The sequence below is a fragment of the Scatophagus argus genome, chromosome 12, assembly GCF_020382885.2.
Source record: "Scatophagus argus isolate fScaArg1 chromosome 12, fScaArg1.pri, whole genome shotgun sequence".
Classification (NCBI taxonomy): Eukaryota; Metazoa; Chordata; class Actinopteri; family Scatophagidae; genus Scatophagus; species Scatophagus argus.
Window position 1 is genome coordinate 1,919,939 of NC_058504.1, and position 72,089 is coordinate 1,992,027.

Consider the following 72,089-nt stretch of genomic DNA (forward strand, 5'->3'; position numbering starts at 1 on the left):
ACACAAACATTATATGGCCAAAGTATCATAAAGTAATTTATGTCTTGCAGTTTTATTTGTGTGATGTGTTTGTTCAGACTTAACTGAGTTATGACTCTTAGAAGATAAATTTTGATGAAACTTGCTGAAGCGTGCACTGATATATCAGTAATATATTAGTTTGCCTGTTCCTTTCCTGTTTCTGCTTGATGCTGTGGTGCACAGAACCAACTCCATAAAGAAATGTCTTCCTCAGTTTTCTGTGGAATAATCTGACTTGTTCCCACAGGCCTTGACTTGTGTGGCTGCACTAGGATGTCCATTAATCAAACACGTAAAGGTGGGATGTCCACATACTTTTGGCCACATAATATATCAGACATAAAAACATAATACACATTTAGTGTCTCATTAGAAGTGACAGCCACATAATGCTGGAACATGAAAACAAGAGCTTAGGGAAGGTGTATGTACCGTATGTGTACTGATTTGTACAGAATGCGGCCAACCTTGCAGTCCAGTCACTGACAGGGAGGTGGACATGAGCTGAGGCTTTTCCACTAACAACTTGTTCAGCCGATAAAATCTCTTGCTTCTATGGACACCCTGAGGTATTAACTCAACCTTGCATGAAGAGCGCCTGATCCGCTTGCCCAAGACATCAGTCTGTTCCCTCCCAGCACCCATAACCTCCCACCCATCCTTGATCCTTCTGCTTACATTTTTACCAGAGCCCTACGCTTAATTTACATTTATGCAAAGCGGGCCTGCCAAATTAACGCCAGGATCACTTAGCTGAGTGCTGCGGTTATGCTAATGTGCCATCTGAAACCTGGCAGCTTAATTTCATTTTTGCTCCTCCTCCCCAGGATTGTCACAGCTCACACAACGGGTGTGACTCGTCCACTTAATGAATCTGTTTAAAATCCAATAAAGACTTTTCATGGCTCATCGAACCTCTGCCCCCATCCGGCATCATTATCAGGCAATCACAGCAGCATCTTTATGATGTCTTAAGAGTTGCTTAAAAATGACAGGTTGGCATGACCAGGTGTTTTTGTACAACATAAGACCATGGATGGTGAGGACTCCAATTTAGACAATACATTCATGGTCAATATATACAATGTGTGGTACTGTGAAGTCTATTGTCTGTTTTATTTATGTTTTTATCAACATTTGATTGCCATCTAAAGAGTTAAAAATGCACACTGCAGACAAGCCATATTATTAGAGGGTTTAGCTATTCTGGGGAAAGTTGAGTCTTTTTCCACCTTATATTTTTATTAACTCAAATCACCAATATTTGGCAACCTGGGAATGAGAGAGTTAATAGTTAATTTGTACGATTTTTTATTGTTGATTTTCATTTGATGGAAAAAAGACTCTTTTTTGTCTCATTAATCACTGTAACACACCCAAATTTTTCCTGCCCGTCTGGTGGGGGAATCAAACATGCAACCCTCCAGTCACAATCCACTTCTGCAACCTCTAGGCCACAGCTGCCCTCGTGACAATATAATGCTTTACCAAACTGGCTACTGTAGCATAGTACAAACATTTTAACAAAAGCTCCAAATATTTCAACATATTCTGCACCTCAGAAAGGTTTTGTTGCTGCTGCTGCAGCTGCAGACACAACCAGAGCATCTTCCAGACGCTGCTGACTGAACTCAAAAATAGCCACCTGGTGGTCCTTTCCTCTGCAGACAGCACCAGGTGAGGCTGAAGCACTGGAGAGCTCCTTCCTCACCAACTGTAGAACTAAAGCTGCTGTCTATCTGCTTGACTTTTTATTGGCTTTTTCTGCAGGCAAATGGCTCCTTTTGGCTCTGTTTCATGCACAGGCATAACAGGATAACTCATGATATAAGATTCAGGTTTGTGTTGTGTGAATGAATGTTCAACCAACAACTGGTTTCAGAACTTTCTTTCTCTCTGAGAATATAGCATCATCACTACAGTGAAGACCAGCAGAGCAACAAGCAGTCAGTCGATGAAGGAGGTTGTAACCAACACAACAAATTATCTTGATAATCTAAACCACTTTGTTTCAAGGTCAAACTGAGAGTTGCTAATAATCCCTCACTACACAGGATAAATAGATTTTCCCCACAGATAGTGGGTCCGAAAGCTGTGATGGAGTTTGGGTATTAATTCTATCTGTCACCTTCAGTTCATTTTTCATATTAGCTTGACTAATCTTTGGGGTTTGTTTGTAATCAGTCTGATCTTCTAACTGCTGATGGTTGTTGGCTGTCTGACTGTTTTTAGCACTGTTCCACTAACTGTTCTGATTATTGATAGGAATGCTTGGACAAATGAAATTAAGAGTCAGGTTTTCATAGTCCAGAAATACCCTTTAAGGCAAAGTTACAGGGATGTGATATATTTGCTTGGTAACTCAAGCCCTAGGTTTACCAAACGTTTTGCAAACATTCATTGCATCATTCATGTTCGACCACCTGCCTAAGTTCAAGATGCCATAGTAGAATTGGCAAGATAATCCAGACTTCTTTTCTCTATCCTTCAGCTTGACCAGGGAAATCAAAAGATGTCCCCAGGCCATGTGGGACTGTAATACCCCCAGTGTGATCTTGGTTTGCCCCAAACCCTCCTGTGTGGATCGGCCTACTTGAAAACCCACTAGATGCTGATCAGAGACCTGAACCACCTGGGCCTCCTCCTGAAGCTCACCTATCCAGTGCCTGGTGGCTGTACCTAGAAGGAATATGTAACAGCTACAGTGTGAGTCCCCACCCACAGTGACAGACATGAAGGTTGGAGTGCTTAGCCTTTTCTGTGCTGTGATGGCTATGATAGGCCAAGGGAAGTAGTCGATCAGTAGTATCCTAGTTTGGCAAACCTGTAGGTGCTTTTATGAAATACCACTTCATAAAAGATTTTAAATGAGATTTAAGATGGCATGAGTGCATTAAAAACAACAGGAATAACCTTTAAAAAAAGTTATGTTTATGTGCACATTAGTGACATGTTTGGGACAGGGACAAAACTCAATCAAAGAAAAACACAGACACCACTGCATTTGGAGGCAAAAAGAAATGAGTCAAAGGTTTTTTCCGTTCTGTATCATGCCCTTGTCGTACTTGGGGCCTGCTGTAGATCAGGCAGAGAAGGCCACCAGAGGTTAGTAAGTCCACTTTATTTATCCCTGTGAGGAAACTCGTCCTTATAATTTGACCCATCTGAACTATTACTGAGGAGTGGGCCTCTAGTCTATGGTGCCTGGGGACCGACTTATACTCTGTCTTGGTCAAGGGCAACAGCAGTTCTCCTGAATAGGGCATGAAAACATTTTTCGTAGCCATGTGAAAGGGGTGAGAAAGACCCAGGCAGGGGTAGAAGGGGCACTGGCAGTACATCTGTCACTGGTGTCTTCTGTTGGGTATTTTAGTCCATTTTGGTATCAGGGAGGGCATTTCTACTCCACACAGTTGGTAAACAACAACATGTGAAAAAAACAAACAAACAAAAAATCATTTTATGTTGTCTAAGATGAGGGAGAAGAGGGGGAACTCTTGCCAGTAGAACCATACTTTCAATCACCATCTAAATCTTTTGACTCAGGTTCACATTTTATTTTTTTTACACCATTTTCCTTGTTTACATACAGATAATTCAGTCGTGGTTACAAATACTTGAAGCTGGTGTTTTAACACAATTTTGAAAAGGTCTTTAGTATTCCCTGGAATAATATGTGCTGGCAAAGAATTCTACATGCCCACAGCTCTACACGAGACTGCTTCATAAACACTGATAATTACATGAACGTTGAATTATGAATTAATGTAATGCCAGTGGTTACCTGCCCCACATTACATTTGATTGCATACATTTATGTATACAACCCCCCGCAAAGGAGGTTTACAATGTGTTTTGACACAAAAAGCAGAAGCAAGACACTCAGGAAAACACTATAACAGACAGATTTGTGAAAGGTTAAGATAGCAGTGTTGGAGTAGGGGTGTCGGGGCTGTTTGAGGCACCACTTAACACTTTTGGTGTGGTCGGCCCTTATGATCCTGTTTTCATTCACACACAAACCTAACTTGGTCTTGCAAATTCATTTCCTGCGCACTCCAAAATGTCGACTGGTTGACTGATTCAGACTTGTTTTGTGCTCTCTCAAACTTTATGACATAGATAGATAGTACTTCTTCAGCTGAACCCTTTCCATAATAAAGATCTCAAACACTGCAACTGGTAAACCAGGACTTGGTAAGCTTGGTGGTTATTTTTATTCTCTTTGTAAGTTAAGTTTGAGCCTCCAGAGCTCATTATAATTTAAAATATAACAGCTCTAACTTCAGCTTAGTCAGTCCATCAGATGCTTCAGTGATGGTGTGAGTAGGAGCCTGCGTTTCTGTCCATCAAACCCACTTCAGCTTAAAAGTCCAATGAGAAAATACAAAACATAAATCAGCCTTCTAATGTTGTGCATTCAAGTGGAGAATTGCACTTGAAGCATGTAAGCATGTAAGGATTTCAAATTAACTTTGGACGTGCTCATGAGCTGCAAGGAATTCAGCAGAAAATTTAACAGTTGGAAAAAAATCTATACTTCCAGTGTGAAGAAAGGAAAGAGGATGAATCCTCAATATAAAAGTGTCTTTCTATGGACCAGTATTTTTCAGTTCACTTTTTCTCCATCTAAAACATGAGGAACCCAGAGTGTGAATTTTCTTTTGTAGTTTAAACTATATAGAAATGAAAAGGGCAAGCATCCACAGTCTCACAGATAATTCCTATATTAGGTGCAACAATGGCACTTGTGGGAAACACAAAGTTTTCAGGGACACTCAGGTTACATCAGCTCACACGGAAAGTGTGGAAGAGTAAGAGCATGCCAGTGATTTAGGACTGCACTTTTAGAGGATTGGGAGAGTCAGACAGCAAATTTCAGCAGAGGATTAGAGTTTTAATCTCCATTGGGGTCAAGCTCCAAATCACTACATCCTACACTTCCCATGATGCAGCTTGATCACTGAGATAATTTCAAGACACATCTTTTAAATGTCATAGTTTGTAATACAGGGTTTCTTTTAAAAACTCTGAGGGCAGCACAACAACAGCAGCATGATGTTCACCAAAACATTTTCAGCCTTTCTTTTCTATTGGGGGTGTTTTCTATTGCAAATAATCCAGCTGAGATGCTGAGCCTTTTGGATCTTTTGTTTTGTCAGTTCCTTTAGTTTTCACAAATAACATTAAGGGTTATTGTTGTTTTTGTACACTTTTGTACAGCTATGCTTACACACTTTCCTCTCTACACTCATATTTTGAATGTAATTATTTTGCCAAATAAGAGACAAAATAGACGATAAACCACATTACAGATCATTTAGACAACGACAGTCAGTTTTTCTTCTTTTTGAAATTGTCTACAGATATCACCATAATATTATCATGAAATATTTTGGCCTTGACAGTCATACAGTGAAAATCTGGATATCCTGACTATGCAAGCATGTCGGCAGGTGGCATATTAACACACAGAGGAGACTGTTTCTCATACATGCCCACTGAACGTTAAGTGACTGGTGACAAAATGCATGTAATTATTGGTTGTGAAAAATTCAAATGTTGTACGCCATCGAGACAATCAAGCTGCAGCACCAGTGACCTCCTGAACAACTGTGCGTACAGCACAGCAAGACTAATGCTAATCCCAGATAAAATCTTGGTTACAACAGCAGCCAGATGCTGATTATTTTCTTTCTTTTCTGTCATTAAAGGGACAGATACCATGGCTATCACGGAGGAAGAGCTGATCATAACTGTTTCTGGCTTCCCTGGTGGGAATCGCCCATCCAGGTCCTCGAGCGACCAGCAGGGCGATGCAGATGCAAGTTCATATATGAATTGGTCATGTATCGTGGGCCTGCACCAGTGATGCTGCAAGATATTCTCAGCAGTTTTGGAAACCATTTGGAAGAACTGACCATCTTCATGCTAATGCTTTCCTGAAACAGCACAAGGCCACACAGACCTTCTGTAGGTGGGTCAGGAGCTCATTAGCGGTGGCTTGGCCAGGTTTCATTGCCAGTTACTACAGGACTGCAGCCTTCATTTAGATTCAGTTTGGAGCTGACAGGTTGCACACATCTTCATACCCCAAAATGATGCCTCCATTATTGGCTCAGCCTTTGCCTGTGTTAGTCAGCCTGCTTAGCTTTCTCCTCGCCTTCCCTGTCGCTTTCATTAATGCTGGATTTGTGCCCCTCCCACTCCACCTCCACCCGCCCGCTCCCTCTCTCCCTCCCCTTCTCTTCTCTGCCGGCTTGGCCCCTTGTGAACTGTGTACAAATATAGATTAGTTTAGAAATTCATTAGCGTAGTCGTTATCTGTCATTGGCGTGTGCCACACCATAACAAGCCCCCCGGGGGGGAGGGGGTGGGGGGGGCAGACGTTAGCATTGGTGGCGAGATAAGCAATGAGTTCCTCTTTTTCACTGTGTCAAAGAGAGAGAAAGGGAGAGGAACAAAGTTAATAAAGAAAGAGAGTGACAGAGGAAGAGATAGAGAGAAATAGATAAAAATGGAGGGAGATAGATGAAGGGGAATGGTGAAGGGATGGCGTGTGTGTGTGTGTGTGTGTGTGTGTGTGTGTGTGTGTGTGTTGGGGGGTGGTTAGGGGAACAGCAGGAGACGCCAACAGCATTTTTAACATCTGTTTATGCTCTGAAGATTTCAGAGTACACACACGTACACAGGAAAACATTTCCCAACTTGCCACAGTGTCGCGAGGCAGACAGGCCAGATGCTTCCTCAGTGAGATGTTTGGTTATGTTACTTATGTCACTATGTATTTGTGTGTGCGTGTGTGTGTGAGATCGAGGATCGTCCACTAACGTATGCCACCAACATACGCACAAAAGCACTTGAGCCAATCTCTTTTCTTTATTGCTTTAATCAGGACAACAGGTTTGATCCTCACTTGTTATGACTAACTGTTCCATAGCTTCTCGAGAGTCTCTCTCTCTCACACACACACACAAACTAAAAGTAATAAATAACCCTGCATAAAGATGTGTGTGTGCGCATGTGTGCGCGCATTCAGTAAATCCTGAGTTTGGATTAACCTGCTGTCACTGTAGTGACAGAAAAGCCGACACAGAATTCGGTGCTAGTGATGCAAAACAAATGCCTTCCTGTGGTCCAGCAAAGACATTTCTTCTTGCTTTCCCGTACCAACTGCAATCAGTAATCACAATTTTCTTTTGAAGCCGTTGAAATGCAATGACTGCTTTAATGCAAAGGCTTGAGCACAAGCCACTGAACTGGAGAAAACATAATGTGCATTAATATTTCATAGTGAGACAGCAGAACATCATAGAGAATGGCACATTGTGCACAACATCAAACCATTCAAAAGCCCCATCCCCAATTATGTTATTTCTAGACGGTTGGTGCATGGCTTGTTGCTGTTCTTTCTGCAGTTTAGAGGTAATTAATCAGCTAAATATTTATTTTTCTTTCTCTCCTTATTTTTTTACACTCAACTGGACTCTAAGGCTTGTAAGCAAACTCTTAATTGGGCCTCAAGGAGAAGCGAGAAATTACATTTTTTTTGGAAATTGCATTTCTCTGGCACAAATTTGAGTTGTTTGCACAGGCATGATTGTGAGATAGTTAATAAGCTGAAAAGTGCAGCCAAAGCTGCAAAAACACTTGGTAATGATCCAGTTAAGCCCAATTGGAAATCAATAAGTTAAATTAATTTGTATTAATAAGGACAGTGTGTTTTTGTTGTCAGCTCGTAGCAGAATCAAATGTAGCGTATATTTAATGTTGTAGAGGGAGACAAACAAAATGAATGAAAAAGAGAGAGAATGATGCTCGGTTAAAGTTGTTTACCACATTAGGACCTTGTGAGTTCTTGTGTATCTGATTCTGTTTATAAATGGAACAGACTGTACTGCACGTTGAAATTACTTCAAAATGAATTAATTTCTTTCTTCCCCTCAACAAGTTTAAACCAATGACCTCTCATACTGTCTGTAATGCTTGTGATTACTTTTGGATGTATGGCACTGTGTGTTGCTGCCTGGTGTGCATTTTCTCTGATTCATTTTCTGTTGGTTTTCTGGTTCTCATTCTCTGTTAGAGCTGACTAAACCATGAACTATGGTAACCAAGTATTTATCTTTGTACTATTATGTAGAGAGTCAGTCTGGGGATATTCGGTTTTGTATAAAAGAGGAAATTCTTTTATTTTAAATTCTGTATGATGCCGTATTTGTATTTCAAGTGATTCAGATTAAATAAGGCTCTTGTTGTAGAGCAGTGAATCAGTCCTGTTGATAAAACATGAATTGTCTTCAGGCCTGCGAGTCCTTCACAGACACAGGACACATAACATTGTTGTTTAAATGTTCTACAGCTCTATTCAAAGATGACAGGAAATTCATTGAAAGAATCACAATATTTGGCATGCAAAAAGGAGCAGAGGGAACAGTGCTAAACTGGAATTATTAACAAGAATTACCAAAATCAGCAAAAAGGCTTTGTTTGTTTTCCCTCACATGCTGCAAATTTGATTCAGTGATACATTTAAAACCCCTCATGTATATGTTAAAACCTTATGTCATGACCATTGTGATCATTTGCATCATTTATTAGTTCACAAAATTTTATAACATTTTTATTTTCATATATTAGTATTCTCTTTTACCACAGCATCCTTAGGTAATTGATCTCTATGGCCATGCTTCACTGGATGATTAATAGTCAGCCATGTTGGTGTGTATACTTGGAGACTGTGCTTAGAGACCTGTTGGCTGGCTGCACACATTCGGCATGTTAATGTTATCCAATTATCTTTGCCAGTAGAAATTTTGACAGTAGGACACATCTGAGCATTATTAAACAATGACGGCACTTCCTGGATGCAAAGTTCAGCAACTGGGGTTGATTAATTTGTCTCGATATGGCTTGGTCTTACGACCAAGGCTCAAGACTGTGAATATCGTATTGTGGTTAGAGTTACAGTACAGGGAGTTTTTAACTAAAAACTAACTTAAAATTAAACGTTTCTTAAGCTTTATTACTTGACATCAAAAACAATCCAACACACTAAAAGCTACAATATCACTCTGCTCTCTTAAATGTGTTATTTTTTTTAGCTTTCCACTATTTTTTTCACCATATTATCATGTTTAATTTTTGCACTTTAATTTGCACAGCCTCCCCTATCTGCATATCTCTGTAAACCAGGTACACTGGTCATGGCAACGTTCATCTCTGATAGCAGTGGCCTCTTTCAGCAGGGTAATGCAGCCTTGTGGAAATGGTTCAGGAATGGTTTGAGGAACATGACAAACAGGCCAACGTGTTGACTTGATCTCCAAATTCCCCAGATCTCAACAGAGCGTCTGTGGGATGTGCTGCAACAACACCGATCCTTGGATGCTCTAACTGCCAGGGCTTGTGCTGCTAATGCCTTGATACCAGATCCCAGCCTCAGCAGGTCAGAGCAGATAGTGTTGGTAGCAGTAACGGGACATAACACAGTATATAACATGGGTGGTTTTAGTATTGTGACTCCAACACCAACACCAAAATCCAGTATCAAAGAGGACATTTGTCTAAATTCATTACATCACTGGATGAAAATCTGAACAAAATGTCCTCTTAAAATCTTTACATCCATCCAACTATTATCCATCCATCCATCCATCCATTATATATCCTCACTTATCCTTTGCAAGATTGCAGGGGGGACTGGAGCTTATCCCTGAGGAGGGGGACACCCTGGACAGGTTCATTACAGGGCTGACATATAGAGACAATGGACCATTCACACTCACATTCACACCTGCAGGCAATTTAGTCCCCATAAACGCTACTTGCATGTCTCTGGACCGCGGGAGGAAACTGGGGTACCCGGAGGGAACCCACACAGGGCTAAACACTGCACCACCCTGCCAACCTAAAATCTGTATGTGTAACAAAATGTATTTTTCTCCCTACACTCTACACATTATTTTTTTGAACCATGTATTATCAATTATAATAAAACTTTAAAGGCAATCCAACTTAAATTAAAAAAGGGCTTCTCATGCAGACTAAGAATGCAGTCATGATCTATAAAATGTGCTATATGAAGGTGGACATCACTGACCAGTCTATCTTGTAAAATTAATAATGCTGTAGATAAAAATCCAACAGTTGCAGTGAGTATCAAATGAATCCAGCTTCAAAGTTGTTTAGGGACTCTGGCACCTTTGGAATTGTGTTTCTAGGTGAAGGATATAGAAGCTCTGTTTTGGGGTTGCTGTGTATCTGATAGGCATCCTCTCTAATCTAACCTGTCTTTGGGGCCTTGCTGAAGAGGCATGGTGCACGATGTAAAGGGAGATAGCAACAACAGGCTGTAGCAGATTTATAATTCCGATTAAAAAAAGTGATTTCCCCTCTGTGCCATCCTTCCCCTGCTGAAGATGCACAGCAGATGATATACCCTACGAGAAAGAAATCACTAAACCTTCACATGGCTGCCAGAGGAGATTTGTGACTTTGGATTCAACCTTCCCGACAAGGAGAAGCCAGGCTCGAGCTCGGCTATTCCACCCTGTAGCTCCCTCAACCGTCACTCTGTCCACAACAGATACCATCTCCATATTATTGGCAAAGATGAAAAAGAACATCTTTCATATTTTGTAAAGTGAGAGAGAAAAGGAAATGAAAGAGTCCAAGCCTAGAAGAGACAGAGAGCGAGAGAGAAAAACTGACGGTGGAGAGGGGAATCCACTCCTCATCCCAGTGAGCTGCAGGGAAGCGGCTCTGCAGAGAGACATTTCCCACTGGTGTGTGTGTGTGTGTGTGTGTGTTATAACTGCAGGGGCCAAGTGAAACTCGGCAACGTCAATAAGAGGACATGGGTTTTTTTTTTGGTTATTTTTTTTCGTCCAACTCTGTCTACTTATAAATGTTGTCATCCTTCTTAGGGCAAAAGATTAAAAGGAGGCTTTTGGTCCAAGCACTGGAGCTCATTTGTAATGTCGTAGAAGTGCCTGCAGCCTACAGCCTACTACACACACACACACACACACACTTACACACACAAACACAGTGAGAGAAGGAAGTATAACGCAGGGGAAGGGATGAGAAATTTGCAAGAGTACACTGTCTCCTTGCAAATTTACCTGTTGACTGCAGCAGTTTTTCTTTCACCATTAATTTAATAGGAGATGCTTTTCTAGATTATTCAAAATCTTTTGTGAATCTTTTCTATCAACTTCTCTCTGACTGTTCTTCTGGATTTTTCAGATCCCCATCATTCATTCCAACTGATTCAGACTTTTCAGGCTTGGTGTTTGTGTGTGTGCATGTGTGTGTCTGTGAACTTTGTCCTGCTCGCGTTACATTGGAGGGGAGGGAGCTGATGCATTAGAGAAAACACGAGGAAAACAGTATCAGTTAGGAGCCACTCTCGGTCTTATCAATACCTATTAGTTATTAATACTTAAATTATTATTATTACAGGTTTCACACAGCTCACACTCAACTATCTTCAGGAAGTATGAAGAGGGCAAATTTATAATGAAAACTTCACCAAAGTTGTTCTTCTAAAATAAAGGCAATAACTTTCAGCTTCCAATGATTCTTCCTGTTGAGATCTCTGGAACAAAATTAGCAAACCTCTGACGTTTAATTTCCGCTTGCATGTAAGTATAAAAACCTAATTTGCTAACTTGCCGTGACGTTTACAGAACACATTCATACTTGCCACAGACTGTCTGTGTTTTTAACACGTTGTGTCTAGCCTTACATTAACTTATGAACTTAATCACAACACTTTCCTCTTGTGCCGTCTTCTAGCTAAACTATCTGCCTAAAACTGTTGACTTCCATGTTTGACTCAAAAAAAGAGCATAAGTTTCACTTTACTTTGCTGTATCTCCCCTATCATTCACTGGATGCATGTGCCTGTGAGTGTGTTCCTGTGAGTGAAAGTGCATGTGTGTGAGTGTATGGCTGAGAGGAGGGTCTCGCTGGTTTCAGCATAACCCTGGGGAGATCCAGTCAAAGGACCGAGCCTGGTGAGATGCGTCAGCCTCGGCTGTAGCTCCCTGGATCTGAATAATTCACTAAACATAATGCCATTCTTTTGACTTGGCTGGTGTGAAGCAAGCAGAGAGAAAACTGAAAAGACTACAGAGAGACAGAGGACGAAAAGAGTTCAGTGCAGAGATTCAGAGCTAGCATATTAGCAGTGCTTAGGACTTTCATGTCTTTGACCATTGTTGCAATCAGCTATCTCCGGGCAGCATCTGCGAGGGTAAAAGGACCAATCACTGCTGAGCTTTAAAACGAAATGCTTGGGAAGAGAAGAAATGGCAGGACTGAAAGAAGGAGGGAGGCATTTAACTAATCCCTCTTGCCAAACCAAAAACAGAAAATCGGTCATCAGAAATGAATACCAACGCATGCGGTCAGCCCCTCGTTCTAAGTGTTGACATGGGGGCCTTAATCTTCCTTAATGTGGTCTAATGGTGCTTGCTGAGTGTTTTGCTCTCTGGACTCGGGCCTTGCTAGCTCAACGATAAAGCATGACACATTGGAGAGGAGTGGAGGACTAAAGCTAACCCAATTACTGAAGTGTCCCTCTTATATAACATAGCAGCTTCTTCAATTAGAAATCGCTTTTAGCCCTTAACTCTGTCACACATGGTTTTGGATTTGAGCAGGGAAATGGCCCAGAGCATGCTGCAAACAATTAGAGTGCTGTATTAGTGTTGATGGAAGCAGACTCATCAGTAAATACTGCAGGGGAACAGACATGTCATTATCCGTCCTCTTGTCATAATCTGGCGTCAGTAAAGCTGACATGGCTGTTTGTCCAAGTGGGAACTCCTGTAACTGTCTCTTGTTATCAATGGTGTAAATGTGCAATCAAATCAGCATGAATTTTGCACTGACATGCACACACACTGAGAAACACAGACTCACACTCACTGAATGAAAGCTGTGGTCGCCCAGGGGAAGATGGCCCAGCCTGATGGTGGTGTGCAACAGCAATGTCATCCCTCCCTCTTCACCTATGGGATGTTTGATCAGCTAACTTCAGGGAACCTTACCGGCCAACACACAACTCCAGCAACTGCCAGGAATGAAAGTATAGACATAAATGCACACACACACAGGTTCACTGGAGACAAGTGGGGAAGGGTGATTAGAGGCGCAATAAAGAGTCCACACGTTCTTTTCTCGAAAGCTGTTGGTGTTGCGCTGGTTTTGCTGCCTCCCTTCATTCGGACAGTAGAAAGCACGAGGAGGGAGTCTCATATGGTGTTTGGTGATCCTACAGGAACATTACTTACAGTGCTCTAAAGCCTCAGAAGGAAAGAGGTGAATTGGAGGGGGGGGTTATAACAGATAAAACATTTATAATCTGGATAACAGAATTATGCAGAACTATGAGAATTAGAATTGAGAATTAACTAAGCCAACAGCTATTAACACGGATTGCCTGATTGCTTGTTGTGCTGTGTGATGGAATATGGCAGGGGTGAAGCCTTGGTGATAACTTGTCTAGTTGTAGCGTAATGAGTCACGCAGGCCCAACAGTGAATTTGTAAAGACATCATAGTTCCCAGCAGATGTATCCTAATGCCTGAAGACCCTCTGACTTTTCAGCCAGTACCATCACGAGGCAAAAAATTCACTTTGTTCAATACTTTGGTTTATGATAAAATACCTGCAAATTTTTCATCAGCCTCAGCTCTTTTGCACTAATACTTAATACAGCTAATCATTACTATTAATACAGTAATTCATTACTAATGGTGATGCTTTTAACCTGCTCTGTTTGATCAGTTATGAAGGGGAATAATGGACTCACCAAAGTTTCATACTTAGGTCAAGTGGAAACCCCTGAGCAAGTTCCACTGGCTGAAGAAGGTTGTGGTCAAACAAGCTGATTTTTTTTATTTTTTTTGAAGTGGAACCGAATATGAACTCAAGAAAAGCACGCAAGAGTCATCTGACGGACTCAGATGGAGCCCGATGGGGTCCAGTCAGATCCTGGGGTGGTTCAGACATAAATGTCAAGCACCAGCTTGTATCAGCAAAGCTGTGATGACTTCTAATAGGAGACACAGCGTCAGCGTCTCAGATTCATGACTCAGAGAGACTTGTTATTGGACTACATCTGTGGTAGACCATGCTGTTTGCCTGAGGACATACTCTACACACTTCTAACATGCACGCACGCACGCACGCACGCACGCACGCACGCACGCACGCACACACACATTGCCCTCAGCCAAGCTTGGATAAGCTGGTAATCTTGTGAAAGCAGCAGGATATCAAAATATCACCAACATGGTGAATCATGCATGTACACGGCAATGACCACAGCTCCGAGGGTTGTCTTATTGTGGCAGAGTGTGTGTGTGTGAGTGAGAGAGAGAGAGCCAGAGAGTGTTAAGTCTGCTTACTTTTTCAGGTGTCATATCAGTGAATGGCAGAGTCTGGTCTGTCCCTGGTCAGTCACATTGGTCAGGAGCACACACACACACACACACACACACACACACACACCTCCCTACCGTGGCTCCCTGTAGCCTTGCATTCTGTCACTGTGAACATTCTCAGTGTGTGTGTTGGTCATCTTTTCTTGACTTTCACTTCCAGCAGAGATATAATGTATCTTGGATTGTTTTTAGCTGTTTTAGTTTTGTTTATGTTCCAAAAAAGTGTTATTTAGGTGTTGCAAAGCATTTTAACTTTTAAACTTTGTTTATACAGGTAAGTGGTAAATGGAGTGCTTTTGTACTATGCTTTTTGCTAGCGCTGGAAATTGCGATGCTTACACCTGCAACAGTCCACTGGATTGTGGAAATGGGATCTTTCCAGGCTCTGAATTAACACCAGCATACAAAACATCATGCATCAATCCCAGGATACTTAAAGCATGTGCAGTGCAGCTTCCAGCACCTCCTGCATCGTTTCAGTGTCTATTTCTATTCAGTGGCAATTTTGTCACGTCATGAAGAGAAGCTACAGCACCTGCAGAGCTGCTATCTTTCAGTGCCATCTCGGTCCATCTTCCGAGGGAAAAGCTGCCTGCGAGTTTTCCAACAACTCCTTCACTGTTGCATCAACTAAGACAATGAAGACAAGCACAGAGGACTGATAGAAAGCGTTGACTGGACTGGACAAAAAAGATCAATCCACTCTTCAAAAGGTGACAGGGGAGTTTGCTCTACCTGACGTGGCTCAGATCCTTCAGTGTGTGCTTTCACCAGTCAACTGTAGGCACCTCTATGTCCATTGCTATGAATAAAGTGCTCATTTGTGTCCACTGCCATTACACTGTAATGGTTGTTTCCCACTGTAGTTCCCAGTAGGTAGTCCTCGTATGTTAGATTTGTTGGTAAGATGAGGGTTAAAGCAGAACATCAGTGTCCATGATTTCAAATGAGAAGTTCAGCAGTGAAATACTGGGTATTATGTTTGATTGTCTGCATGCTATTGACCCTGTGTGTTTGTCAAAAGCAGTTAATCTGTGATGAAGTCAGGGTTGCAATCAGTCTGAATTTCTGCATTGATATCAGTCACCAAAAAGTGTTGAAATGAAAGCTTGGGTTAATAACCGTCTGCTGTCAGAATAAGACTTCTACACCATTGGGCTGTTTAGATTTCATGATCTCTTTGTGTGCCAAATTAATTCCTAAAACGAATATCTCAGGGCTATCTGCAAAGGTTTGCTCTCATTATTAAGCAGCTCTTCCTAATACTGTCTCCTAGCTTGGGGGCATCTCTTCTTAAGTCTGTCTTTGAGGGGCCCTTTTTTCCCTTTTTATTTCTGTCTCTGTTTCATTCTAAGTTGGGGGTCTGACTTAATCAGGTGAGTGGCTGCTACATCACTTGTAGCACTGGCGTCACATCAGATGACAGGTGGAGGTGACAGGAAGCTCACAAGAAGTGATGGAATAGACTCTGCTGTCACTTCAGAATTTGTACCTATTAATGACCCATGTTAAATGGCATTGAGGGGACGGCCCAACAGTCACGCTTCATATTGTTGAGGAGGAGAGGGAGCTCGAACGCCACTTTAACTAACTGAGCTCAACAGAAAACGTTCATTTTTCTTTTGTCTTTTTCTATCTCATCTCAGTTTGTTGTTTCTTGTCACGAATGACTTCTAGAGCTGTTGTGCCATTTGTCATTTTGATGGGAGGCTGAGGGGCTGGACAATGGGACAGAGGGTCAACAGATTCACCCACACATGCAGCATGGTCAAAAAGTCCCTGTAAGCTTATCACAATATGACCTCTTGTCATCATATTCAGTGATCTGCCCTACCTGCTTATATGCGTATACATATTATGTAGATTACTTCTTTTCCTCATGACAATGATTTTGACATTTTTTCTATGCAGAGGCCATTTAAGGATTCTGGTGCCTGTAATTGTCAGCTGTATACTGAAATTATTTATGCCAACATTGAACTCAAACAACAGCAACATTTAACAGAATGATGGGCAACATAAAAAACTACTCTCTTCCCGCAAAACAGGCTCTGCTGCCATTTACATAACTTACATCACTTATGTAAATGGCAGCACAGACTGTAAAATAAGCAGTATGTATCACCTTTAGTCTCCATCTCTATCGCTCTCTGTCTTTTTAATGGCACAAATCAGGTAGTTTAGTCCTCTGAAGCAGTGCAGCACAGTGTAAGTGTTTATGTCAGGGAATGTGGTGTAATTAATCTGTGGCGAGAGAGCCGTGGTAATGGCAGCTCTAGTATAACAACAGGATGCCATTTACATGATGGAGCAACTGCCAATAAAGGAGAGGCAGGATTTTAAGTGAAGATGAAGGTGTTTATTGCAGACGGGTTGCAGAGCAGAAGCAGTCTTGAGATCATGCATTGTTAAGATCACGCAAGCTGAGTGACAGCTGCTTGCTGTGGGCTCGGTGTCACCTCAGCTAATTTTAATTATTGACCTTGACCTCTTGACTGTGTTTGTAGTGCTGGTGCTCTTTGCATAATTTCTCAGGCAAATACAGTGGTATGAAAAAGTTTGGGCACCCCTGATCATTTTCAGGATTTTCCTTTATAAATCATTGGTTGTTCGGATCAGCAATTTCAGTTAAATATATCATATAGCAGACAAACACAGTGATATTTCAGAAGTGAAATGAAGTTTATAGGATTAACAGAAAGTGTGCAACAATTACTTAAACAACATTAGGCAGGTGCATAAATTTGGGCACCCTTGTTGTTTTATTGATTTGAGTACCTTTAGCACTAATTATTGGAACACAAAGTTTGTTTGGTAAGCTCATTGACCCTTGACCTACATACACAGGTGAATCCGATCATGAGAAAGGGTATTTCAGGTGGCCAGTAGCAAGTTGTTCTCCCTTTTGCATCTTCTCTGAGGAGTGGCAACATGGGAGCCTCAAAACAACTCTCAAATGACCTGAAAACAAAGATTGTCCAACATCATGGTTTAGGGGAAGGATACAAAAAGCTGGCTCAGAGATTTAAGCTGTCAGTTTCCACTGTGAGGAACACAGTAGAACTTGGACCATTAATCCTTTCAAGAAAATAAAACATCTCTGGGTTCTGGACTCTCGTAAGGACCATTTCTCCCATTATACAAAAACAACAATTACCGGTAATCAGTTACTTGAAAAATAATGAATATATTAATCAACAACAATGATGACAACATGATCATTTGTTGCAGCCAGTGCCTGAGATTGACTGGTACTCACTCGTCTTGAGTACCACAGTGACTGATTGTAGCATCAACACTCACCTGCCCCGTCAGCTATCAGCTATCAGGACGGCACACTTTGCATTATGGGCACAGTGCAGCTGACTGTCAGACAACAGACCAAGAAAACTATGAAGAAAAGGTCTGTAAAACAAAGGTAATTTGAAGACAGGGGCAGACAAAGTCTGCTGGTAGAAGCTCTCCAGCTCGCTTTGTGTTAATGACCTCTGCACTGCTTTGATGTGCCTTCCCATGTCCTCATGTTGTCCTAATTCTCCCAGTTAAACCTCTCCTGCCTCCCTAAATAACAGGGGCTCTGCTTTGTTGTTGTTCTTAAATAGTGCTTGTCTCTTGCCTCTGATTCAAGGTCAAAGGTCAAATGCACTACCTCACCTCTAACTGGGCAGGTTATTGAGTTATTGAGTTCATCCAAATGAAAGTGTTAATCCAGACTGGGATTCACTTGATTGTCAGCTGCAGGAGGGAGCTGAAAGAAAGCTCTCTGCTTTCCTTCAGGTTCTCATCCAGTTACTGAAACAGAGATCCACCAAGGACTGAGTTGACCAAGCTGAGCCCTTATGAACCATCCTCTCAACCTTTACCACATCACACTGAAGTTTTTACCTAGTAAAAATTTAAAAATTTAATTACCTAGTACAAAAACTAAATACTTTGGAGGAATGTAGCAAATCAATACATTGTTACGCTGCAGATATTGAAAAAGAATTTGTGGATTAAGTGTAGAAACAACACAAAAAGCAGTAAATTACTTTTCTGGAGTGAAAGGTGTTTACTGAGAGAACTGAAAGATACAGAAAAGTGGGTCAACTTGACTTAATAGATAATTAATATTGCAATACCAGTTCAAGCATGTGACATGTGGTGGTAGTGATTTGATGAGCTGCAGCGAAGTCATCAACACGGCGTACATGCAAGAGGGAAAGGATACCTCAGCTGCAGCGTACACCAGGATATCATAAAATATTATTATGTAATTCTACCTTATGTAATTATATGATGTATGTATATAACACATTATATATTACAGACATATACATAGTGTTATAACATGGGATACAGTGTTGTGAGAAGGTCCTGCCACAGCATCTCGCTTGTATTAAAGCAACTCCTTAATTTTCTCTCTTTTGATTCATTCAGAGGTGGACTCACTTGTGCTTGAGCTTCAGATCACAGACTGATGGGACACCCCCCTCAGAACTGTTGCTCTGATGTGTTTATGGTGGAATGTTGTATTAGTTTTATACCAGATGTAACGAGACTCATATCTTCCAAAAAGTTCCACTTTTGACTCATTGGCGCATAAAATCCCAGATCGTTTTGGGGGTCATCACTGTGTTTTTTTTGCAGGGTGTTCACCTTGCAACTCTTCTGTGGTTACCAGTTTGAAAAATGTAGCAAAACACTAAAGACCTACTGATTCTGGTCCCACTGACATCAGTTCTCCGGAGCCTTTAAAATACTATTATTATGTTATCTTAAAATACCAAAATAATCACTCATATTTTGCATCGTTACATGTTGCATCCTAGAGAAGACTTCAGAAACGGCAGTTTAGCCTTGAACATAAGAAGGATAAACTATGAGTCAGCCAGAGGAAAGATTATCAGAAACATCATCTGAAAGTTGTGTAGAAATCCACATGTGCTTGCTACGTTATTATCTACGTGATTATTTAGTATTTTTACATTGACAGAAGAATGATTGATATGATGACTCATTATCCCAGTTGCTATGCTGTATGTCTCACAGGTCTTCAACAAAGACACTGTTCAAACCCAGCCTGAGCTTTCAAACACTGGACTGAATGGAAGCATGAGTCATGTTACTGCAACATCCGTCACATTTAAGTATTACCCTTTTCTTTTGTGTTGATACAGTTACTTCTACTAATTTTTTTGACCTCATGCTGTTCTTCCGGTACATTTTTAGAGTCTTTTCATAAGAGAATTCAAGACAATGAACATGTACCCAGAATTACATATAGACAACCAGCTGCACCTGTCCAGACATGAAATCAGTAAAGTAATTGTACCAATAGCAATGATAATTTTTTAAGATGATTAGATGATTATATAAGGTGACATTTACCAAATACTATAGATCCTTTTGGCAAAGATGAAAGCACACATAATTAATGTCTGCTTGACCTGATATCAGACTCTTTCAGTGAGAATTTTGTTACATATATATATATATATATATGCAAAATGTGTTTAGATGATATAAAAACAACTGCTATTGACTGGGAAAGATTATAATTGAGGTCAAATACTCAGCTTTCTTTCGGCTGTCTACAGGAAACTCTCTCAAGTTGAAGACTAACATTCAGCCATATTTCTTGGTAAACCAAAGACACTGGCACACAGCAGCAGAAGAGATTAAAATGATTTCACTTTATGTGGCTTTGTTCATAAAGTGATACATCTTCCCCTTGTATAAAGTATTGTGGTGGACCTCCAGACATCCACACATAAACAAAGGAACACACACACACACACACTTGCTGGCATCTCATGGAGGCCCATAAAAGTGTTCATTTGCTCTCTCCCGTCCACTATTACATCTCCTTATCTAGTCCATCTTCTGCTCTCTGCTTCTACTCTAGGCACTGCAATCAGACCCAGTGGAGAGGGAATGCTTCGCTGCCTGCGACGTACAGAGACAGCCTCTTTCTTTTTAACGCCGGGCTGATAAAGCAATGAGGCAATCAGCCATTCCCATCAGAGAAAAAGGCCTGATTTGGCCCAGGCTTAGCAGCACTCGGCGGTTCTCCTCTCAACTCACCTGCGTATACCCCTCCTTTTATTTCTTTTTATTACTTTCATCCCACCTTCTGGCAGACAACACTGATTTTGCATTCATAATGCCATTGTGCTATTTGTGCTTTATATTCAGACAGACCACAGACAAAAATTGAGAAGCAAGTGTCTGCATGATGAAAATAAGGTGAACAGCATAAACTGAGGGGCTTCACCGTGGGTTAAATTCTCAACTTAAACCTCTACTATGCAGGGCTTGCTGGTTAGCGTTTGTAAAAAAAATTCAAAGTTGACCTCCAACTCAACTCAATCTTCATGCTTCAGCATACCAAGACATTCTGGACAATGCAATATCTGTCTCTTTACTTGGAATGGGCTGTGCTTAAACTGAATGTGCTTGGTGCTAAACTGAAGTTGTTCATTTTGAAGTTGGTATGGCTTGATCAGAAGTTGCTATGTTTATTAATTACCAGAGAAGTCCTGAAGGAACAGCCTCAAAATTGAGCTTTTGCATAGATGTTACTCGTACTCCTTTCCGCCAAGCACTTAACCCTAATTTCCACATCTGAGAACTCAAGTTGCTTCTGAAAGGTAGACCACACTGGATGCAGCATACTGCATACCTCACAATGTCAGTTCAGTTATCCAGCTAATGTTTACTGCAAAACCATTTACTTCTGCTATCAAAACACCACTGATCTGCATCCCCATTCCCTTTTTCGCTGCATCCAACCAGGTGTCAAAACAGGTATGCAGATTTTTCTTGCACTGAAAGAACAGAACATGTTATATTTGTTTGAGAATGACGCACCTCTAACGTGACAACACGGATACCTTCAAAGCTCCTCATTTCATCTACAGAGGAGTATGGAGAGTCTTGGAGGAGATGTACGTGCCGTGGGAGGAGGATGGTGGTAAGAGAAGTGAATGATGGGAGCAGATCAATAGCTCAAGGCCTCGAGCTCAGATTACCTCTCACTCCATGGGGAATTCACCATAGACCTGCAAGAATGTGCACACACACACAAACACACACAAATACACACTTATGCATCATAATTAGCATCCACCACCTTCACACTTCACTTCTAACCCAGCCCCTGACCTACCCTTACAAAACTACACTGCTACTCCCCACTGCTTCAGTCCTATTCATCAAAGCTGAACTGCACTCTGCTAGCATAATAGCTCAATCACAGAGTCCTCCCTCCCTGCTCCGCTCCCTCAACCCAGTCTCAATTTGGCAGCACTCAAAACTTTTCCATCACTTATAGAACAGAAAGGAGGTTTCAAGCTCTTGGTCTTCTTAGGAGTCACAGGGACACCTCAGCACAGTGCTAAATTTCTATTTCTCTCTCCTTTTAATCGGCTGGGTTTGAATGATATTTACTGATATTACCAATATCGCTTCAAGGCTGACTTTAGAATCACTTGAAAAATGATGGGACAAAATGATTCCATTGTCTGCTGCATAATGATATTAAGCCACAGCTTTGAATCATATCTCCTTCACTTCACTCACTGAAGCTCTCAAATGCTGTCTTACTTTGGAGGTTACTTAGTAAAGGGAAGTCAAAAAATGATGTTGGCTATTAAAACTATGCTTCCTCAGAGCAGTGATATGCCCAGATAGGGTAAAGACATATCATTAACACAAATCAACAGCACCAGCAAAGCTACATGTAACAGTTAACTTAATGCACTGTCAAATAGCGTGACCATGAAACACTGTACTGAATATGAAAAATAAGCATAACTTGCTTTTTTTCTGAGGTTGATATGGGAAAAGCAACAAAACGTTCACTTGTAGCCAAATTCAAAACCTGGTTAGCCCATCTGAGTTAATAAATACACCCCTAAACAGCTCTAAAGCTCCCTAATGTGCATCTATCTTGTTTGTTTAATCTGAACACAGATTAAAAATGTAAAATTTTTGGTGTTAATGAAAATTTTGTGCTGGAACATTTGTTGGTGAACATTCTATCTGTTCAAAATGTAAAACTTAAATAATCTTCATTTACTATCATAAATGAAGAAGGAAAGCAGCAAATCCTTACATTTCAGAAGGTGGGAGTACAAACATTTCACATTCTGGCATGAAAAATTACTGAGACAATTAAATGATTATCAAAAAAGGCTAGCAACTAACTCTATTTAGATCAACAAATCAATTAATCCAGTGAATGTGGCAGCTCTGGTTAGGCTTTAAGCAAAAAGTAGTGAGTGAGCGTTAGAGAGGAATGTGAAAAGGTATGAAAAATGTGGGGCACCCAGCATCTGTCAGACATGTTACAGTGTCAGTGGTATGTGGACACCTGAACGAAGTACACAAACACCTCGTCATCAAGCTCTTCACTCATATGTCAGCACCATTGGGGTTAATGTGCTCTTAGAACAGCCTCCAACTTCCTGGTTCAGGATTATCCACCAGAAATGGGAACCTGTCTGTAGGGATTTGCTCCCATTCAGCTACAGCATTAATGAGGTCCACGCTGAGGTCCATGAGGTCTTGCTCACAGTCGACATTCAGGTCAGGGCAGGCCAGTCAGGTTCTTCTAAACCAAACCTGGGGAAACCAATCTTTAACGGAGTCGGCTTTTATGCAGAAGGATATTGTCATGTTGAAAGAGGACATGGACACACACAAACAGCAGACACAAAGTTGGGCTTGAGTTCAAACCAGGAAGCGCTGCTTTAGAAACACAAAATAAATATACACAACACTAAGTGGACAGCGGTGTAAACAAAATTTTGAATTTATGCTGAATGCCCAGCTTCTTGGAGAATATTTCTATGTACAGGACAGGAGTATTTGAATTTCGTGATGCATCTTTCCCAGAGTTGATGGATGAGTGCTGAGGACACTGTGGTAGGGAAGGCTCTTCCTCACTGTGACCTGTTTCCAAAGGGAACTCACTGCACATTGCTGCGAAATATAAAATCAATTTGTCTTGAGTAAGGCTGAGGAGAAAAATTCTCTTCTTATTCTTTTGTCTTTATTCTTTGTTTCACTGCCATTCTTTTTGCCTGCTTGTTCTTTACCTTTTCAACGTAGGCAGACAACTTAACTTATGTTACTTTATGTTGATTAGAGACACTAAATGGTGATTATTTAGCTTCACACTCAGGCCACAATGTAAACTTTGCAAACAAGGTATCTCATCACATGATCTGATTTCTCAGCATAACGTTAGGTCAGGTGAGTGGAGCTGTGAAAGTAGAAGGTTTTTACCGGTCTTTTGCTTTCTCAGTTTTCACACATCTACCTCAGCTCGAATGCCTTCAAGGAGAGGCAGTCATCCCAGCTTGTATGATTTATCACATTTAGATTACAAAGACACACGACACATCGAGTTCTTCAGAGATCAGAGAGGGAGAATGCAGCCAGGAGGAGACGTGACTGCAGGCTTTTCACCCTTCCAACGCAGCCACTCAGAACAGGTGTAAAACCATTGTAGTGGAGAAAAAGGTACCTATGGTATGGTAAAGTTAGAAAATCTTGTAATTATGGCAAATAAACAATGGCCAGGGAGTATTACTACTTTCTGCATCACTGTCAAAAAGACAAGGTGTAGACTGGATGCATTAGATGCATTTTTTATTTTTTTTAATAAATTCCATTGACTCTGAGCTGTGTGAAATCTGGCCTTTACTACTTATTTCAAGCACAACCATCACCATCGCTCATTCCATCAAAATCCTTCATACCTTATTACAGGGTATAATTATCATTGTAGCCTCTGTATGCTGCTCAGTGGGCTTTAGAGTAGCTTTTAGTTTGCTGAGCGAAGAAATGAAGAAGAAGAGTGCCATGAAGAGAGCCACCTCATGATATGACAGATTAATAATAAAAATAGGCCTTTAAACACATCAGCATATGGAGATGCTTGGCATGCATAAAAAAGCTTTTTTGAGTATGCCCTGTGCACAACTTGGAAATTGCTTCACAATCATCCATCTAAAAGCAGTTCTTTTGTGTTCTGGGCTGCTTTTATTTCCCCTCAGAGTGGTAAGGCAAAAAGCCAATATGTTGACTGTTGACTGTACAGCATGACAGGTTAACGGAGAAAAAAGAAATTCCTTGTTGAAAAACTTGATTCACATGCTGTCTGGTAGTGTGGTGGGGAGTTTATTTGTGAATCGTGTTTGCGGTTGGCAGAATCAGGGAGAAGAGCAGCTCTGGTGCTGTTGCTGCCTTGTTTCCTGCATGATTCCTTTACTTGTGGTTTCTGTTGGATGGCTGCCATCCGTGTGTCGGGGGCCATCGCAACAAGCACAGACAGCCATGTGTCAATTTTATTATGCATACTGTTGTCTCACTCAGTGGGGGAAAGCTGCTTTGTTGTTGCCTTTCTCTTTGATTCTCCTTCCTACAGTTTGTCTCCGGTATCCACCATGTCTCTTTCTGTTCTCTGTCACTTTCATGCTTAGCCTTTCTCCATTTTTGACAGTCTCACATTTTTATTTTATATTTTATTTTTTTTGTCTGTTAGTAGTTTTTAGTTGTTTTTTAGGTGTTACTGAGCCCCTGTCTGTAGCTTGTATCTGACTCTGTCTCTTGCTTTGAATGAGGACTAATGGTGACAGGTACTCTGGTTTAAATCCAGAAGACATGCATGCAGATCCAGGTCCTAGCTGCCACATGCTCCCAGAGGATTTCCCTTGTTTACTTTACAATGTGCTTTAGTTCTCATCTCGGTGCGCAAACATTCAGTAAAGCTCTTGCTCTGTTACAGCAATGCCAGCAACACCACATGCTGAGAAGATGACTGCTGCTTTATGTGCCTCCAGAGACAAAGACCCCACCCCTGCTGCTGCCTCCACCCAGCCTGGCACAAATCAAAATCATGGTCCTTTTCGCTCATGTTCAACGCTGAACATGTACACAAGGAAAATGTGAGAACATGTCAACTCTTTTTGTCCAACAGTGCATGGAATTGCCATAAAAGGGGACGCAGGGCTGGTGCCACTGTTGGGTTCCCAGAGGCAGGACCCAGCTCTTTGAAGGGGATTGAGCGAGACGAGTGGGGAAGCGAAAACAATCCCGAAATTATCCTGGTAAACTGAATATGATTTAGCGGCTGTTTGGCTGCCCTGGAGGCTGAGCCAGCCTGAAATATAAATACTTACATAAAGTTCCAGTTCAATATTTAATCTATCTCAAACAATGGCCTGCTCAAACCCTCTGAGACTGCGGGCCACCCTGTTCTCCAAGTGAGATTCTAATTGTGTATGTGTGAGTGTGTGTTGTGTCAACACTGTTACTGTGAGGACGACATGACCTTTCATGGAAGAAAGGGTGAGAAAACCTTTCTGGAGTGAGGATACATGATAGCACAAGTACAGTGCATGGACTCGTAAAAATAATCCCTCTCAATTATCACCTTGGAAGCCTGTGGCAGAGTCCAAATCTGCACACACTGTGCCTTCTATACGTCAGTCTCGTCCACACCCGTCATCATTTTTGTGTCTATTTTTATGTGTTGAGTTGTCACAGATGTAGGCAGGTAGCTAGTAGGCATAAGGAATCCCATTTCCTGTCCCTTAGTGATTCAAAGGTCTAGAACCAGACTTAGTTAATGTTACAATTATTGGAATTCTATAATCAGTCCTCCAGCACTAAACATTATAGCCATTACTATAATATTTACAGCACAGACAGATATCTAATAGCAGTCAGATTCAGTTGCAAACATAATCCAAACTCAAAAAAATATGTGACTGACCAAATGTTTCCATTCCATCCATTGTCTCCGTCACTCACGAAAGAATAGATCAGCAACCCTTTATTTTTTTTTTATCGGTTACATTTATCCAGCTAGTAAATCCACTCTGAAAGCCTTGTCTCGAGCTCCAGTTTTTCTTTCAACCACCTCCAGACACTTGTACTCTGCTTATCTGTCCACAGCTTCTGTTTCTCTTTCTCGTTTCCAGTTCTTGAGTTTTCTTGGGTCAACTTAAAACAAAACCTTGCAACTTTCTCTCCTTTTCCTCCACATACTTCAAAACTTGCTCTTTGAATTTGAAATGGTTTGTGATAAATTGAGTGATTTTCACTAAATGGGATCCCTGTGATTACTTTAAGTGTAGCTGCTGTTGCTGCTGACTGCAATAGGACTTTGAATGAGTAACAGAGAACAAAAAAATGTTGAATATATATATCTATATATCTATCTATATATCTATAGATATATAGATATTAATTTATGCAAAAACATTTAATGGAACCAACACCTCTATGACAGTGTTACTGAAATGATTCATTCCAGAAATGTACATCAGATGTTTTGAACAAATTGAATAGTGATGTTACCTGATGTTAATATCATACTATACATGTTGTACTAAATGACCCGAAGCATGAATAAACACAGCTATGGTCCCATATCAGTTTTCTTAAAAATTCATCACCACATCTCTCCCATAAGACGTACAAACTCTACCAGTGAGGTCCAGATTGTTGGAGCTGAAGAACAGTCAGTGTTTACTGCTTCAGATTGAGCAGCACTCCAAACCTGTACACTTTAAAAGTTTTATGCCTTTGGCATGGCTGAACATGCTCACTGCAGCCATCTGAAAAGCAGCAGAGCTGAACGAGTGCCTGCCCTCCCTACTTTAGTTCAACAGGAAGAAAATTCATCAATTTTTCTTTGGTCCAAGCACTGAGGTGGCAGTGCAAGGAAGGCGGCACCATCAACTGCTCCAACAAATGTCAGGGACAGATCGATGTGAGTATTCACAAACAGTCACCTACAAATATAGCTGTCTTTTACAGATATTCTCTCGACCATATTCCACCAAGTTATTTCCAGGTGTTAATGAAAACACAGGCAGCTTCTTGTGCAGAACATGGCTTTTGTGGTTGGGGTTGTTACGTCTGACTTACACTTTCTGAGGACCTCCAGTTTTTGTTTTTGCTTTTTAATAGAATGAATCCACCATTGGTTTCTGTATGTTTTCTCACAGTCTCATTGGCACCAAGCTGTCTGTGACTACAGGTTATCAGCCAGTCAAGCACGTTGAATTGCCAGTTGAGCCAGTCTGTGACAGAAATCACTCTTATTGGCTGTTCAGCTAAGCAGATCAGTGCAGAATAAGAGAAAAAAAACCCAAACAGAACTGACAAAATCAAGCAAATGACACAGATGGCTCTTCTCATTTTTTATCGATGATTTCAGTACACAAGCATTTTCACACAAAAAGATAACCATCTGGAATGAAGCAACTGAACTGAAAACTTAAAAGTGGTAAGTAAGAGTGGAAATTGCAGACAACACTGCTTTCTGGTATAGTATACCACACCTGGTATAAAAGTTACACGTTATCTCCTCTTACACAGGCACAGAGCATATGTGTTAGTTGGTGTAGATCTTCAGCTGTGGTCTTTGCAACTGATATATGTGTATAGAGTACACAGTATACATTTAAAAAAAAAATCATCTTTCTGAAGCGTGTGTCCTCTACCAGGAGCCTGAAAGCATGAAGGTTCTGTGTAGTATCAGTAGTCAATCCAGGTGGTGTACTGCCTGGTCTTGCAGTCCTGAGTGACTACTCTGTCGGCCAGTAGTTGGTGCTTAGCTCCCCGGTATTGCTGCCAATTCCCTTCTGAGCCCCACTCATGATTGGATCCATATGCCGACTGATCTTAGCAGCTATGATGTCTGAGAGGAGCTCCCATGTTGTGCAGGGGGAGGTTGTTGGCCATTAGGTGAATGGAATTGCTCCCTTCAAAGAATCCTTCATAATCAGGACTGTCCTTCCTTGGGTTAGTCCCATCCATCAGCAGCTGGTTCATTTGCACTGTTTGACGTTTATGCAGTTCAGTTAGCTTCTTTAGCCCATAGGTGTGGATCATATCAGGGCCTGGTGCTCTCCCAGCTGTACATGCCTGGCACTTTCTGTCTTGCTCTGGGAGATTGGTGTGATCTGCTCTTAGATCCACAAGTAACTGAGTATTAATGTGTGTGTGATGCCTCTCTCTTCATGCCTTTCTGTAGCTCTGAGAGCTGACTAACTTCTCTCCGTTTTGCCTCTTCCATGGGGGATAATTCTCTCTGTTTGTTATGTTGTTAAGCTGTAGTGCTGCATTCACTTCTTCAACTTTCAAAAGTTACTTTTTCATTTAATCAACCACAGAAGTGCAAGGCGTCCAGCTTTGTCATGATTTTCAATCTCGGGTCAGCTGCCCTTGTGTCCAGGGACTTTATGTCTGTTATTGGGACTTGGTACCAAATCTTGGAGTGGAGGGATGATAATATCTCCCCTGTGACCTGTCATCCTGGCTCCCTTTTGCCTTAGGATTGTTGCTGTACCTCGTCAATCTCTAGTTATGATAGCATTTGCTGTTTGTTAATGTTGGAATACTGTGCTAGTGTGACCCCATATGCCATGCATGATAACTGGAATGTATAAGCACACGTATGTTTATATGTAAGACACACACACACACGGCTGGTACATGTAAGAAATGCATTCCTATCTGTCACACACAGAGATATAGCGGATGGGTGGTTTGACTCACAGTGACAGCAGCTACGTGAAATCTAAACATGGGTGTGTGTGTGTGTGTGTGTAGGTGTGTGTTGCTATATCACATTGAGGCTCAAACCACACACACACAGAGGAGTGATGAAAAGCAGAGGAACACACACCCTGCAGAGGCAGCTCTGAGGTGCCAACCTGCACAGTTCAGCCTAATAGGGAGCTAAAGACAAGGCTGACAAGTTGACAAGATACTCATCAACTTCGTGTTCTTGTATCCGGATATGTAACACTGACATCTGAACACAGGTCTTTGCATTTAAGTGTTTCATTTTATATGTTTCATATTGCATTCTGTGTGCATCCAGATCTCAGTGTACAAATTAAGCAAACAGAACCTCCTCCAAGGTCACTAATAAATGGACTGCAGTCTGTGTCCAGACCAAGACACCATCAAGACTAGACCATTCGATCCAGACCTAGAAATAATACATTTTATTGTGCCTTTACAGCACAAGTGGCCCAGGAAACCAAGACCAATTGCATTTGTTGTAAATCTTCTTATGTGAAGCTACTCGGCTAATCACATTTGTGCATTTAGATAAGCATTGTGATAGGTACACACACACACACACACACAGTGGAGAGACGAGAGAAAAGTCTCAGAAATAGCCAGCAGCGTAGGTCTGAAAGGGGAAAAGTACAGGGCGAAAACAGCTGTTAATCAAGAATGGTTAGACGTTTGCACGTTCATTCTTCCCACAGGCAGTGGAACCACAGGAGACCATGTGATTATTAATACCACTACAGTGTGCACAGTAAAGGTCACGAGGCAAAAGAAATGACCAAAGAACGACCAACACCTCAGTATGGCAAACATCAGGTGTCAGTTTACATTTGTCTTCAATGTACTTCATAGATCATGTGACCAACAGGGGCTCAACTATTTGTGTATTGTAGTTGCATTATCTGAGAATTTCTCCTCAGAATCCTTAATGTGTGAATCTCCTGTTCAGCACAAACTTCCATTACTGTTACTGTTCAAAATGTGTGACTGGAGAACATCAAATCATAAGAAGAATTTGTCAAAAATTTGTGTTTCCACCTAAATGTGGAATGACAAGCAGCAAACCTTGAAAATGTTGGAAATTCATGCTTTTTAGCCTGTAGCCGATTTGTTTACATAGAGATTTTACAAGAGAGTTCAACTGCCAATCCAATAACTCAAAGTACATACCCTAGAAAATAAGAAAGTAGAAGGAGATATTTACGACAAGTTTTTTGTGTTTAAATAAGAATTCAATATCCTGCAGGTTTGCTACAAAATCACATTAAAATGGCCTCCTCAAACTTCGTCAGATCTTGGCCCATAATCACCAGATACAGATGTTTTCTTCTGTATCTAAAGTAACCCAGGTGGTTGTTGACTGTGCTGTGTCAACAGGAAGTGCTAGCAGAAAAAGCAGCAGAACAATTCATGATGCAGATGTGCAAAACTGTAAACAGGTTAGTTGTGCAGTGCAGAATAAAGCTGCCTGATCTTTTACAAACCTTCTCCTTATCTCATGATTAGACACTGAAGCCTGGCAGCCAGGGACAATTTCTGACATTGCAGGTGCACTCACTTTTGTTTTCACCTGCAAACAGAGTGGTTTAGATCATCTGGATAAAATGTTTAAACCTGTCATCAGACTTGATGTTACCTTGTTCATACATTCCAGAGCTTTCACAGTGTGTGGAGGTTGACTTTGCTTTCAGTCAGGCTTCCCTGCCTCTGAGAGGGCTTCGAGAAGCACAGGAGATATAAAACCTTAGCTGTTCTACTGAGAGAGACAGGAGTGTGACAGACAGGCACACCTGCACACACATGGATGCACACAAACACTGAGGCAGGCCAGCACACACGTGCAGCCGCCCTGAGACCGACATTCTCCTCACAGTGATGGATGTGGAGGGCAGCACCCACAGGTTGCTTAGCCAGATGTGAGGGCAGAAAAGAGGAATAAAAAGACAAATTTTTCATTATCTCTTTACTTGCTTTCTGTCTTCTTGTTGTTTTTGCTGATTCCCTCATGAGCGCACCCCCCCCCCCCCCCCCCCCCCCCACACACACACACACACACACACACGCACTACCTGAATTTGGGACAAGCCTCAAAGGTTTCAGTCGATACTCGCTGTGCTCCAAGAGGCCTCTGTGATCTCTCATTGCCATGGAAACACTGAAACCAAAGCTGAAGAAAAGTTTTACCATGTCTAAATGACACAGGCTCTGATCAGTTTTACATATGGAGAGACATAAAAGTTTTGACTTGTATAAACCTGTCTTCCTGTTCCTAAAACTGTTACTCCATCATATTCTCATCCCAGCATGTCTCATGCAGCTCGTACCATTCGGCATCTGTGGCCAAAACGTAAACACTTCTTGCAAAGAAACCCATACTTAGCATTAAATGCCAATTTAGTTTGTTAGTTTGTTTGTTAAGTTAAGTTTAAGCACTGATGTCAGTGTTATTGCCGCTAGTGAAACACACACACACACACACACACACACACACAAAATAAATAAATAAAAAGGAATGGAATTTAGGCTGTAACTATGGTTGAAAAATTTTGAATAACCAACAGGTGTAATTTCAAGCGTCTGAAATGTGTGCGTGTACAGGGAGTGACTAAAATATCAGGATTTTCTTGCTTCTCACATGGAGACTAAAGGGTGACGTGACAGGAGACCAAAGCAGAAAAGCAGAAGCATTTGAAGCCCTGGGAATGAGACTGGTCTTTATCCATTAAATGACAGCCATTAGCAGTAGAAAGCTAGTAGAAAGAATAAACAAGGATACTTATAGAAATAAGCCACAGACATAATGACATGTTTTTGTAAATAAACAAAAAACAAAAAAACAAAAAATAAGATTCGAAACAGAGTGGAGTGCTGGGCGATGATCAAGGCCATAAAGAGAAAGGAGGGAAGGAGATGGAGCAGAGTGGAGTGAGAAGGAAGGAGAATGCAGACAGAGCAGTAAACACAACAACGAGCTGCAGCTGCTGTGTGTGGTCACTGCTGCCAGTCTGACGTTCACACACTCTGCAAGCCAGCAAGTCCCAGCAGCCAGCTATCAGCCTGCAACCTGCTATAACAGCCAGCCAGTGAATTAGGTAACAGCTTAATCTGTGTTCTTAACTGTAAGAGTTGGATAAGGCTGCTGGGAGACCCCAGGGCAAAAATGAACTGTGGCAGCTGATGATCCACCACCCCTCCAGGTTTACTGCATCACTCACTTTGTGTTCATTTTACTGAACATAATTCAGGAATCTGAACATTGCGAGGAGAATAAAACACAAACCTGAAACAAAAATAGATTGACTGACATTGCATAATTTAGGAAACACTTTTTCAAGCCCCTTTTTGTTCCAGTTAATATTATGTTTAAATGGTGCATAATCCCAAACACTTTAGCAGTAACACAAATATCTGGAGTGTGACTTTGAAAAGTGTATGGAAAATGGATTTGTTTGACACGCAACGATAGAGTGTTTCACTGGAGTGAAACAGTAAAAAGATATTTCAACGAAAAAAGACATCACAGCAGGCATAAGAAAAAGAGACATCGTGGTTAATGTGACACCAGGTGTGAAATTATGCCACTGAGTACACTCTTAACCCAAATTAGTTGAGTTTACTAGAACAACGCGTGGAAACCGATTGCCTTAAATGGTTTAAGTTTTTACACAGTGGTTAAACTAGGCATTTTAAGTTGTATTAACTTAACACATTAATTAAATGCAATAGTCTTTACTAAAGATACTTAGCTCACATGACAAATTTGTTTCTTTTTCAGGTCTGTAAAAAATTACTATTTTAAGTTCAACATACAAATATATATATATCAAACAAACTAATATGTATTATTTCTTATTACTTGAAATTATTTTTAAACTTATGTATATATACATACATATAAAATAAGAAATAAATAATAATTCAGAACATCAATTCAGTAGTTGCAACATGTTTTATTTCCTAATAATTGGATGCACCAACATGAACTTGCCAAAATTGTAAAGTAAAATCATGAAGTTTACAGTGGACAAACAAAAATCAAAACCTTTTTTTCCTGCCTCAGTAAAGTTTGAAAGTTGAGGCCAGGTTGGTGGTCTTATGATCAAGGCAGGTAAGTTCTTCCATACATCATTTGTTGGAGTTTCTTTGTGCCATTTCAAACAAACTGCTTATATGAAAACAGAAAATTTTCTCTGGTCTTTCATAAAATATTAGAACATGTGATTGAACACAAAAAAAAATATAAACAATCATCAGCTGGAGATATGCCTGCATCAGATCTAATAGATGGCAGAATAAAGAGAAGTAAAAGCATTGCATTCATTATAGTATTCAACAAAATAATGGTCAGAACAAATCCACAAAATCTGGAAAGCAAATATTTGCACCTTAATACAGGCAGACCAAACAGGTACAGCTTGAGGTTTTCTGGTATATGGCCTTGTATACATTTTTGTATGGCCTTTGATTCAAACGTAGTTCACCCTGTACACATGACATGCAATTGAACAAACTAGCCATGGCTTTCACAGTGTGCTTGATTTAGCATCCTTTAAATTGTCAGCTGGTTTCTCAATGTTTGTAATCTAGGTTTCAGGTCAGTATGGCCCAACATCAGGAGTACCTGCTGGATGAACTGGAAGGTGTTTCTCATGGACTTGGGATAGTTAAGGTGTAATGCGTACATCAGTCCAAACAGGATGCACACAGCCTTTGGCAGGTCTTGAAGACTGTCCATGACAGTTTCTCCCTCAATGACAATCTTAAAGGATGATGGACCTTCCTGTTCAACAATGAGGATCCCAATGTCAACTTGGTGGAGCGAGTCGCCATCATCACCCTAACAAAAGAGAAAATCATATTCTTATTAAACAATTATTGATATTGTTGGAAAAAACAAATAGAATTTTGTCAAATCATCAGTTAGACACAAGAGCAAAGGTATGATTTGGTTGTGACCCTGAAATAGATTTAACACATCAGGGTGAACCTAAGCAGAAACTGGATGAAAAGATTGTACAAATGATAACTGGAACAACAGGAAAAAAGGCCATTTTGTGGAGTATTTGACAGGTCTAAATGGAAAAGGCACGAGGAAAAAAAGCAAAAAATAATCATCATTTTGATAATGATCAAAAATGAGACCTATTGAATAATGGTAATTTAACAGATACTGGGAGGATACTTACGATGTATGTTTTGTAGAAGTCTGTAGGGTTGTCACCAAGCAGAAGAGGAAGTCCTCTGAGCACCAGTGTGCGGATGTCAGTCGGCTCATTAGTCTTACAGAGTAATATGATAATACATGTTAGAATACGGGCATTACAAGAAGTAACCTTACAAACAATGCTATGTAAAATAGATACATACCCTGATCTGTTGTAAAAGCAGAGTCAACATCTGCCCAACATTCCCTCTCTTTGAGCGAAATATCTCCATAAGACGAGAACTGTGTTGATCAATTCCTTCATAGAACTCCTGCTTAAGATTCTTGCCCACAATCCTGCTGAACTCCATGTACACCTGCATAGGTATAAATAAAATTTTTAAAAATTCAGTAATTATTAATAAAACATCAGTTTCATATCCTTAATGAACCTACCTGATCTTCTGTGAAAATAGCAGGCCATCGCTCCATCATCAGGCTTATGGCAGGTTCAGACTCCACCACCTCTTTTCTTCTTAATGCAAATGTCAGGTCCATCTTTTGTTTCACAAGCCATCTGTCTGGTGTTCTCTTTTGCATTTCATCAACCAACTTTTTGCGAGCATCTTCAAGGCCTGCCTGATCAAAACCATCTGGAAAGTTGGGCAAGTAGTTCAGTTCACCTTTCTTGGCCTTCTTGATATGCTTGTTAGCAGGTACTCCTTCTGGTGAGTGCCTCCCACGTTTGCCTGAATTTACTGCAACATCAAGGCATCCTGATCGTCTTCGCTTGGTTCTGTAATTAGCCATTTTATATTTTAAACTATTTTTCCAACCACTGCAGCGACTGGATGAGCCTTGTTCCTGGAGACAGGGGTGCTTAGTTATCAGTGCCGTTGCCACACTTTCAAACTGAGCATTATTTGGATATGCTGTATAGCCATACATGCTCTCAGCCAATTTTTCAAGGATCTCATGTTTGACTTCCTTTGAAACTTTAAAGAGTGTTCTGTCCTTTACGTATAATAGATCTGCTTGCCTCAGACGATACTCAACATCAACAGAAAAGTTTGGGATATCAAAGAATTCTGGCCACCCTATCTGTCGCTCCTGAGGGGAGGGTGAGAGGATCTCTGTATCTGTTGTACTGTGAGTGTCACTCGATATTTCTGCTGATGCTGAGATAGGTACTAGTTCAAGCAGAGGGATGACTTTGATTGTTGGTTTTTCTGGAAGATCAGCAATATCAGTCAGATTACATAGTTCATAATTGAATTCAGGGTCCTGGAACTGGAGAATGCAGTTGTAATCAAGCCCCAGAGATTCTTTGAGCTTGCTAATCAAATCCTCTACCGTAGCAGGCTTTGCATTTAGGCTGACTTTTCTTATATCCGCCTCTGTGAGAATGACCCTCAAGATCATCTTCTGTGTTGCAGTCATCTTAAAAAAAGAAAAAAGAAATACATTCCTGATTACAAATACTCAAAGTCACAAACACAGTTAGCTGCTGACCCATTTGGGGGTACTTATTAGTGTATCACTGGTTTGTCCTCTACTTTGAAAATACCAGTACCACATTCTGACAGACATTCTTATACCAGTAGGACAGAAGCAAAAGTTATAAGAGGAAACAACAAATACATGATTATATGTATGTGACAGATAGAGAGCATGACCAAGCAATCCTACATGTGGCTTTAACACAGAATATAGCGCTTGAGTGTCACCATTAAATTGTTTCCACATCTGTATGTAGAAAGAGGAAACACATCATTAAGGTCTCCCTGTTGCACAACACACAAAGAGGGGTTAGAGTTGTCACAGAGTTCAAAGGATCGGAAATGCTCATGGTACCAGGCAGTCATCACTTTGCAGACAAAAAGGATGTTTGTGTTAATTGCCACAATCTGTTTGATCTGCATAAATTTAGGAAGGCCAGAGCATGTCCCCACTGAGAGTATCATATCAGCACAATACTGAATTCCATCTACACAGATGGATGATGCAACAAGAACTGTCGCAAGCTGAGGAACTCTTTGACAGAAAATCTGTTGGACATTTTCTGGAAAAGATGTGATTGACGCTGTTGTAACCCTGTCCATTTCAATCGAGGGCTTAAAAAATGAACTTGTGTCCAAATAGTAAGCCATCATTTTCTGATGCCTTACAGCAAGCGTAAGAGCTACATTTCTGAAGTTGTGTGCATTACGAATTACCCGTTTGAAGAATTTGTGCTTTCCTTCAAATCGCATTGTCCAGACATCTGAAAGCGGACCAAATGCCCTTATCATGTCAGGATAATGCTCAATGAAGTGGTGTTTTGGTCGCAATCTAAAACCAGGGAATGTCCTCTTTAACAGTTCCCTGTGTTCTGTCACTTTGCACTGCAAGAAATGTATGGACTCTTCAGTGTGTCTTGTTGCAACAGCCAACTCAACAATATCTTTGAGCAGCATCAAAATGTCCCAAGCATTGTCTCCTTCAGGTACTTCATGACCAATGAGAAGTGGGAGCAGTCTGATTAAGGCCCAGTTTTCGTGACCATTTCCACCAATGGTCCTTTTAATAGAGAAGTCACGGCCAATAGCCTGAGGCTGGTCAGTTTTGTCATTAGAAGCATATGGAAATGTTTTGATGGCCTGATTCAGCATTTCTAATGTAAAGTACTTCTTAGAAATCAAATCTGAAATGCAAAGTGATAACTCAACAGGTACAATGCCTTCCAAAAGGTCATGCAGGATGTCAGGGGGGTAACCCTGAACAACATGAAAGTACTGTAGACTGTCAGTCAGTACACATCTTCCTTTAATACCATACTCCTTAGCTAGAGATGTGTCCTGGCATACCTCTTGCACCTGTTGGTTGTGACTGTCTTTAGTTCGAGGTTCAAAGGTGCCTGAACATACTTCCTTGTCTTGGATCTCACTCCTGGTTGCCATGCAGAACCTGCAGAACCTGTTCACTGCAAAGCTCTCGTAGAATCCTGCCAAAGAATGAGCAGCCAAGTTATCAGCCGCCACATAAATCACAGTCCCTTTAACACATGCTCCCAGCTTCTCAATATATAGTCCATGTTGCTCCAAATAAACAAGATCTTGGATAAGAGGGTGGAAAATTTCTGCATAGCCATACTCTTTCACAACTGAGGCTTTACACAAAACAGCTAGCTGAATGGATGGGAGTGTGGATCTGTATTGTGATGGTACATTAGCTATCACCCAATACACAGCACTCATTTTGTGTTTCTTTTTAGATGTCCCTAAGGGGTTGGACACTTCAAATTCATCTGTGTAAAGTGCAACAGCAATTTTGAACTCTTCTCCTTTAAGGAGATCATTTTCTTTGCAGTATGAACCATCTCTGTATGTGCTGTACTCGTGTGGCACATGCTGTTGTACTGGTAGAGCTTTGTCCAAAATGTCTGTCCTGCTCAACATTTTCTGTAACATTGCATTAAGAGGAACATACACAGCACTGCATTTTTTCCCCCTTTCAATAATATACTCTACTGGCATAATCAGTGTAAAGTTTTTGCCCACATATGTTGCTCTTCTTTTAGTGGTTGATAAGGGGCCATCCTTGCCACAAAATTTAGTTATGACATTGCTCTCTGAGACAGCCCTGACTATTTCTCTAACAGTTGAATCATCGACATCTGTGTGACATTTCAGAATGTCTCTGACTGAATTGTACTGCAGTGGCAGAGACATTTCACACAACTGTACTAACTGCTCTATAACCTCTTGTACAGAACTTTCAGGAATATGAAGAACAGTTTGCATCTTTAAAAACAGGGTTGCAAAGCTGTGCTCTAAATGCTTACTTAGATCGTAAAGCTCATCTTTGCTGTGATCCTCACTGTCTTCTGGATCAAGCACGTCATTTTGAAGCACATGTTCTTGAGCCGTTTCTTCTGTCACATTCCCTGAGACTACCTCTGGCTTCAACATTTTCCAGTCATCTGTTCTGTGCTCTTTACTCACATCTGCATTAAATGTGGAGTACACATGAGTATGAAAGTTGCAGGCTTTGTACGGACACTGCACTCTGTGATTAACTTTTAAATGTGTTTTCCGCAAATGAGAGAAAAAATCTGCTTCTGTGCAGGATGCTGAAAAATCACATGACTGACAATGAAAGACAGTTTGGCACACCTCTACAACACTTGCTTCCTGATGAAGTTTAGATAGATGGACTTTTAGCGCATTAATGGAGTTGAATGTGCACAAACAATCTGGGTGTAAGCAAGGGAAAGGTACTGTTCTACCGTAGCTCCCATGTTTTAACCTGTAATGTTTTAACAAGTAACCCCTTTTATCACATATGAACTCACAATACTTGCAGTTCCACGGCATCATTGAAAATCATAAAATAAAACAGGTGAAGTGAAAAAAGCTTTTGACCGTTCTTTTAAAATATCGGCACATGCATGTATTAACCCACTCACATGAAGGCTACCATTAAGCGCTCTCTATTTAGCTCAACAGTGGCTCGACAAAATAATAATAATAACAATAACCTAAACGCTAACTTTTTCGTTCGACATTGCCTCAGCAGAAACGTTAACCTGAATGCTAACCTTGAAGCACAACAATGGCTTGAACTTGAATGTTACAAAACAGTTCATTAACATTAGCATTAACATTAATGCTAACCTTAGCTAAACTGAAATGGTGAGAGTGACAAAGACTTCGCTGTAGAGCTAACTCGTGCGTTTAGGTAAGCTGCTGTCACTCCACCGGTCTTTCGAATAAACATCTTTTCCACACTCACCTGTCACTTTGTATGAAGTCGCACTCCAAAAGCCCTCCGTTCCCGAAAAATCCTCTGTCTCAGTTGGTTTCAGCGCGCAGCAGCCACAGGACAGTTGACACTAACAGCGATGTTCAAATTTCGAATAAACTCCTCCCCTCGCATAAACATAACAAAACGTGTAATGTCTACTAAACATGATCGTTGCATTAAACATTTCACTTAAATAATTGCAATCAACGAATTGTATTTTGTAATGAGACCCACTTTTTACTAAACACAAAAGATTAACTAATGACTACTAAAAAGGTTAATTAAAACTAAAATCTGGGTTTACAGTGTAGCTGCCGAGGAAGACCAAGAAGCTTGTCTGTTTCAATCTGTAATCAATTTGTTTTCAATTTGTAATCCCTTACACTACTTGTTAGTGAAAAACTGTAATTACATTACTGTCCAACACTGATTATAACATCTTCAACAGAAGACAAAACTAAATTAATTCTGGCATCTTAAAAGTTTCCCCTTTAAAGATGCTGCAATTTGTTCTGAGGACTGGAGTGCAACAAACAAAACTTTGGGATGGTAATGGTAAGGGCAGTTATTTGAAAATGCTGCTTTTCCACATATATTCAGTTGACTGCAGCACAAATAATGTTAAAACCAGGTCCCTGGTGGCAGGATCCAGGACGGGTCATAACTCCCGCCTCCTCCACATTAGCAGAGAGAACATGCTTGCTTACCATAATTCTGAATCACCTTTTCTTTTATCAACACCCGTCAGTTTTAGGACCTGAGGACACTAACTGTTGTGAATGTTGGTTAGCTGAAAGTGAATCTGATGCAGGGTGTCCGTTGTCATATTTTGCTCTGCATAATGCACCACACATTTTCAGTGGGAGACAGTCTTTATCTGTAAAGCCACACTGTGAGTAACATTTGCCAAATGTACACTGTCTTGCTAGAATAAGCAGAAAAAGACATTGTCTGGATGGCAGTATTATGGTTCTCCAAAACCTGTATGGACCTTTTAGCATGACTGGTGTTTGCTGATCTTCCAGTGCCTTGAGCACCAACACACCCCCATACCATCTCAGATATTGGCTATGGAACTTTGTGATGGTAACAATCTGGCTGATCCCTTTCTCGGTAAACCTTGAGGACACAATGTCCATGATTTGACCGGATTTGATTTGAATTTGAAATGTCAGACTTCGTCAGACCTCAGGAACACTTTGTGTCAGTCCATCTCAGATGAACTTGGACAAGTTGGAAGCTGGCTGTTGATATATGGTTCACTTTGCTTGACGTAGCATGTCATAACAAACTATGTTTCTGACAATAGTTTTCTGAAGAGCACATTTAATAATGTCCTTTTTACAATCATTTCAGTTTTTAATGCAGCAATGACGACAACAGACTGAATGTCACAGGCATTCATTGTTGTTTATTGGCCTTGTTACTTATGTGCACAGATTTCTCAGAATTCTCTTGATGAAAAACATCAACGCTCCACAACCTTCCCAGTCTTCTGTTTTCCCTGTTCCAACTGTTGCTGGCATCAAACTAAATATTCTCAAAAATCAGTGAAGCTTATGAGATGAAACCTTAAGTGTGTTGTCTTTCTACTGTTTTTGAGTATGAGAAAAAGGACAAATTCTTGCAGTTTCACTTCAGTTTTTGGAGTCAAAACCAAACAGCGTGGAGCAGGATTTAAGAGCAACCTGTGCACATTTTTTACTCTTCATGTCTTTATTTGAATCTTTTTCCAGCCACAGAAGTTCATGCCAGAAAATGCATAAAAGGTCAGTTTAGCAGCAGCTTCTGCCACCAGATAACAGTGTGTACCGACTTGAAAGCTTGACTACAGACCTTAGAGGAAGTGAAAGCGGCTGACATGTACGCCTTTATGTATGTACGTTTATTACAAATTGCAGCTGCTGGTAGCCTGTTTCTCCGATTCAGAGAGCACAAGAGCATCATAAGACACTGATAATGTAACAAGAAGAGGAAAAATACTCAAAACACCTCATTAGATTCAATGTGCGTTGTGGCATTCCCACATCCAGAGAAATATCGATCAAGTCTATGATAAATATGTAATCAAGCAAGCAACAATTAATCCATTATTTTGCAGAAGTGTGTAAAAAAACAAACACGTTAGTCTGTGAATTTTAATGTGATTTAATTTAAAGCCAACATCAATAACCCTGGAGGGTGCAAACTCACCGAGATCAATCAAAAGCATAAGATGTGAAGCAAAAACAAATGAAGGAAAAGGAAGGGAGCTGGAATAATGTAAGCAGGTGCATGTAGAGCAGGTCTGAGGGCTGCAGCAGTCTGTGCTTTCTATACCTCAGAGACTTCACTTGCTTCATGAACGCCACAAATGTTGGATTTGCTGAGTGTGAAGGCTGGGGCCATGGAGCAATCGATGGAGGCCGGCCCATGTCGCAGCTGAGCGACTCGCTTTCTGGCGATGTCAAGGTACCAGGAGGCCGCTGAGCAAAGCTGTAATCCGGATCAAACAGCACACAGCCCTGGAGATGGACAGAGGAGATGACATGAGTGGAGAAGAGATGAGAAGTTACGAGAGGAGGAGAAAGGGGATGGGGGGAGAGGGAGGAGGAGATGAGGGAAGGAGAGAAGAGCGGAGTAGAGGACAGAGGATGAGTGAGCAGAGAATAACAGATGAAAACAGAACTAAGTGATACAGGAGGAGGGGAAGAAATGGCAGGGAAGGGAGAGGAGAGAAGCAAGAGCTGAGGCAGGTGGGTGGAGGTGAGGAACAAACCACAATGAAAAATGAACAGAACTGGTTAGCCTGGTCTCATCAAATAGAGTTTGTTTAGCAATCTGTTCCCTCGATTGATTAGTCTATCAGTTTACTGTGGGTGCATTTTCTACACAGATCTGTGAGCTGAGAGCACACATTTAAACCTTTTCCTTTCCTTGCAGAGCACCAGGTTGCTCTGTAGATACACGACACGTGTTACATAAATAAACCTTCCTAAAGTGTTTTGTTTGTTTGTTTTCCCCTACAGCTAATCAAGTAGTTTTAATGGAGCCGAGCCTGGTGGGGGCCAATTCATAAATCTGAAAACTCATTCCCTGCCATTTTAAACATTTAAAAAATCATTAACATGGGAATTACATTGCACGGTTTTATTTTTATTTATTTATTTTACCTTTGTTCATTTCATTGTATGCAATATATCAGGAATGAATAAAGTACAACTATAATTTGAATCAAATAAACAGGAATACACACTGGGACATAAAAATATGAGCAGACATTCTGGCCAAGGTTCAACAAACAAAACTAAAATTTGTTTTTATATTTTAATGAATTAATAATTCTTTAAAAATTATTTCTTTATTTTAGTCCAGTAGTAAACTCGGCAGGCAGTGAGGGCATTTCATCCGCTCTGCTCTCATTTTCTCATCTGGTCCTTTATTCTCGTATTCTCTCCAACCATTCATGAAATTATCATTTTCAAAACACTTAAAGTTTTTCTCAATTGTTTACACAAATATATTTGTACTTGAGACACAATGACCACAGCATGTAACTCAAGCACCAACCCCCTGAACCAATTCTGCTAAACTACAAGCACAATTCCTGCTTTACACTCAAATTGCAGTTCTAAAACACACTTTTTCCAAAACACTACACACAATTCTCTGCATTTGGCACAACTGTCATGAAGAAAATCTCTTGTTTTCACATGGAACACACCGTCATTCAGACACACTGACTCATCACATGGGCAAACACCTGTCACACAGTTTTCCAATTAGCAATCAGAGCTTTAACAAAGGGCAACAGGTGAGCTCTTCTGTTTTGGAGCAACGAATGCCAACATTGGAAACAGAAACACAAATGCGTATACCTTAGCTTAGCTGTGGAAGACGCATGTGGAAATATAACAGATGATGCTTTTCATGGCTGGATTCGACATGCTAGTTGATATTTCCCCCGCTGCTTGGCCAGGGAAAACATTGCTTCTCCCAGTATAAAAACAATATTCTAAAATATTTTACAACACACTTATGTATGTACTGTCTGTAGTAAGTGTAACACCGAACAAAAACAAGGCCTAAGTCATTATGATGAGTGGAGAAGAAGTGTTTTCCATTCATCATGGTGTTTTACCTTAAAAACCTCAGTGTTCAACTGGTTCTTAAACATGTCTATTCATATGATGGTTTGTGTGTGTCACTTGAAAACAAAATACCCTTTTGAGAAGAAGTAAGATTGCTTTGAATGTAAAGTTTAATATAGAATATGAGGCATGCTTTCAGAAAGTGTGTGTAAACGGTTGAGAACAACTGTAACAAAAATGATCACAGTCAGCAGTCATATAGTCTAAGTAATTTGAATGTAATGCAGACAGAGTTTGTGACATTCATGAAACCCACTGCAGTGGAGGAACGGCAACAGCACTCACACAAACCACACACATAACTGCACCAGCCTACATTATGCCAATACTAAAACTGTTAGCAATATTAATGCAAATGTGTTAAGTTCTGATTATAATTGTGTTTGCTGACAATTATATCCTGGAGCAGACATCTAATTTCATCCTGCAAGTCTAAAATGTGGTGTAAAGTGACTAAAATATGTGAACTGTCCTTAAACGTAGTCTGCTATTTATACACCATCCCACGAGATCACGTTGAATTGGCAAGCGAGACATGAGACAAGTGCAAATATAGGAAGGGAGGCAGAAGAAAATTACAACTGAATAAAAAAAGAGGAAAAGAACTGAGAAAAAGAGGGAACAAACAAGGGAACAAATGCAAAGGGGATAAAGGAAAGGGGACAATAGTGAAATGTGGAAAAATAGAAGAAAGAGAAAGGGAGATCAAACTGTAGAACAGTGTGTGATAGAGAGGATTCTGTGGGGACAGGAAGGAAAGATGAAAGAGGAGGAGGATGGGGAGAGGAGAAGAGATGAAAGGAAAAGAACAGGAAAGGGGAAAAGGACAGCAGAGTAGGATATAAGAAAGGAAAGGACAGGAAGAAAAGAAAGAAGAAAAGCAGGGCGAGATGAGAGAAGAGGAAGAAAAAGGTATGAGGGAAGGAGTTCTGGATGGGGGGATGAGAACAGCGAGAAGGGGAAAAGAAAAGAAAAGAAAAAGAAAACTGGAACTGAAAGGAAAAGAAAAAGGAGGGATTAAGAGGAAAGAAAATGAAAGGAGGACTGAGGATTGAATATGGGGAAAGGAAAGAAAAACAGGGAAAGAGGAAAAAGAAAAAGGGAATATAGACTAGAGGGAAGGAGTGTGTGTGTGTGTGTGTGAAATCAGCTCTGTTTTCCAGGATTTCTGAGGTCTGACCAGGAGACACACACACCCTGACATTTAATGCGCGTGTAGTGATGTGTCAGCAGCTAACAGTGACCCTGTTGAAGCTCCAAGCCGACCTAATGCTGATCAGACACTTCCTAACACATATTTCTTTTCCTTCCTCGAGAGATTCTCAGCTGTCTACACCAGCAAGTTGGTGAGACGCGTGCACACAAACACACACATACACACAAAAGAGGCTGCTGTGACATTAAGCCACGGATTCCAAAATCAAAAGCTCCATTTACACGGCTGGGAGAGAGCCAGTTATTTCCTACGTTTCCCAGAACACTGAACAACACAGTCCAGGGAAAGGATTATCAATGAAACAATGGGCAACAAAAGCATGACAACAGTGACTGAGAGTTTCTGCTTGCATTTTAATGGGAGGACGTCACAAGACAAAAATAATAATAAAAAAAAAAAGACAGGCAGCATTATATAAAGCCTGAGAATGTGTGCCAGAGGTTTATAGGTCTGTCTGTCATGTCCATATGTGAGCTTTGGTGACATTTTTAAATTATGTCACATATGTAAGTTACATCACATACATAATTTAAGTAAACCATGTTCTGTTTGTGCCAAGTCTTATTTTGATGTCTGAATCCAAGCAAACTGCCACTGTGGGTTACATCATAAAAGTCACCTGACTTCATCCTTTAGACGACATTTGAAAAGCTGAAAATGTGTGAAATGACACATGAAATGTCCTTCAAAGTGACAAGCTGTTTGTGCACCAGAACATGACATCACACTGGTTTCCTGTCACCTTGTTGCTCATGCAGGTTCCAGACCTTTTTTCCACATGATGACGCGTCACAGCAGGAAAAGCACTTGTGTGAATAATAAAATGAACGTGTGTTCCTGCTTCTGCTTCGGGCTCCTGGTGTTGTGCATGCTGGCTCATTGTCACGTTGTCATCACTTACTGGCACTGAGCCATTGTGCATGTTATTAGAGACACCTGTGCCTTTACTGCAGCGACAGGTCGAAATGTCTGCTGTGAACAAGAGATTTATGTGCTGACAAAGACCATGAACTTCTGGCATCGGAGCAAGTCAGTGCATTTAACTGTGGTGACTTTGCATCATATCCATACAAATCACACAACATACATCCAAGCATATGTACATACATGAGGGGACAACGCTTAATGTCCAACACAACAGGACTACAGACTACAGCCTGGAACTGCCACATAACGTTAGTAAGAATGTGGACTTTTAGATGAGCATCAGGTCTTATTGTCAGCTACTGAGGACTGTAACACAACAACCAAAGAATTTAATACACACAAGGTGGTGGAGATAATGAAGAGGTTCATTGTTATACTAAACAAGACTTAACCAAGATTTTTCTGTTTGTTTTTTATTAACCAGAAATATTGCAGAGAACGGGATTGTGTGATTGTGCCAAAATAAACAAAAACAGCAATAAAACTAGACTAAACTACTCAGTACCTGTGCTAAGAAAACAGAACAAACAAAAGGCCTAACAGTCCCCAAGAAAGGGACTTAAGCAAATCAAGTATAAGTACAAGTACAAACAAAATGAGTGTGAATGCAGGGTGTGTGTGTGCTGGCTTCTATAGATGACCCTGGATGATGATTGGCCAGCTTCAGACCAAAGTGGGCCAATCAGCAGCACAGCCTGATTACACAGGTGCATCCAATCTAGGAGCTGGCACCTGAAGAAAACAAGGAGGAGGGGGGTGGGGATACACACACTCACACACACACACACACACACACACACAGTGACAATGCTGATGTACCTGTCCTATCGTGTGTCTCTGTGTGTGTGATTGTCAGTGCAAAGAAACAACTCCAGAGAGAAGCAAGTTGCTCTTTAATTGTAAAGGACCAACAACAAAACCTGACATTTACTACTGACATTTTAAACAGATAAAAAGTTTATCTGCTATCACAGTCCTCTACTTGTGCTGCAGAAATCCCAACCTTACCTCCATAAAAGAGATTAAAAAGATAAACATAATCAAAACAAACTGTCATGTGGTTAAGTCTGTAATAATGTCCAAATGCTTAGCAGTGAGTATTTACTGACAACAGCCTGTTGCACAAGTAATTGTCACTTTTAAAGTGCAGAAACATTTGCAAGTTTTAATGAGCTTTTCTGCGCCCATGCATGGACACCGAGCGTGGCGCTTGTTTTAATTGGTAGTTTGTGTCAAAATTAATGCAAATCAAAATTATTTCATTTTGCAAATTGCATCTTGTTTTTTGTAAATTTGCTGAAATGGGTCCCAGAACTTACCATCCAATAAGAGGACACCACGAGTGACCTTGTGGCCGAATGGCAGGTTTACACTGTCACCGGTTGGAGTGTTGTGAGTGCCTGTCCACATACTGTTCATGTGTCCACATGCTTTTGGCCATTTGGTGTTTGTAATTCAGATTACTTACGTGTCTGTGTTTAAAAGAGTTGTGTGATCTGCCTGCTATCTTAGATTCTGCCTCTGCATCTACTGAACACCCGTACAGCCCAGCCGTGGTTCAGACTTAATATATGAACTAATGCACTGTGACTGGGGAAGCAGCCCCAGAATGCAGTGGGACGGATCATATTCCATTTTCTGTTGACTGTGTTATCTTATCCCATCAAGAGCAAAGCTAATAAAAGTGAGGGCTTCTCTCTTTCCATCTCCCCCGCAGTCTGCTGCCTGTGTCGTCCTTTCTACAGTCCTGATTGTGCTATCTTAGCCTAATAAAGCTGAGCGCTAACTCTTCATCTAAAGATGTCAAGTAGCCCCTCGGACTATCAGAATGTGACATCAGGTGATTGTGATCATCTGGCAAATATGAATATATATATATATATATATATATAAATTAAATAAAAATGCCACGTAAATGCCACATTAGATTTTTACACTGAAATATACTGAAGCATCCAAGGTGGGAAAGCTGTGATATTTTCAGTGTTCCATTTAACAAATGAGAGAACATTCCAGCAAAATCTGATTCACACCTCAGGAACAGACTGAAGCTGCACATGATTCATGCAGTCTCAGTGTGTTGCTGCGGTGTGAACAATCACACACCAAATATCTGAACAGCATGATGTCCGCTGTGTTCTCTACCCTGCAAAAAATTCTTTTCACTGGCAATGTTGCTCACCACTTTGCGCACACAGAAATAGCTCGTCAGCCATTAGATTGCCATGAAACTTTATACAGATATTCATGTTCCCCTGGTGATATCTCCAAATCACATTGTGGTCCTCTGCTTTATCCTTTAGTGCCACCCTGACGTGGACATTTTTGTTTTGTGAAATGTTTGATTAAAATAAAATTTGGAACAGATGTTCATTGTAAAAGACTTTGGTGAACTTCTGTGTCCCCACAGAGGTTTATTTCCTGAAACATGTTTAACCTCAAGGAGAAAAAAATACAGAAGAAGATGTGGGATTTGGATTAAGGGCAGCAGCCCACTGCATCGTTCAATCATTCATCCTGACTGGAGAGGAGAGAAAAGCGCTCCAGAACAGGAACCATGCTAGCCCAGCTTTGACTTTAGGCTGCTCCTGGCTAATGACCGGTGGCAGGAAAATGAAACGGACGAAATGGGGCTTTGCCTGGAAAAAAAAACCTGTCCCCACCATAGCATTCCAGATCAAGCCGTTGCATTTGATGTGCAGAGCTGTGATCAGAGCTGTCAGAGCAGTTTTTCCAGATGTCAGACATTTGATGTGACGATGCCGACCACGAACGGCAGATGAGTGCAAATGGTCTGGAAGAAGCAAATCCAATGAATGGTACAAAATGGTTCCACAGTCCCGTTAGACAGGCTGTGTAAAAGTCTCTGCTTTTTCATTAAAATGCTGCCTGCTACAGTTGATAATATTACTGATGAGTTAACTAAAACTGAGAAAGATTGTAAAGTTTCAGGCTTTAGCATCAAAACAACGAGTTGAAACAACACTCTACAGGGAACTGCAGAGCTGATAATTCTTGTTGGGTTGATTACTATAAGTGAGTCTTTTCACATACCTTTGAAAGAATCATTAACCTCACTCATGCATGCAGGGAGAAATACAGATCTCACTGTTTCATTGTAAATCAAGCAGCACATAGCCTCAGGTCCTCTGAAGAGCTCTTTGTTTTCAGATGTTCATCAGTGAAATGTCACAGCTCAAATTTATTGTTTCTTTCCATTTGAGCCTCACTTGTACCATTCATGGCTTATACTTCTCTACAATTACAAAATTTTCAAACCACTCATGGGCATGGTCCTGCTATGTTGTGCTGTAAACAAAATGTTATTTTAGAAGCATCGTTGCTCTATTGATTAAAGATATTGTCAACATTCAAAGAGTGGGACATTTTTGCAAGAGTTAAAAATGTGTTTTCTTAATGCAGTGTGTCTGGAGTGATTTCACGCAGGTGAATGGCCCATTTCCTTTCCCATTATGACAAATCAAAGCTCTCCCGACCGCCGTGATTTTATTCAGTCTGGTTTTATGTGAAATGATTTTTGATGACCTCTCGCTTCATGTCCCATTCATGCTGAAGTGCTTCTTCTCAAACGAGGTCTTGATCATTATCACCTCATCTGCACCCGACTGGCCAGGACCCATCAACAGAAGAATGTCAGACTGAAGATTTCAGAACACACACACACTGCTGATCCACACTGTCAGCTAATGAACTATATTCACAAAAGTTGCACATTTGTACTATCATGCACAACTTACCAAATATGCAACAAAGCAAGTATAGTTTGAAATATTTACATATTCTACATATTTACTTGTGTATTTTTTCATTTAGCTGTACTCTATTTTGCTATTCTTGTGCTGCTGTGACAAATGCAAATTGCACCACTGTGGGACTAAGAAAGGATTATCTTATCTTATTTTATCTTATCTTATGAGCACCTTGCACAAAATTTGAAATCATCTGATGGCAGCCGGACGACTCCTGTGCAGTCTGCTGTGTAGAATGGTCATCCATCCAGAGACACCGCGAAGGGGTGAAGAGTGGCTGATGGAATCTGATGAGCTCAGTGGAAAGTGGAAGCAGGTGGTATCGATATGACATTGAAATGACACGTTGACAGCAACTGTATGATTGGTGCAGAGAGGTTGCAGCAAAATCTGAATGGTTCAACTGAAAGTGTGAATGCCCTCTTTTGAGGTCTGAGTTGAAAGCAGGAAAGGAGCAAGAGAATAAATGAGTAGCATCAAATTAGGCTCCCAAATTGAACTTCCAAATTTCAGGTTTTTGGAGATCCTGGATGGCCAGAATGTGTTGTTATTATCTGAAAGGGAGTCTTGCTTCTTACTGAAATAGCCCCACTGATGAAGCAAATTCAGTTTATGAGCAATCAAACGCGTACCAGCAAAATGAGCAGAATACCATGTGCTCCATGGCATACAGAATTTGGCGTAGAGCTTAGTATAGCATCAGTACTATAGCATAGCTACAATATAATGTAGCTACATTATTAATATACATTTTAGGATTTTGCTAAATCCTACATTATCAAATCAAGAATTGTCTGCACCCCAACAGTACAGCTGCTTCCTGCACAATTCAGCCGTCTGATTTAGGTTGTTGCTGTTGATATAAAGTTTGCTGAAAAAGCTGATGGTAGATGGTAATCTGACTAGAAGAGTGAAGATCCAAGTGACATCAGTGACCTGGAGAACAACCCATCAGAGGTCCTGGGCATCTGCACCAGTTTCTTGTTTAGCTAGAAACCTTGTGGTTGAGAGGGGAAACGTCTTCAAGAATCTCTGACTAAGTCCAGTTGCCTATACTCAACTCTTGTAGAAGTCTGAAATAAAGCTGTTAAAGATCAGTAAGTGACACCACCTCCATGCACAGTCCCATATCTGACAGAAGCAGCTCCATATGAGAGTGACATCAGTAACTAATCCTTCTCTGCTGCAGAGGAACACAGACACACATGCCTTGTCAGAAGAGTGAGGATGGAGAGGAACTGATCTTGAAGGAGTCAGAATCTTTCATGATTGCCCAACACTAATGCGCGTGAACACACGCACACACACACACGCACACACACACACACACACACACACATCACACACACCTGTTGTAATCCACCAAGCTGATGGTGTGAATGTATGTGTTATTAAGCAGCTTCCTTGTTAAATGAGTCTATCACTCCCTCCTCCTGAGTATTAGCTATTAGCTTTTTATCCCTCTGCTGGCCTCCTGGGAGCCAGAATAAAGAGGACTGAGAAGAAGCTTCTTAAATGTCACAGCCTCCCTCCTCTCTGTCTCTGTGAGTTTGTGTATGTTTTGGTGTTCATGCATGTTTGCGTGTTGCTCTAGGCTTAAAGCACAGAGGCTCATTGCAGAAGGTTTTCTTTTGTTTTTGCCGTGACGGTGGTGGTCATTACAGGATGCCAGAATCCAGCAGAGATTCTCTTTGCACATGACATGAGAAAAGGTCAGGATGGGAGTTGTGCTGTAGCAGGGAATGCTGGGTCATATTCTCAGACTACACACATCTCCTGTAGTTCACACACAAATTTCTTTTTTCAACAACTCAGCATGAAGTGTCTCAAAACCGTCAGACAGACAGTCAGTCAACACTTTGACTGGTTGGTCTGTGAGGATAAAGCTTCTAAACCTGCAGTTAGTTTATCTTACGCCTTTGGTTTGTGTTTTTGAAGAATAATTTGCCACACATCTTGGCAAAAACAGTTTAACTACCATCTGGTTCACTCTCAAAGCTCTCATCAGCCTTGTGTCCAGCAGAAGCAGGAAGCTGTTTTCAGTGGGCAAAAAAACTGATAAACTGAACACCACCTGCTGTAACTGGTGAATATAGTGGATTTAACAGCTAAAGAGGTTTTAGAGATCAAAACAAATCTAAGAGAGAGAGGGAGAGAGACTTGAGCATGAATGAAGTATTTATCTTTTCTTTTTTTTCCCCTTTTTTGTCTTGAGAAGGACCCACCTGCCCTTCCTTTGCAAAATTCTGGGGATAAAACTTCAAATGAATGCTAATGCTGCTCTGTGTGTGTTAGATGTATAAATGAGCAACTTTTTGCAACAAACAAGCAAGCAAACAAACAGGCCTTGCAGTAACCTAATGGTGTATTGTGTAGTTGTCGCACCACCCAGTTTGATTCTGGCTGGGTGCCTTATGTGACTTGCATGTCTATCATACTTGCTTTCATTCCATCTTGTCCATCTAACCTGTCAATAGTCCAAAAAAGTGAAAATATTGTCTTTAAATGTAGAATAAGGAATTCGTGGGGAAGACTGTTGATGCTTGAACTCAACAGCCAAACAAACACACCACGGTCTTCAGTGCTTCACAGGTGAAGACATGTAATCCCAAGGTAGAGATTGTAGGCTCTGCAGTAGTAAGTAAAACACTTCTAAACCAAATTGGCAAGGTAACATCTCAGATGTATTTTACATCTCATTATTGTTATGGTGTAGCTCTTCTGATTGTGAGTGAAGATGTGGAAGAGGGAAAGTAACCAGCAGAAGCCGAGTGGGAGGCAAAGACTGGAGTACATCTGATTCCCTGATGTTTCTGTGTGTGCATTTAGAGAGTCAGAACTGTACAGAATTCAGAATTGTTTCAGTGCAACAGAGAACAGACAGCCAGCAGGCCACGAGGAGATATTCACTGAGTTTGACAAAAAAAGGCGGATTAGGCTCGCTCACTGCACCTTGACTTAATTGATGTTTTATTTGTTTATTTATGTGTTTGTTCAAACAGAGCACTGACCCATCAGTGAGTTTTCAATCAAAACTGAAATATTTTGCTGTTTTCACTTTGTAAGCCTGCACCTTGGCGTGCATGTGCAGCAGCACAAACTTCCATCAGCCTGTGTGATAGGATTAGACTGACCTTGTCGCACTCTGCAACAATGCAAAGAAATGAGTCTCTTTTAAAAATAAAAGGGCTGTTATAAAAGGCAACCATGGACTTTTTAAGCATTACTTATGGTGACTTTATTCTGTATGGTCCAGTAAAATCCACATTTCTTAAAGTGAATAGCCCATCTCCCAGCGTCAGCTAGCCTTTTCCTAATTACAAAAAGCCCAGAAAGCCTCAAAGTGCTGTCAGTGCTGACCTTATCAAAAGCAGCTTCTGCCTCACACACCCAACAGTAGGCTGTATCTTCTGAAATTATTGCTCAATATTAGTAATGTCACAACTCGAGCTGATAATTATTCTCTAAATTTGGCTCCTTTTTCATTATGCTCCGTCCAATTTCTCTTGCAGCTTTCTCCATTTAAGATAATTACATTTGGTGAGCTGAGGTTGAGTGCAATCGGATCTTATTAAATGTGCCATGAGTCAAAATCAGACATATTTTGCAGTCCTGGCTTCCTCTGTTGTATGAATTGTCCTCTATTTCCTTTCACTGACATTTATGTCTGTGGGCTGCCTGTCATGCAGTGTGCTGTCATACTGCTTATAAAATCATACTTTTGTGGTTGTTACACCAACGTTTGTGTCAGTTTTGCTGTTCTCCTAAAACTCATGATGCTGTAACCTCCTTCTTGACCACCTTGACGGTCTTATGATCTAACAATGTGTTGGCTTAGCTGCACATGCATGAGGATCTGTGTATACAGCACAAGCCCACACAATCATGCAAACACACATTGCTCGCAGATTTGCAAGGGTATGTGAGTGCATGTGTGGCAGCCACATCTACTCTGTGAGATAATGTGTCTCTGCAGGCAGTGAAAACACAGGAAGGTAAACACATTACAGATCCATGCTTCAGCAGCAGGAGAACCTCCTGAGCTACAGACACAGAGAGAAAGAGTGATGCAGAAATCCCTCCTGCTGCATCCCACAATGCAAAAAGAAAAGAATAATGATACTGTGAATTAGATATGCTTAATTTTCTTAAGAAATTATTAAAATAAGCATGATTAAACACATGCTGCTGCAGCTTCTGGATGATACTGGAAAAAAGTCTTTTGGATAACTCTACTATTGTATTGATAAAAACCCATCCAAACTTAGCGCTAAAGGAGTTGGCTTGGAGATGAATCATTCATCATTTTATGTGACAATATCCCCATGAGGTACCCTTAATAAACTGTTTCTAATTCTGTTTGTTTTAACCAATACACACTGTAAGTATCTTCTGATGTGCTTTCAAACAGAAAAGTGAAAAAAAAGAATTTGTAGTGTGGGATCTTGCAGATGAGAAGAATTACATACTGTAAATGTATTTTATTTTTTTTAACAAATACAATGTGCCACAGCAGTGATTGATCTACTCCACTATATTATCCTGTTGGTTACAGCCAAGTTACTGTGATTCGAAATGCACTGTATCAGGCATTACTTTGGAAAACTAATGGAGAAAAAATGCACCTGCAGCAGAACCGTGTTTTGGGGGACGACTTAGATGAGTCCTCAGGGATGTCCAGTGAGGTTGACTGAGAACTTCTGAACGCAAAAATCCCCCTTTTTCTCTGCTGCATTGAAATGACTGACTGCATCTGATTAATCATGGTGAAGCTTTGGTCATCATATATACATACCATGTATACACAGACTAGCTAAGCTTGTGACACAGACACATGTTAGACTGTCCTCAAAGAGTGTGCGTTTGAGATGTAACATTCAAGCATAAAATCCAAGTGAAAAAAGAATTACAGGCTTAAAGACGAATGTTTTCATACAAATGTTAGAAGAAATCACATCTGAAAGCTGCAGGGTAATGAAGTTGAGGCGAGCTGATATTAAGATAAACTGTAATATCTTAAAACCTATAGCAAAGGCTGTGAATAATACATCTCAGTTTCAATTCTGAAAGTATCTATTGCCTCAGCACTCCTCCCTCTTCCGGGCCAGAATGTTATTAAAGCTCTGCAAGAGGGAGGTATTGAAAAAGGGAATTGTCAAGAATGTTGGGTTGATTTTATAAAGAGAGTTTTGCAAGAATGTAGATGAGTGTGAATGACGCTGGTCTGACTCAGAGGCCACAACAGTTACATATGCTGTGAAAATATTCCTTTACTTTGGTTAGCTGCAATGTGTATTCGCTAACAAACCCATTTACCAGTAAGCATGTTTCAATACAACTAATACTATTTGAACAAAGATAGATAGATAGACAGATAGATACTTTATTGAACCCAAGGGAAATTCTGAATTCAGGTGTGTTATGGGGCTGTGTCTCAGGGTTTGGGCTCGGCCCCTGACTTCCAGCGAAGGGAAATCTTAATGCTTCAGCATACCAAGACATTTTGGACAATGCTATACTTCCAACCCTGCAGCAATAGCCTGGGAAAGGCCCCCCTTTCACCCCAGCACAGCTGCCCTCCAGTGCACAAAGCAAGATCAACAAAGACCAGGTTGGATGAGTCTGGTGAGGAAGAATGAGATTGACCTGCACAGAGCCCTGACCTCAACCCCATCATGTGTTTTCCACAGTAACACTCCAAAATCTTGAGGAAAGCCTTCCCAGAATGGTGGAAGCTGTTATAGCTGCAAAACTGTCGATGTACTTCAAATGAGATGTCATTAAAGTCCCTGTTGGTGTAATGGTCACCTGTCCCAGTACTTTTGCCTATATAGTATATTTGCTTTGGAAACGCTACTGGCAACATTTTTTTCCCCTAATCCACAAAGTGCAACATCCTTAGACTATGAAACAGGGTGGCATGGACATGAATTGTATCCTTCTCATTTTTGCTGTTTTGTTCATGCTGTACCAAAGTTGCATTCAGGTGTGACTCAAAAAAAAAAAAAAAAAAAGGTTGCGTTGTTAAAGCTACATAACTAGCTAGCAAACTGATTTAATCTATGACAGATTTAGAACGGAAAAGCAGCTAGGATGAGAGTCAGCACCCCCAAGTCTGAAGCCTTGGTTCTCTGCTGGTAAACTCTGAAGTGGGACCATTGTGGTGAAGAGGGAGCTGGTCATGAGTCCTGGCTAGTGACTGAAACAATGAGATCAAAGAAACAAGCAGCCAAAATGAGTTTCCTTTGTGAGGCGAGTTGGGTCAGCATTTAGATAAGGTGAGGAGCTCAGACATCCGAAAGGGAGCAAAGAGTAGTGCCGGTGCTCCTTCTCATTGAAAGGAGCCATCCAAGGCGGTTTGGGCATCTGATTAGGATGGCTCCCTTTGGAGGTTTCCAGGCACATCAAGCTGGGAGGAGAATCCGGTGCAGACCCAGAACTCACCGGAGGGATTACATTTCTCATCTGGCCCGGGAAAATCTCAGGATGGCCCAGACTGTTGAAATACCCTGTTTAGTTTGCTGCCTCCGCGACGCGACTGAGGGCAAGCAGAAGAAAATGAATGGATGGGACAGACACGTCACATGGTGTTGAAAGGTCTGTAAGTCAACTAAATAGCAATTCAGTCTGATTATGACCTTACTATGGTGCAGAATCATACTGATGGGCTTGTGATTCAGTCATGGCATTAATCACAATATAGTCATGACTGTTCATTTATTGTTCATGATATCTGTCTCCAGTTCATATATGAAAACTTGAAAGACAAGACAACTGAAAGTCAGTTTTTTTTAATTAAAAAATGTGATCTGTTTTGCAAAAAACAATTGCTTATGCAAAGTAGTGTCTGTGTCTGAATATAACTTTATGGGAGCAGTGTTGCCTGTTGCTTTGAATTGCTCTTACATCTGTATCTGGTTATGATGCAGTAACCATTAGTCTCACAAGTGACTGAATTACATGCTCAATTCAATTTTTCTGATCTCTCCCACAAAATACATACATACATATATACAAAGTAGGTTGTGTGTTACAGTATCCTGGAGGGATGAGTTGAAAGGTCCTCCTCCTCCTCTCCACCACTATTCCACTTATCATCAACACCTCCATCCACAGGTTTCCTCTCCCATCTGAGTGCTCTTTTCCTCCCTGAACACCTTGTCGCTACACTTCATATTTAAAGCAATATCTCCCTTTGGTGAAACACCTTGGTGTGTGTGTGTGTGTGTGTGTGTGTGTGTGTGTGTGAGATATGACTCCAGGGGGACACAGACAAAGCTTATGTGCCAGGCTGCTCCGCTCCTAATGTGTTTCTTTGATTATTGAAAGGTAATTATTGCTGTGAAGGGCTCCTACTCAACTCCCCTCCCTCATTCTCATATTCTCATCCCTTTGTTTCCTCTCCTCTCTTTACTGAAGGCCTTGTCTTCCCTCCATGGGATGGACAGTTGGGCCAGTGTCCATCACTACCCTAATGGTGATAAATGCTCTTTCATTAGCATGGCCCGCATGTACCATTCTCCTCACTCCAACTGCCATGGATTTTTCCTCCCCTTCCTCCTCTCATCTCTCCTCCTTCCCTTTCTTTTCTCATACACATGTTTTTATCATCCATTACTACATCATAGTGCTTTGTTTTTGCCATATGAAAGAATCAGGTGTGCAGTATAGTAGGATTTGTCAACGAGGGAAAAGGCTAAAAAATAAAAGAAAACATTTTCCTCTATGGCCTGCAATGTGCACATGCAAAGCAGTCTTATGGCAGCGTGTGAAACAGTCACCAAATTTCAGCTATTGATCCATGTACATGGACACAAATTCAGTTTTTCCTTTTTTTCAGGGCCTTATTGCATTGTTTCCCTTGTTTGTACGTCATAATTTTATCTACAACTGCTGTATTAGGCAATATTAATCAGAAGACCTTTTTAATGTTGTCATGTCAGTCTTTTGTCAGTTATTCGTCAGCTATTTGTTATGATTATGAAAATCAGGCAGGCAGGAAAAATACCTCCTATTTAAACACATTAGTTTGAAAGCTGTGCTGAGCTTCATGAAAAATAATTGTGCACAGATAAGTAGATTAAAATTTTGTGAGACCTGGATGGCACATAATGTGTGTTCTGTCGCTCATTCATGTCTCAGCATTCTGGGTAATGAGTTTGATCTCTTTGTCTCTGAGAGTGAAACGAGAAGATGGATGTCAGTCTCATGTTCTTCAGAGCTGCAGGCAGGATGGGGGAAGGTCACTGTGCATCTCTACCTTACAGTCTTTCTATTGGTTCAATGCTTTTCTTGACGGACGAAATAAGGAGACTGCAGGATATTCTTGATTGCATGTAAGATAAGATAAGTTAAGATAAGATAAACCTTCATTGGTCCCCTAGTGGGGAAATTCTCAATTCTCAGGTTTGTGTCTGAGACAGTATGGATGGGAAATGTTCTGAGAAATTTGCACGTTTCTGTGATGGTTCATGTTTGACATGCATTTCTGTCAGATGATCACATTCCTGTGATGAGAACCTGATAAGTTCACTGCGTGAATTTACTGACTGCATCAGTCTGTCTTATTGGGTCAGCTTGTAAGGTCAGATACGACACTGAGACTTGCAATGATAACATATATACTGTAAATCTGAAGTGACCGGTATGCTTGTATGCCCTGACTTTTATTTTCAAAGAAGATTTCAGTTTAACAAAATAGTAGCATGCTTTATTTCCTGTCCTGTGTCCTCACTCGGACACCCGTGAGCAGTTCCAGAAACTGGACCATTAACAGGACCACCAACATTACTGTAACATGCACTGACACACATAAACATGTCCCACCTATGGAGTCCAACACGAAGCCCCATGCAAACTGGCCTGTGGAGAACTGAATACAACGTGACTTAAGAAAGCACATGAAAATAGACGAAATATAAAAATACAAGCAAATTGAACCAGTAAGTAAAGATGATAAAGTAAGTGATAAAATTAAGAAAAACCAAAAACAAGAACAAAACAAAACAAAAAACAAACATTTCAGCAATTAATGGCAATTTTACCTTTTCTAAAAGCTAAGGGGGACAACCACCCAGGATGCTCGCTGTGGTTCTGTTGGTCAGGATGTTTAAGGAACGCCTCTCTGCCACACTGCACTATATAATATTGAGTCTATCATTGATTTTACTGTGTCATATACCACAACCTTTTTTGTGGGCAACGTGATGCTGCATTCTCTTGACACAAAGTCTCACATCCAATCAATAACAATGTCTCCACTGCTGACCCTCCGCTACTCACTATTATTGCTTCAGCTGTGCAAGGAACTATTGAAAAATTTACCATGACAAGCACTGTGGCTAAAATCCCATTGAAGGTCAATCAATCACAGGTATTTTTATGTAGTAACACTAAATATGTCTGATCCTACTTTTTTAATGTGTGAATAAGTTTCTGCATTGAGTTGATATTGAAAATTAACTCATGAATTAATTAGAACTTTAAACTTATTGGAAGGGTTAGGGTTAGGGGGGAATAGTCTACATAAAAATCTGCCAAATGCTGAAGTGTTCAGAAGATAAACTGAAAGCAGACGAGTAGTGAGGGTGACATGGAATCAAACAGGCCATTCATTAAAGGTCAAGTAGCTCTGATTTGAACAAAGCCACAGCGACATCACGTACTGTGCTCTGCCTTCTCCAGAGATGACCCCATGCTGCCTTAAAACTCTATCCTGTGTCTGAACATGCAACTGGCTGTGTTGGATCAGCAGGATAAAGTGGATGTCATGTGGGATGAACACAGACAAAGGTCATAAAGAGGTTTTGAACCTACACTATAGTGGAAAGTCATCTACACCTCAGTACCGTAATCCACGGCTTCCTGTTGACCTTAAATCCTGCCTCATGACCTTCAAGTCACACGTCATGTGGTGTTCTGTCCACCGCACTGACATGGAGAGTAAGAGGACAGACTGTCTTAAGTATGATGCAGAGGAGGTGTGTCAAATGTATTCACTGCTGTCAGGGATGCAGGAGGGAGTTTAGGTGAGATGACAATGGATGGATGGATAGATGTCTAGAGGAAAAAGACAGACAGAAAGCTAACAGATAAGATAGATAGATAGATAAGATGGACAGACATGATGATGGGATGTCAGAAAGACTAGAAGAACAAGATGCATTCATTTGCCCACCTGCTGTTCTTGCCTTTCAAAAGAACTAAAATATGTAGTGTTGAATGACCAAATGTAGATTTGGTCAGGTCACTGCAGTGACATTAGAGTAATTTAGGTGCGTGTATGCAGTCCTCTGATTTTCATCTATTGCCACCAGCAGGTTCACGTATTTCGCTCATAATGTAATGTCACACATTCATTTTATTCATTCTGAGAAGATGTTGTATAGCTGTTTCCACGCCACACGACTAGTAATCTAATGTTGATGTGTATGATTGGAGGAGTGCCCCATTTAAACATTTACTACTTAAGAAAAGATGAAATGAATATCCAGTGTATAAAATATTCTCCTCACTTGATTTGCACTTATTCTCAGTTGAGCAGAATTTATTAGGCCTTCAGGCTGGCTCACCTAATATATATTCGTACATACTTAATCACATCACAGTGTTGCATTAGGTTAAGGTGTTCCCATGGACAAGAAGGCTGCTCCTGATTAATGCTAGAATTAAAATCTAATCAATCAGCCTGCATCATATCCATCATTGGGTATTGGCTGAAATCTGCTTGATGAAAGAGTTGGTATTAGTCAATATACAGTTGCAGTTCTGCAGTTCTGATCATATACTATTCATAAATACATTTTGGAAATGTGGCAAGGGAATAATATGACTCTTTTATGATAAAATCTTTATTGGTTTTGGACTGGATCAGACCATAAACTATCAAGGTTCAATTGCTGAACACTGTCCTCATATATGCCCCCACCAACACACACACACGCACGCACACACACACACACACACACACACACGCACACACACACACACACACACAGCTTATCTGCTTCTGGCATATTTTATCACTCAGCAATTTTGGGAGACAATGTCATTCATCACAGTGCTCATCTGAGTCAGTGAAGACCATTTGCTTTACAAATGAGAGGGCTCTGACAGCAGAAGGAGTCCATTTCGAAGCAACAAAATATCGAAACAAGTGCAGGGAAGCTTTACAGCGACAAACAGATGTGTAGGATTATGTGATAAAAACCGCGTGTGTGCGTGTGTGAGTTAGAGCGTGTTTTGGTGGAAGGAGTGTGAAGGAGCTGGTGTGTGTATCTGTGTGCACGAGAGAACTTGTTGTCATCAGTGCTAAATTCTGCTGACTGATTCATCTGACTTTCTATCTGTTTGTGGTAAATGTTAACTTCTCTCTGATGTCGTGCAAATGATAACTTATTCTGCATTTAGGCAGCTGGGCATGTCGGCATATCATCAGACAAGTTAAATATTCAGTCAGAAGTAACAACCAGTGGTGTAAGAAGATTTCTGACCCTTTTCTTAAGTAAAAGTTTAATTGTTGAGACATTAAAGTTTTTAAGTGGACCGTTAGCGAAGACTGAAGGTAAAGAATTTCCTCACCCAGTACTGATTCTGTCAGCTACGTAACCCATCAGGTCAAAGTATTGATTGCTGATGGAGACCTGATGATGGTTGAAATCGGGGAGCTACTGATGTTGCAGCTATATGCATAATCTCAAATACTATTGTTATATGTAATTTTTTCCAGTATTACACATTGGCCCAATCCAACATAAGAGAATTGCACACCGGAAAATCAACAAACAAAAGTAAGATGCCCTGAAAAATCTGTTGGCTAAAATACTTGCACTGCACTTTTCATACGTGATTTTATGAAACTTGTGCTGCAGGTAACCTTCACTGATGTTTAAAGAAGGATTCAATTTTGTGAGAAGTATGTCTTTTTTTAAATGTATGCATATTCTTTCCATGACATTGTTCATTATGATTCACAGTGAATATAGATGTTTGTCTGAATTAACTCTCCAATGACCACCAGCCCAGCCGCCAGAAAAAAAAGCCATCTGCGTTCCACCCTATCAGGATTTCACCTTGGCTTGTATTTCAGTGCATCACTGTGGACTGATTTCAAAATTAGGTTTAAACTGTATAGCTGTGAACAGGTGTTGCCATAACCTGTAACAACAGCCAATATTGCAGAGAGACCAAAGATCAAAGTAAAGATAGGAATATTTATTTCAAACACATTTCAAACACTGAATATATAATATATGTGTGTGTGCATGTGTGTGTGTGTGTGTGAAAGAATAAAAAAAACAGCAGAGTGAGTCTTGATTGAAATGCAGACAATAGCGCTGAGGGAGGAAAACAGGGCCAAGTGGCTGTAGTGGTGTGTAACATGAATGGGTGAGAGTCATCAAAGTGGTGTGTATCACAGGGATGCTTAGTTATTATAGCCTGTCATAACCGAGTGTGCTTGGAATTAATAAAGCCCTCAGCTGTCATTCGAAATCATTTTGATAACCTATGCAATGTGAGCTTAAATGAGTATTGTGTTCACAGATAAAGTGCATTGTGTATTAGCTTTAGTTGCTAATTGTGTGAGGGGTAAATGCCACATTATTTTGATGAAATCATTATGTAGTCAAAATGTGAAATATATGTCATATGAAGTGTATTTTATATGCTGATGTGACTACAGAACTGACTACAAAATTTAATGTTTCTTAACTTGTGAATTACATCCTCTTTTCTTGTCATAACAATACTTTCCTTTACTCACTCCATCTCTTTCTTTTCTTTTTTTCTCTCCATCCATGCATCCTCCTTGCTGTTCCTCCTCCTCCTCCTCCTCCTCCTCCTCCTCCGCTCCCTGATGGCAGTATCCTACATACAAGCTGTGGTGTTCTGCTGCGTTTGCATGTATTTTTCTAGAAGTGGTAAGTGCTTGGATTAGAGGAGAGGTGTTGAAGGCCATAATCACACTGTGGTTACACTGACACTGTGGCACTGAATTACTCTGACTTCAGTACATTTCAGCTGCACTCAAAGGTGTAAAAAACAGAAAAGCATCAGCTGCGCCTCGAGACAAGTACATAACCTGTTACAGGTTGTTAATGGACACAACAAACCCTCCACATATTATTATATTTTGGATTTGCTAGATTTCACATACTCTATAAGCATGTATCACCTGCCTACACTCCCAGCAGACTCAGCGTTGTCCGTCTGCTGTTTGTTAGCCGGGCAGTGGACGGTGGATTTATCAGAGCTGATTTTCTGTAACAAGCGCCACCCTGCTAGCCCAGATCCACTGGCGTTACTTGATGTGTCAGGTTTCTGCACTGCTGACTGCTGGAACTTGAAAACGTCAGTCACTGTGTGGCTCATAGAGTTTGTTTAAGTTGGAGTACCCACTGTGTCGTGTGTGCTGTCATCCTGTCTTTTTTTCCTCATGTTGAGTTGCAGGTGATAGCTACTGATTGGATGGGAGACTGATGATGGCGCCTCCGTTAAAATGGCGACTGTGTCCTCTGCGTGGCTTCCAACCTGACCTTTCTGTGTCCTGATCCTGATGTTTATTGCAACAATAATATAAATTTGTGCGTTTTGTAAATATTCTTCTAAACAAGAAGTCCACTGAGTTCTATGAGTGGGAAGCCACTTGTCTACACATTTGCTTTTTTGTTAAGGAGTTAGGGGAGTTTCATTTTTCTTTTGCTTTGAGCTAAGTGAGTTAGTTTGAGAGATTCAGGCGTGTTTTGTTCATTATTTCAGGCCTGTTTTAGAGGACCCAAATTCAGACAGGACACGAAGGGTGAGGTGAACAAAACAAACTAATTAACTTAAGAAAAAAGAGCAGAAGCAAAAGTTGACAGGGAGTTCAGGTAAAAATGGTCCAGACAAAGAATAACCCAAACGAGAAAGAAAGAACAAAAAGCAACGCTGGAGACACAAGGAAGGCAGAAAACAAAGAAAACAAGGAGCCCAGAGAAACACAAACTGACAACACAAAATAAAACAGGAAGCAAACTACATTTATTTTTTGCTTAGTTTGGACAGTACCCACTCTGCTACTGAGGGAGTCTGTTTATGTTCAGGTTTCCCCTCGACTGGGCAGACTGTAATGACTGTGTTCCAGGTGCTTATGTTGCTGCTCCTGGAAACAGGAGTTATGTTAAATCAAAGTCCATGCAATGTCGTCCCTGAGTCTTCCTGGTCAAGGTCCCACACAGGTGAGGTTTTGGGGCCCACGGGGCATTGTCCCAAATGCTGGCCCAGCATATGTTTCCTGGAGGTTTTGTCCATTTGGGGGCCCATCACAGACCACAGTTGGTTTTCTCAGTAATTATACTCCCTTGGTGAGAGTAAAATGAAAATGCATTTTAATTTTAAAGGTTAGTAAATGGCTTAATGTCATGGTGACAGACGAAAAATCATGGCTACCAGTGCAGATGACCTCGCCGGATGGTTTTGGCTGGTGTTACAGCTTTACACACCTGCTGATGAAGTTTACATGTTGCTCTCAGCTGCTCTTGGTCAGTCGGTTTGGAACCGTCGGCCCTCGTGCAGCGGCGCGACTCTGTGTTACCCTACGATTAATATTAAATCAGCCAAAAGATGGCCTTTGTTTCAGCCGTTTCTCTTCACCACACTCACTAAGATATATTTTTTCCATGACAATAGCCACAGCCAAGACCTGTGTGAGTCCGACAATAACAAATCATCTCACCCTCCCCTGTTCTGTAGTAATAGTGTCCACTAATTTCTTGTTTTTGAGGTGCTCTTCTGAGGCAATATGACACACGCTTGCTTAATGACATCTGTGGTTTCAGTCGGGAAACCGCATGTTGTCTCGTGCCTCTATCTGTGTGTCTAGTTCCTGTGGATTATTTTATAGGGAGAGACTATACAGGTAACAAGAAGTCGCAACAAGTTCTCGTTTTATGTTTCCCACCTCATAAGGCGTTAAACAGTTGTCTGTGGCTAACACCAGTTACTTGCAGACCTACTTTGGATAAGCTGTTGATATCTGTTGTATCCATCCTGTGGCCAGCATGTTCAACATGCGGTTACTCTGAACATGTTGTCTGTGTCCTTCAGGTCAGTCAGTTGCATTAAGGCCCAGACACACCAAACCAACATCAAAGCAGTGACAAAGGCTGACTGTCAGTTGGTCTTCACTTGCTTTTATATATTTCTTATTATATGCAAATATTTGAGTATAATGATTGATAACAAAATGAAAAGAGCCCTCTTGATTTTCATTCATTTCATTTGCTTGTTTTCCTCACTTCTGGTTCTAGTCTTATGCACTCGTTCTCTGAGCTGAATAGCCAATCAGAGTGATTTCTATCCTTGACAGACTCCACTGCAGATTCAACATGCTTATTCAGCCAAAAGGCCACCGACAAGGGCCAATTAGTGCCAAAGATGGAGGCCACATGCAAATTCCAGGGCCACAGATGCTCACCGGCAGCCCAACAGCTGGTGGCCGTCCATTGGCCTGGTGTTTCAGGGCCATATCTGGTGACATACATTGGCCATTATCTTGCAAATTAGAAACATTTACATAGACATACACAGGATGTGTATCTTTACATGGGAATACTCCTGTTTCACCATAATCACTCTATGTTTCAACTAATTTCACAGTGTCTAAGCGTGTGTGCCTTTTAAAGTCATGATTCCATAATTTCAATTTCCATAACACATCTTCTTTGCGGTGACTTCAGTGTTTAACAATGCCGTGCAGTCTTGGTGACCCAGGTAAGCTCTCTGGAATATCAGTGAAATGTCCAAGTGTGCAGGATTCTTTCCTTCTTTTTTGTGTAATAATTGCCACTTGCTATTTTGGTTATCATTAGTCCCAAATCCCTTTCCCAAACCATTTTCACAAGGGAGAATCATTACTGAGAAAATCATTATCTGACTTGTAAAACTGATCAAGGCCTGAGGTTCTGAGGTACATTTTGCAGTATTCTTTCCTGCAGTATATTGCTTTTTTTGTATTCTGTCATTATGTGCTACTGTAACACCCAATGTCCCCACAGGAATCAGTGGAGTTTAACTTTATCCTATAATGATGACAAATTCATCCAGCAAATTGCACTAAAGTGTTTGACTGCGCACCAATTGTATGGATTTTATAGGCAAAGTAATCAAATGTGACAGAACTGAATGGCTGAACCAGAGTATCCTGCAGAATTACATCACACACTACATTACTACAAATAACACTTTATTTGTACTGTGTTACATTTCCAAAGTGGCCTGATAAAGACTTCAAACACTGCGGAGGGATAAGAAACGAGTGTGTGTTCTCATGATGTGGTGAAACATGACAAAGGAAGACACATACAGTAAATGTGGACAGTTGTCCAGTCCATCTGCCCAAGGAATAAAGGTCAATCAGAATGATCCATCTCTGCATCCACAGTCCGTTTCTCAGTTCATCCTGTTTCCATTTTTAATTTGAAAGATCTTTCTTCATGTTTCTATAGTTATTCTGCACATTCTTATGTTCATTGCATTTCCCAATTCGTTGAAATGTTGAAAACATAAACCTTAAAAGTGGACTGAAACACGTCCCCTCAAATTTTAACTGGACAACATTCTTGCACATAAATAAAATGAAAAATTCTTTAGTAATTAGACACTGAATCCCTTTTTCAATGTCAGGCAAAGTTAAAGTATTCACAAGTTACAAACTGAGGATTTTGAGTTTCTGACAATTTTAAGGCCTTCTGATTTCTAACATGTTTGAGTCAACCAGTCAAAATTATTTCCAAAGCAACTTTTCATTTACAGTCCAAAAATGTTAAAGCAAGAAAACTCATCTGAAGACCTCATGTGATGTATTTAGCCTTGTGGCGTGTTGTGTTTTTGAATAATACGGTTTTTGCTGCACACCCACAAGGAAACTCAATCAACAATTTTCAACAGTTTCCTGCAGGATCAATAAGGTTTTTATCTTATCTTAACCCATTTCTTTCTTCACGTTCTCATCTTCTTCATCTTCATCTGCCCATTCACACTAACTCATGCAATTAAGCTATGAGACACACACATACACACGTACACACACACGGGCAATCTGAAACTGTTTTCACTGACGGACACTTTCAAAATGCATTGGATCTTTGTTTTCCTGTGCTGGAAAAGTGTGGCAGCAGAGTGCGTGGAGTGTGGGGGGTGGCATAGCTGAGGGAAAGACCTTTTTGTTCTCTTTTTCTGCTGTTTTCCTGGAGATAGAGGATGACAGGGAGAAAAAAACAGCAGAAAAGCTTCAGCATATAATGTGCTATTGAGTGTCAAGGAAAAGACAAAAGCAGAAGCAAGAGGGAGGAGAAATGAGTTCACTGTCAGCAATTCACTTTTTATTCAAATATATTTTATATTTAAAGTGGAAAAAAAATAAAAGCTCAGTGAAAGTTGGACTATTCAAAAAGAAATTAGACACCAGAAATATTTAAAAGTCACTTGCTGATACATTCATTCAATCGAATGTATGGCCTCTTGTTCAGCCGTTTGAACTGTGATATCCAACACTTAGTTTAAGTTTTAATACTGAAGTGCGAGTTAACCTTTTGGGCCTAATTGATCAGAGAGCAGATCCACACATGTGACACAGTGAGGAAAAAGACTGATGAAACCACACCCGTTGTAGTCTGTCCAAACAAGTATTTTAACAATAAAGCTGTGCAAAGACAAACTCCCTAAATATTAAAGCAAGTTGTGTTCATGAGGACCAGGATGATGTTTCCATCAGTCCACAGTCCTCAGAGCCTTCTTGCTAACCACGACACCTCCATGCCTCCTCCGAAATGTATGGATCAAATGCTGCATGCTGGATCAAATAAGAAAAAAACACACAAAAAAAGGAGTCAGCAAATGACAGCAACACAACTACAGATGTACACTGCACATCTCGTGGGGTCGTGTGTGCACAACAGTGTGCATATTGTCTCTGATGCTTGGTCCTTATCATGGCATGTTCTCTGTTTGTTCTGTGATTTACTCAACATCTTTAACTGCTGATTAAGCAGTTAATACAAGCCTGATAAATGGATGGATGGATGGATTACTTCTAGGTCTGTCTTTAAGGTAAAAAACCCAGGCAGTATCTCTAGTTCAAATTTCATGCTTATGATTTAATAATTTGACTACTTAACTCATTTTCTCAATTTGAATATTGCTTATGGTATCAAAGAGCAGTTTATAAGCTTATATTTCTCACACTCTTGGTACCAAAACAAAACCTCCAATATTGGTTCATAAACAATACTGAGAGCATAAAAGCCACACTTTTGTGTAGCAGGTGCAGCAGGTACCAGGTAGGCAGGCAGGCAGGTAGGTATTCTACATGCTACAATTCATCTAAAAACTTTCCTCACAAATTTATGAGTCAAAACTGTCTGGGGTTTAGCCTAGTGTGTACCTTGTGATATTGTATTAGTGTGTTAAGATTGCAATTAAAAGGCAGTACAAAGTATTCAAAGCTAGAAATCTTAGCATCTGGGCACTGAGTTGTTACGGTGAGTATACACTATGATTTGCACCTTTTAATTGCCACGGTGTTTAGTCAGTCCATTAAAATGCAGCACAATTCCCAGCAGCATGTTGGCTGATGTTTGTAGTCAGCTGCCAGTCTGCTCTATTGACAGTTTAGTCTCGGAAGGAGTAGGAGTCCTTTTGAAGAGGCTGCGATGACCATCTATTAATTGCCAAGGTGCACACAGTGTCTCTGTCTGCCTCGACACAATCCCTCCTCTCTGTCCATTCCTCATCTCTTCATCCTCCCTTCTCTCATTAAGATGGGGAGAGGCATCAGGAGTTGCTTGGGTTGAGAGTGGGCGGCAGCGCTCAGAGCAAAAATGAGAAAACAGTTAAGATCCCACTATACTTTCAAATACTGTGATTAAGAGGCTGGAGCATCAGTCATCACATCTCCCATTGAAGACAGCTCTTTCACCTTCCGGATGCTTCATCTGTTCTGTCATGAGGTGAGGAAAAGAAAATGGAGACATTTTTGCCAAGTAACAGATACTGACTCTTATCCATGTAAGCCAGCTTATTTGGATTGAAGCAGAATCAATTAAATGTTACTTGATAATGTTTTTTTTTTTTTTTTCTTTTTTTTTTCAGTGTTCAAAAAGTTATCCAATATAAATTGAATCTCATGAGGTTATGACAGCACTGTCATCTTGCTGGAAGAACATAAGAGATATTAAATTGAAATATCTATTTTTTCTCATTGCACTTTACTTCTCCCTCGGATGTCATCTGTGTTTTCATGGACAGAATGCATTCTTTTCTTTAAGAGGTCCTAAAAACTGTATCAAACTCAATCAGCATTTCAATACTTCAGTGCAGTGAGAGGAAATGTCCCGCTACAAATTTTATGGAAATTTCATTTTGTATGCATAGCTACTGGAGAAAATTAGATGTGCATATGCTTAAAAGTCATCTGCCATGATTGGGTAAGTGCCAGCCATACCTCAGCATGTGCAATTGTGCTGTATGTAATTTTTATCTTGCAAGGACAGATACAGCAACAATGACGGATTACAGACAACAACAAGAAACTACACCCAGAGACCAGAGAGGCAGAAAAACTGCCCCCGCAGCAAAACTGGAGCATCCAGTTCTAGTGGTAAATGTGATGCCACATACAGAAGCAAGATCACAGGTTTTGTGATGGATGGCTTTAACGTAGCCAAAAATGTGACGTTATTGAACTTCTTGAAAGGAGCAAGGTGAAACAACCAAATCACAAGGTGGTTGATCAGAACACTTCCTGTGAGCAGCTCTTCATACACACTCTACGACATTGTAGATGATGGACCCCATTGGCCAGAACTAATGACCCTGTCCACAATGCACTTATTATCTTCCTAGAACTGAGGGGTACCTTGATTAATTCGGGAGCATACAGTGCACTTCACTCTACCTGTAATTGTTGTGGCATAGAGAAGAGTCGAACCCAGGCGCTGGTTTGGATGAACAACTGTTGAGACATGTGGCTTCTGTCACTCTAAAATGCTTAAAAGATTATAGATAAAGTGACTAAGGGGTTCACTGGTAACAGATGATAAACTGCTGGTTTGTGTCCAACGTGTCTGATTATCTTCCCATGTTTCTTGGCTTGTTGGATCCATTTCTAGTGATGTTACTGCATTCCAACATCTTTGCTTTTGTGTCATGACCAACATGATATGAGCCAGTATGTCTTTGAACTATTGACCTCATCCATGACGAAAGTCATGCAAAACTGTGTATTCCACCAAATCTCAGGATTGGAAACGCATGACAGGAACATTGGACATTAGTCCTGTTTGAGCTGCTGATAATGCACAGGGGAGGAGGCATTTGTTGACTAGTACAAAGGTATAGACAGTGTAATACTCAATTACTCTTACCAATAAATCAATTAATTTCACTTAAAATCAGTGGCAAGGAATGTGTGACACATTGCTTTGATTAACAAAACCTGTATGTAAACCCTGTCCAGGAACTGAAGTTACTCAGAAACCCATCTGTAGGTTCATTATTCCCTTCCCGCTTAATGTGTGTGTTTGTGTGTGTGTGTGTGTGTGTGTGTGTGTGTGTGTGTGTGTGTGTGTGTGCATGGGGGGTTGATGCTGAGAACTGTGACTGATGAGGTGATTATGAGGCAGGTGAGCAGTATGGAAGATCGAAACTCTGTCAACAGATGGCAAGATCACACACACACACACACACACACACACTCCAAAACATTCTCATTCCAGCTCATCACATGCAGACATGACGAAATACGTGGTTAGTTTTAGGATGAAACATGCGTTTCCTTTCACATGGGATGTGAACTCTCAGTCTCCTGGATGAAAGTCGCGTTGTTATTCTCTCGCACATCCCGACCTCCAGCCTCTTCGTGTAGCCTACGTCACACTGACAGTCGCTTGGACTGCTTTGATATTAATGTGTTTGCACTGGAGGTACATTAAAGTCCGGACACATTAGTGCAACTTCTGCAGCTGGACAGGATGCTGTGGAATGTTATTTGATGCGACTGTTCTCCACACACACAAAAACAAATCTGAGTTAAATGTTCTGCCTCCAGCTCTCATGTCCTTACACATTCATTATACTCAACTCAAATTTCTATTGTGCTTTTTCACTAAAACTTCAGGGTTCTTTAGTCCAAACAGAGATTGCAACTTCAAAAGTTAGCTGTTTCAAATTTATTTTCAAATGTATTGAATTGATCCAGTATGAAATACTTTCCTGGTTCCTCAGGAACCAACTTTGTTGTTCCAAAATTGCTCAGATGAAGGGTCTTGTTCACAAGTTTTGTGGTGAAATGTTTAATACAGTCATGTCTGCCAAACTTTGTAGCCTCCATCCTGAAGAGGATGAATCGTAGAGATCTCCTAAACCCATGTGGAACCCATAAAATCAACATTTAACTCCAAATCACACTCAAACGGTGGTTGTGGGGACTGAACAGTCAGTTTTTCTCCCTCTGAAATATTGATGCTTGAAGCAGTAAATATGGTCTCCGAATTTTAACACCCCCCGAGCTTTTTGTGCAAAAAATAATCAAAACACTAATAGGTGTCATTTTCAAGGCACTGGGAATGCATTGTGTAGTTGGAAGGACTTGTGCCATCATGTCCAGAACATGAAAAGCTGAACTTCATATTTCAACTCAAAGGTCCAATCAGAATTTGTGTCTAGAAGACAAAGAGAAGAGTCATGGACAGGTGGCTGTTGTGTTTTGCACAGCACCGTTAAAGCCAACACAGAGGCAGAGCTGGATTGGGAAAACGATGAGGCGCGTAGAGCTGCTGCTCAGACTGATGGCCCCGCTTCACTTTCAAGTTTAATGTCGCTGCAATCCATCAGAGGCTCCATCTGTTCACTGTCGCCCTGCCATCCATCCATCCATCCATCCATCCATCCATCCATCCACCCATCCATCTATCACCTCTTTCCCTCTCTCTTTTTATCTCACGAACACACACACACACACACACACACACTTTCCAAAGAGTGTTTGTGTGTGAGTGTACAACAAATCAGTGTACCATCTCCACTCTCTTTGGATTTTGTCTCCCTGCTCTCAGATCAACACTGTTCCTCAGTGTTCCTCAGCAAAATATTAGTTTTATGTTGCCTGCATTAATTCATGGAACCCTCTGACTGCAAGGTCTTCTCAGCTTTATTTTTTTTCTTCTTCTGTAATTGGTTGGTAGAAAAAAAAATAAAAAAAATGATACAGTTGGTTTCTCCGTGCATTGCATCAGGTCAATTTGATGCAAAAGTCCAGACCGGAATTTACCTCCATTTGCATCACCTAGAATGAAACACGTACTTCCATGGAGGAACATGAATGTGAAAGTTAGTTCTTTTCTGTGTGTGTAGTTGCAAACCTCCCACTGCTTTACATCCTCTTGGTTGACTGTCAGAGTTGATTGTGATGTGTCCATACAGCTGCTGCCACTCAGGACTTCAAACAGCACCATGCTGCAGTGACACGCACTTAACCAACAGCCCTCTGCAATTCACCCCATCAGCCTGTGTCATAGTAGGTTAAAAGGAGGTGCATATGGCTGAAGGAACATTTTGACTTTTGACTTTTGTTAGATCACTGAGATCCTCTGGAGGTACAGTATAGCCATGCATTAATCAAACGCTGCCAATTAAGAAAACAGTCTGTTGAGTCCAGGGGCATCACAAGAGCTGCTTGTTAGGAGACCTCTAATGAGGGTCGCACCACCTTGGAAGAACAAAAAGTAAAGAACACAAAATGTTTGTGCACATTAAAGTGTACTACACAGTGTAGTATGAAGAAGTTGCATCATTTCCCCAACATTTTTCATTGAAGAATATCTTCTTTTCATAAATGCAGAATAGCAAGCTATATTTCTTTACCCTGTCATAAGACCCCAGTTGCAATAAGCTGTTTTTTCTCTTTATTGGGAAAGGCTCTAAAACTGAACAAAAGGACCATTTTTGCAGCTTGAGTAGCATCTAAAAATGTTTATGCCAAAATAAAATAGGAGGAACATCAGCCCAAATAAC

General features: G+C 40.7%; 1 protein-coding gene across 1 annotated transcript; it reads right to left on the reverse strand.

Moving 5' to 3' along the window:
- Positions 1-32,999: 32,999 nt before the first annotated feature.
- On the reverse strand, positions 33,000-39,078 carry LOC124068599. The gene is made up of 6 exons (XM_046406990.1): positions 38,986-39,078; positions 37,059-37,195; positions 34,669-35,652; positions 34,437-34,589; positions 34,256-34,348; positions 33,000-33,906 (listed from the first exon to the last, which is right to left on the reverse strand). The coding sequence occupies exons 2-6, from the start codon at positions 37,149-37,151 to the stop codon at positions 33,619-33,621; spliced, it is 1,611 nt and encodes a 536-aa protein (XP_046262946.1). The 5' UTR covers positions 37,152-37,195; positions 38,986-39,078; the 3' UTR covers positions 33,000-33,618.
- Between the last annotated feature and the right edge of the window lie 33,011 nt (positions 39,079-72,089).

Excerpts from the sequence above, each read along its gene's own strand:
- LOC124068599 (XM_046406990.1), bottom strand. The coding sequence starts at position 37,151 with ATGGCAACCAGGAGTGAGATCCAAGACAAGGAAGTATGTTCAGGCACC. Across the intron at positions 35,653-37,058 it reads ACAACCAACAGGTGCAAGAG|ATGACTGCAACACAGAAGAT; the intron begins GTATGCCAGGAC and ends TCTTTTTTTAAG. Across the intron at positions 33,907-34,255 it reads ACTTCTACAAAACATACATC|GGTGATGATGGCGACTCGCT; the intron begins GTAAGTATCCTC and ends CTCTTTTGTTAG.